The 67,525-nt window shown below is 59.8% G+C and overlaps 3 protein-coding genes and 1 long non-coding RNA gene across 5 annotated transcripts; all 4 read left to right on the top strand.

The window, feature by feature from the left end:
- Positions 1–9,753: 9,753 nt before the first annotated feature.
- On the top strand, positions 9,754–19,874 carry LBHD2 (LBH domain containing 2). The gene is made up of 6 exons (XM_028164972.2): positions 9,754–9,788; positions 10,327–10,406; positions 11,527–11,674; positions 16,923–17,009; positions 18,590–18,746; positions 19,777–19,874. The coding sequence occupies exons 4-6, from the start codon at positions 16,941–16,943 to the stop codon at positions 19,872–19,874; spliced, it is 324 nt and encodes a 107-aa protein (XP_028020773.1). The 5' UTR covers positions 9,754–9,788; positions 10,327–10,406; positions 11,527–11,674; positions 16,923–16,940.
- A 3,617-nt stretch (positions 19,875–23,491) lies between these two features.
- LOC102999258 (uncharacterized) lies at positions 23,492–24,408 on the top strand. Its single transcript, XR_450485.2, has 3 exons — positions 23,492–23,678; positions 23,888–23,987; positions 24,299–24,408. It is a non-coding gene; the product is annotated as an uncharacterized LOC102999258 (long non-coding RNA).
- Positions 24,409–24,582: 174 nt separating this feature from the next.
- Positions 24,583–38,198, top strand: EXOC3L4 (exocyst complex component 3 like 4). 2 transcript variants are annotated; one of them, XM_057543588.1, is made up of 12 exons: positions 24,583–24,711; positions 29,280–29,701; positions 30,591–31,245; positions 32,223–32,334; positions 32,543–32,665; positions 33,035–33,135; positions 33,328–33,408; positions 34,497–34,611; positions 35,180–35,299; positions 35,383–35,535; positions 36,211–36,332; positions 37,548–38,198. In XM_057543588.1, exons 2-12 carry the CDS (start codon positions 29,296–29,298, stop codon positions 37,738–37,740), a joined length of 2,181 nt encoding a protein of 726 aa, XP_057399571.1. In that variant the 5' UTR covers positions 24,583–24,711; positions 29,280–29,295; the 3' UTR covers positions 37,741–38,198. The 2 variants fall into 2 exon arrangements, with proteins under 2 accessions (XP_057399571.1, XP_057399570.1); XM_057543587.1 differs by lacking the exon at positions 24,583–24,711 and adding an exon at positions 24,825–25,434.
- Positions 38,199–47,686: 9,488 nt separating this feature from the next.
- TNFAIP2 (TNF alpha induced protein 2) lies at positions 47,687–60,117 on the top strand. Its single transcript, XM_057544497.1, is given in 13 exon segments — positions 47,687–47,743; positions 50,541–50,904; positions 51,213–51,481; positions 51,483–51,862; positions 54,044–54,158; positions 54,313–54,435; positions 54,622–54,722; positions 55,343–55,441; positions 56,009–56,132; positions 57,099–57,221; positions 57,424–57,579; positions 57,768–57,889; positions 59,364–60,117. Coding segments are annotated over 12 exon segments (2,103 nt in total). The 5' UTR covers positions 47,687–47,743; positions 50,541–50,555; the 3' UTR covers positions 59,506–60,117.
- The last annotated feature ends 7,408 nt before the right edge of the window (positions 60,118–67,525 follow it).

The following is a 67,525-nucleotide window of genomic DNA, read 5'->3' on the forward strand; positions in this document are numbered from 1 at the left end:
TGCTCCCTAACAAGAGAAGCCACTGCAATGAGAAGCCCATGCACCGCAATGAAGAGTAGCCTCCGCTTGCCGCAACTAGAGGAAGCCTGCGCGCAGCAACGAAGACCCAACGCAGCCAAAAAAGAAAATAATAAAGTATATAAATTTTTTTAAAAAGTTAATAGAATCATAAAAGACATTTTTAAAAAACTTAAGAGAACTTTAAGAGATGAAAACTACACTTTCTGAGATGAAAAACACACTGTATGGGATTAATGGCAGGTTAGACATTACACAAGAAAATGTTACTGAATTTGAAGGCATAGCAATAGAGAGCTTATCCAAAATAAAACAGTGAGGAAAAAAAGAATTTAGAAAATGAACAGAACATCAGTGAACTGTAGGACAATATCAAGTGGTCCAATATGTGGATTGGAATCCCAAAGGAGAAGAGCAAGAAAGAGGAGGGACAGAAAAAAAAAAAAAAATTGAAGAAATAATGGCTGAAAAATTTCCAAACTCAATGAAAGCCATAAATCACAAATCCAAGAAGTTCAATGAACCCCAAGCACAAGAAACATCAAAAAACAAACAAACAAACAAAAAACCCAAAAAACAAACAACTATACTAAGGCACATCATAATCAAAACCAGTGATAAAGAGAAAAAAAATAGCCAGAGAGTGAAAAAAGACACGTTACATGCAGAGCAACAAATTTCTCATTGGAAATTATGTGAATGAAAAGACATTGGAGCAACATCTTTAAAGTACCAAAAGAAAAAAATTAACTGCCAGCCTAGATTTCTATACCCAGCAAAAATATCTTTCAAAAATGAAGGTGGAAATAAAGACATTTTCAGACATACAAAGGCCCACCATGAAGACAGAGGTCCATTGCCTGATTGGTTTCTTTGGATTTTATAGACACGTTTACTACTTGGGTACCCACTAAGACTGCTAATTTTGAGTGGAACCCAGAGAACAAATGGGTTCTTCATCAGGTCTAGGCTTTGATGCAAGCTGCCTTGCCACTTAAACCCCATGATTCAGCAGAACCTGTTGTTTTTAGTGTGTGTGGCAGACAGAGGTGCTCTGTGGAGCAAGTCCCAATAGGAAAATCACTGTGTGTGCACCCAGAGTTTTGGAGTCAGGCCATGTCTTCTTCTGCCAACAACTCTTCTCCATTTCAAAGGGAGCTCCTGGCTTGCTACTGGATCTGAGTGGAGACTTAATGCCTGGCCATGGATACCAAGAAACTATGACTCAAGCTGTCCATCATAAAATAGATGTTATCTTATCTACTAAATCTTAAACATGCACACAGCATTCCATTGTAAAGTGAAACTGGTCCCTGACAGACCTGGAAGGAACAAGGATGCTTCCTGAGTAGGTGACTTAGACTCCATGGTACCTGCTCCTACTGTATTACCAACTCTTTTAAACCCACAGCTATGCCCTCATGGGAAGTGTTGTGATCAGTCAACAGAGGATGAAAAGGTGTGTGCCTGATTTAAAGATTTGTCTGCCTGGGGTGGTGACTCCAGCCAGAGATGGATGGCTGTGGCTTTACAGACACACTCAGAAGAAGCCCTGAAAGACATAGTGAAGAGAAATTCTTCCAGAAGGCAAAAATGTTGATTCTATGTTGACTCATGGGCAGTGGCTAACAGGTTGGCCAGCTGATTAGAGACTTGGAAAGAATACTTTTTCTAGGAGATCTGGGGGAAAGGCAAGCAGATGGAGCTCTCAGAATGGGCACAGAGTGAGAATAAATACTCACCAAAGGACACCTACCATGGAGGAAGCTCTTGCGTGTCAAGTGGACAAGATGACCTATTCTGAGGACGTCAGCCTCTTTCCTCCCCTGCCCCAGTGCTTGCTCAACGGGTCCATGTACAAGTGACCGAGGAGGCGGGAATGGAGGCTACGCAGGGCCTCAGCCACACAAACTTCCCTCAGCCTGGCTGACTTGGTTTCCATGATGGCTGAGAGCCCACCTTGTCACCAGCAGGGACCCACGCTGAGCTCCTAATATGGTGCCGTTCCCCAGAGGGACCAGGCAGTTGCCTGGAGATATAGGACCTCTTTCATCATGGAAGGCACAGTGATTTGCCCTTGTATATTTCAGGTCAGGACTTGCTTATCCAGCCGCATTGCTTCTACTGACACTGCCATTTGTGGACTCAGAGAATGCTTTATTTATCCATCACCATGGCAACTGAAGCAATATTGCCTTGGACTGAGGGACTTTTTTTAAAAAAATATTTTATTATTTTTTAAAGATTTTTGATGTGGACCATTTTTAAAGTCTTTATTGAATTTGTTACAATATTGCTTCTGTTTTATGTTTTCTGGTTTTTTGGCCACGAGGCATGTGGGATCTTAGCTCCCTGACCAGGGATTGAACCCGCACTCCCTGCATTGGAAGGCAAAGTCTTAACCACTGGGCCGCCAGTGGACCACCAAGGGACCCATTTTTTGATGAAGAAAGTGTGGCAGAGAGCTCAAGCCCATGAAATTCCCTGGACTTAGCATGTATGTGCCCCATCACCCAGAAGCAGCTGGCTGGGGAGAATGGTGGAAGGGTCTGTAGAAGACTAGTTATGGTGCTGGTTGAGAGCCAACACCCTGCAAGGTTCAAGTGCTATTCTCCAGGGTGTAGTGTATGCCTTGACCCAGCAGGCATTATATGGTGTCATTCCCCCACAGCCCAAACGCATGGGTCCAGGAACCAAGCAATGGAGGTGGGAGCGGCCCCTCCCATGATTACACCAAAGAAAGAATGCACTGGAGGAATTTTTGCTTTCCTTCCTGTGACCTTGGGCTAGTGTCCAAGAAAGGAATGCCTCCATCAGGAAACACAGTCATGCTTCCGATGAATTAAAGCCGAGGCTGTCCCCTCCCCCGACGGGCTATTTCTGGTTCCTTATACCACTGAACCAGCAGGCATAGAAGGGGATGTTGATCTCAGTCATCAGAGGGAAGTTGAATTGAGTCTACACATTGGGCCCAGGTGGACTACATGTGGAGCCCGGGGTTTTCACTGTGGTTCTTCTTACTGGGAAAAAGGAAGGGAGTTCCTTAATGATGGGCCCACAGAGTGCTCAGGTCCTGAAGGAACAAAATTTGGGTCATCCCTTGGGCTGACCCAGGGTTCAGTGGTTGCAGGACGTTCTGCAAGCAGGCGCTGGCCCAGCAAGCCCCCTGGGGGCTATTTCCTTCTCACCTGCCGGGCTCCACCCTCGCGACCTTACGTGGGGAGCGCTGTGATGCCCCCCGCCCTCCGGCTTCGGGTCGGCTGCTTCCCCGGTTGCCCATCACCCAGGACGAGCAGAGGCTGATGCAGCATCGTGTGCCGTGGGTGTTGAGGACACATGTCCCCCCCTGAACAGGGGTGGATGCTGAAGGCCGAGGGGTGGGTGCCCCTCCCGGTCCACTCTCCGTCCTTCTCTGCCCGTTTTGTGCCCCAGATGGGCTGTACCCATGGGAGGCGGAACGCAGGAGAGCGAGATGGGTATCTTGTCCCCACCTCCCCCTTCCTGTCGCTGCAGCCACGGCCTGCTCCAGGCCCCTCTCCTTGAAACAGCTGCCCCCAGGTTCCGGCCACCCCTCCCTCCCACTGCCCCTCCCCCCCATAGGTGGTAATAGCTCCCTGCCGCTGCCAGCCTTGGGACCCCCCTCCCCCAGCCCTCCCCAAGTGCCCGGGATCCTGCTTACACGTCAGTAAATAAGCCATTTTATGCTTTCCTGGATCTCCCCGCTTTCGTGTGCCCCTGCTGGGACTCTGCCCAATGCAGTCCTGTGTACAGTAATATTCATGAACCGGTTACCTCCAATTAAAATAATGAAAACCTAAATGTCCATCAATGGACAGATAGATACATGATGGTACCTTCAAAATATGGAGTTCCATGTAGCCATTAAAAAATGATACAGGTCCAGCACTGTTCTAGGTGCCGAAGATACAGCAGCGGCCAAGATGGTTGCCCAAGCATCCACTCTGGTCCAGGAACAGATTACAGAGGAGTAGAAAGAGAGAATTTTGGAGAGTGATGAGGGCTTGGAAGAAAGTGGTTACGGTAATGAGATAGGGCGGTGCCTGCCGTCCAGATGGGGGACACGGGGAGGCCTCTACAGTGCGGACACTGTAGCTGAGAAGTGAACAAAAAGGAAGGCGCTCTGTGAGGCTTTCCAGGTAGAGAAAACCCCGTCACAGAGCGGGAACAGAAGGCAGCCAGCGTGGAATGGCAGAGAGGCGGGCAGGCCTAGACGTGTGTGGCCGGGCCTCAGCTGATAGGCCAAGCGGCTCCACCTTCCCTGACGGTCGCTGCCTGGGTCCTGCGGCCGCTGTGCCCCTGATAGTGGTTCCTGAGGTTTCCTGCTGCCGGCCTCCCTAGGCCACAGTTCTTCCTGAGGGGTGTTTCTCTTCCGCTTTCTCAGCCTCCGAGCTGACAACGTGGAGAACTTTGAAGGTCAGGGGCACGAGCGGGTACTCTGCCAAGGTCAGACACAAAGAAAGTGCCCCCGCAGACGTGTGCGCAGGAAGGAAGGAGTCAGGGAGCCCACAGTGAGGGCAGCGGCGGGGAGCGGGCGAGGGGAGGTCAGACGGTCCTGTCTCGAGTGTGAGGCCTCTCGTTACCTTGGCACCTTGGCATATACCTGGCTGCAAGTTTGTGAGCCCTGCCCTCCTGATCCCCGCCCCATTCATGTCCCTGTGCGAAACGCCCCGTGGCTGCCTGGAATGTTCTCTGCATCCAAAACCACTGAACCCAGCAGTATCCAGCAGCTGCCCACGTGGGATGCTCTGAGGGCTGGGTGAGAGGACTAGACCGAGGCCCATCTCTGTGACCCCCAGCTCCTCCTCTGAAAGAGAGATGGAGACCCTCCATCGCAGGGTCCCGGAGAGACTTCAGCGAGGCCACAGGTGACCTGCAGTCGTACTGGGTACATTAATGCAGGTCGTCCCAGTCCCCTTAATAGATAGTAGCTGCTGACAGTGATGACAGTGGAAGGTGAGAGACTGGAGGCGGCGATACCCGGCCGCCCTCCCCTACCTGGTAGTCTCCCCCATCCTCCACTGGCTGCCAGACGCGTCTTCCCAAAGCCTGGCTCTGATCACATCTCTCTCTTGCTTGGAAGCCTTCCTTGGCTCCCCACTGCCTCAGGGATAAGGGGGCCCTTTGGAACCCTTTTTAAACAAATTAATTAATTTATTTGGCCGTGCCGGGTCTTAGTTGCAGCATGCGGGATCTTTAGTTGCGGCATGTGGGACCTAGTTCCCTGACCAGGGATTGAACCCCGGCCCCCTGCATTGGGAGCGAGGAGTCTTAGCACTGGACCACCAGGGAAGTCCCCTTTTTGAGCCTTTGACCTAGGACTTCCCCTTCCAGAGTCTACAGTGCTGCTGCCAGAGGGAATTACTTGCTGCTGGTGTGGCGGCTGGACCAGGAAGTCAGGGAGGAGGCATAGGGTGGGGATGGGGGGCTTCGGGGAGGACATCAAGGCTTTGCAGCAAAGACTGCAAACACTCTAAGCGCCCTGTGCTCTTTACAGACTAATCTGCTGAGAACCCAACGAGGCAGGGACAGGAATCGCCCCCTTTTTCAGAAGAGCAAACTGAGGCTCGGTGAAGCAAAGTAACTGCTGGTAAAGGCAGGGCCTGCTTCCGAGCCTAGGCACCCTGGCCCACCACTGTGCCACCTTCCCTCAAAGCAGCAGGGGCCTCCTTCTAACCCAGGCTGGTGTCTTCTTCCCAGGAAGAAAGAGTAACTCCATAAGGAATACCAACCCCAGCGACTTCTGCGTGCCAAGCACTTTCTACACGGCCCCTCGCTTATCTGCACACAGCCTTGTCCTCCTACCCACTGTGCAGATGAGGAAATTGAGGCTCAGAGTGGGTGAGAGACTGTCCAGGGGCACACAGGGAGCTGATGGAGGAGCTGGAGCTTCGTCTAAGCTTGTGTGGCCAGCTGAGGTCTGAGCATTGACCTTGAGCACAGCCTGCAAGGCTGACATGTCCTGTTTGGTGTGTGGACAGAGGAGGCCTGGAAGAGGCAGACTGATGACACTCCTGTCCCTGTGGCCACCCTTCCACCTTGTGGTTCTCAAAGTGTGGTCCCCGGACCGGACCAGCAGCACAACCCCTGTGGACTTGTTACAAATGCACCCCAGACCCACAGGGGCAGGGGCCTCCGTGCCATTCTGCTGCACGCTGAAGCCTGGGGACCATTGGTGGCTGTTTTCCCTCCAGGGCCTCTGCTCTGGGCTGTGGCAGGCACTCACCTCCCTCCTACTCCCCTCAGTCCCCCAGGGCTGAGTGAGAAGGGGAGGGAGGCGGACTGCCGGGCCAGTCCCCGCTTCACCTGACTGAGCCTGAGGGATGATTACACCTGTCAGCAAATTATCCCTCATCTGCTGCAAGGGTATAAGGATCCCCACCTTCCAAGGCTGTGAGGATTAAGTGAGAGAATGCGCAGGGTGGGCACCGAGGGCACTTCACAGCTCATGTCTCCATCATCATTAGAACTGCTAATCTTACCATGGATCTAACCCACCATTCCACCACCCCGTACCCGCTCCCCACACCTCCCCCGGGTGCCACCCGCAGAGCTCAGAGGATAATCTCCCTAAATCGGCCTCCAAGACCCAGGGCTCTGGCCCCCCACTGACTCTCCAGGGTCAGGGAGTCTAGAGGCCTGGCCTCTGCCCGCAGGGCCTGCCGCCTGGGTCGCCCCTTCCAGCAGTTCTTCCTGCCTTTCCCCACCCTCCCACCCAACTAGGGAGCGGCGCAGAGCGCCCGGCCCTGGGGCGCGGGGTTTGGGGGCCTCTGCTCCCGCTGGCGAGGTGCGCCTGGAACGGCGAATGTCGCACTGCGCGCTTGGGGGCCTGGTGAACGGATGCGGGAGAAAATGGTGGCCGCGCGGCTGAAGGACCAGCCGGAGGTAGGGGTGGGGTGGGAGCGGAGGAGACCGGGGCTGCGGGGACCGGGGCAGAGTGTGGCGGGCGTGGGCTGTCCAGGCCTGGGCTGGCGATCTCCCGGCGCCTCCCGGGCCCAGAAGCCGGGCAGGGCCGGGGTGCCAGGCCCCACCGCTCAGCCCTGACGCGCGGGGTCACCGTCCGCCGGGCCTCCAAGCCGGGAACCCCGCCCCGCCCCGCCCGCAGGCGGGGCTGCAGCCCGGAAGGGCGTCCCGCCCACACCCCGCTCCTGCTCCCCACCGGCCGCCCACCTCGAGTTTGCTCAGTTCGGGCCTTGCGTCGCCAGCCGTCAGGGCTTTGCCCCCAGGCGCGCAGGAGAGTCACGCGGGGGCTTTTAGAGCCCAGCTCCCGAGAATCGGTTAAACGCGAGGGCACCGGGGAGCGGGCAGTTTCTGCGCCGTCCAAGGGCCTAACATCCATCCCGTCCGTCTGGCAGGGACTCGACGCCCCTGGGGCGGGGGTGGGGGGCTGGGGTGAGGGAGGACTCCGGGGCGCCCCTTGGAAGGCAGGAGGGGCCGGGAAGACTCGAGTCCCAGCTTCACTTCTGCGCTGGGAGCCCTCTCTGAGTCTCAGTGTCTGAGCCCTTATCCGGGAACAGAAGTTAACCGCCCTTGATTCCAGGGCTGCTGTGAGGTCTGGAGGACCCGCGGGGTTGGCCGGGCCCCAGCTGGGGTGTGGCTGGACAGTGTTAAATGGAGGTGCGGTGAGAGGTCTGCCTCCCAACCCCTTCGCGCCCGGTACCCCGAAAACGACAGCCCAGCGCAGTGGTTTGCAGCAGGTCTCACGTGCCCACTCAAACCCGAGCCCCGCCTCTCAGCTCTGTGACCCTGGGCAAGTTCCTCAGCCTCTCTGTGCCGGTGTCCTCCTCTTTAGCATGAGATAATTATACCATACTCACAAGGTTTCCAAGATTAACTGAGCTTGGCAAAGCACCGGACAGTGCCTTGTACACAGGAAGGGCAATGCAGGCTCAGCTAGAATATTGGTGTACTTCCAGAACATTTCAATGCCATACAAACATATATACGCATAAAAGGGCACATATTTTAAACTTTATGTTTATTACACAAAGGGGCTCAGGACAGGCATTGCTAATTTACCAGCGCGTCTTGGAGAACAATCTGTCCCCACCTCTGTGAACAGGAACCGCAGCTTAGTGGGGCGGCCACGTGGGGCAAGACCTGGGGTGTCTCCGAGGCTGGCCAGCTGGGTTCTGCCCTCTGCTCCTGGCAGTGGGCGCGTCCTCAGGAGGCTTTAGAGATTAAAACTCAGGACCATGAGGGACGTCGCTGGTGGCGCAGTGGTTAAGAATCCGCCTGCCAATGCAGGGGACACGGGTTCGAGCCCTGGTCCGGGAAAATCCCACGTGCCGCGGAGCAACTAAGCCCCTGTGCCACAACTACTGAGCTTGCGCTCTAGAACCCGCCAGCCACAACTGCTGAGCCCACGTGCCACAACTACTGAAGCCTGTGCACCTAGAGCCGGTGCTCCGCAACAGGAGAAGCCACCGCAGTGAGAAGCCCACGCACCGCAACGAAGGCACCCCTGCTCGCCACAACTAGAGAAAGCCCGCGAGGACAGTGTTAAATGGAGGTGCGGTGAGAGGTCTGCCTCCCTACCCCTTCGCGCCCGGTACCCCAGCCGCAGCTCCACCGAGGAGCAACAAAGACCCAACGCAGCCAATCAATCAAAAATAGAAAAACAACAACAAAAAACTCAGGACCATGAGCCCTGCCCAGCCCCAGTCTCCCCCTGCGCACATCGGGCAGGGCTGGGGTGAGGCACAGGGAAGGGCAAGCGACAACACTGTCCCCTATGGTAGGCGGAGCGCTGTGGCGGGAATGACCGGGTGGCCTCTGCGGCCGTGGCCTTGGACAGCTCCCTTCCCCCCCTGCTGCCTCGGTTAGCTCTGCGGTGGCACCTGCGCTGGATCCCAGCAGCAGCCCCACTTGCCCGCCGCGCTCTCCCTACACCTCGGCTGCCTCTCTCGCTTCCATCCCCACCTGTCCCACGTCACCTGTCCTCCAGGCCGGGGCCCGGCGGAGACAGACACCCCCGCCCACACCTTCCCCTCTCCGCCCGAGCTGAGCTCCCTGCGCAGGGTGGGGTGGGGGTGGGGGTGGGGGGCGAGCGACCGCCTCGGGCCTCTGAAATGGGGAGCAAGCCCCTTCCTCCCCCAGATAGCAGGGTGTCCGCGCCGCGCGGGGCGCCTGGCGCCGGATCCCGTCCGGCTCCGCCTCCCATTCTCGGGCGAGCCCGCTCTCTCCGGGCCCCAGTTTCTCCGGCTGTGCCTGGGGTAGAGGCTGCAGGCGGCGGCGCTGAGCGAGGAAGGAAGGTCAACTGGATTCCCCTTCTCTGGCTCCTGCAACCGGAATCCCCGCCCGAGGGAGGGCCAGAGACCCGGAGAAACAGAGACCGGGAGACGGACTCCGGGCCGCCCACGTCCAAGGGGAGAGCGGGTGTCGGGCCGCGCGCGGCGATTCCTCCACCGCCCGCTCCCACCGTCGGAGGCGGGGCGAGGCTCCCAGGCCAGCCGCCCTCAATCTGCCTTTCCTGGGTCGGGGTTCGCGGGAAGCGAGGAGTGGGGCGGAGGGCCTGGGCGACCCCGGGCTCCCCGCCCGCGCAGGGTCGCCTCGTCGCCAGCGGGCACTGGAGGAAGGCGAGCGGGCAGGCGTCGCCCAGACCGGGAGGGGGCGCTCGAGAGAAGCAGTGAACGCCCAGCCCCGATCCCTGGAGCCTCCCGGCCGTCGGCCCGCCCACCCCAGCTGACGCCCTGTCTCAGGACCCCAATCCACCCGGTCCGCGTTTCAGGCTCAGCGCAGCGGCAGTGCAGGTCAAGGAGGGCGGTTCGGGTCTGGGGGCAGGCCCGGGTCCCTCTCCGCTCCCCACTCCGGCCTCACCGGGAGGACAGATTCCCCCAACCTCCGGGATCTGTCCCCGCGCTTGTCCCGGCGCAGCGCTCAGCGTAGGCGGAGCACATCACAGGTCTCAAGGGCTGATGGCAACGCCGGCGGCTCTTGGGGTCCTATAGACGCTGGGAAGGGCGCCGTGCACCAGTGTTCTGCACACCTGCTCGCCCGTGCTTTCTGGGTGTGATTCTCTTATTATGGCATTTTAAAAACTCTGAAATCTGATTATTTACATTAGAGAGAAATGTCCAGAAACTTTGTGCAGTCAACCAATCTTTAGGGGCTGGGGATTTAGTGTTGGAGCAAAGGTTGAAAATCCCTGCCTCAGGGCCTTCGTTCTAGCGGGGTAGGGGTGGGATGTTTTCTCCAGCCGGACCTCCCTCTTCCCTCGCTGTCAATCCACCCCCCGGGCCCGTCCACTCCTCCCCTGGGGTCATTTACTTAGGACCCTCCGCCCAGCAGCCCACCAAAGGCAGAGGGACTCCGTTCTGGACCTGCCTCTCACAGAGGATCAGCACGCGAGGACAAAGTATAGGACCAAGGTGCTCACATTCAAATTAACACCTGAATTTCCCTTTGCTCTGCTGTGGCCCTCGCGGGAGTCTGGGGTGTTTTACTCGAGAATCACCACAAGAGGGCGCCAAGAGCAAACCTTCCTGGCCCAGAGCCAGGATTCCACCCGCTCTGAGTACCCCCAGCCGGGCGCTGCCCTCACCTCCATTCAAGCTTTGGAGGGTGCGTGTAGGTGAGGGGGCTGGGAAGGGCATAACTCCAGCCTCACCGGGGCCAGGGAACATCAGAGTTGGTTGGTCCTTACTCTTCATTTGGTACTCCATTCTCTTACTGCATTGGCAGGAACAGCAAAGCCCAGAGAGGGGCAGGGCTTCCCAACGGCACACAGCAAAGGCTGGGAGCAGCCGGGACACACAGCTCCTGCCTCCAGTTCTGCCCGTCTCCTGTGGAGAAGGGCCCATGGTGGAGGGCAGAAGGGGGGAGGAAAAGCAGAATCGGAGGCTGGAGGCAAAGATGGGCCCCAAGACTGGACTCTGTGGGCTCAGATACAGGCCTCCAGGCCTGTCCTTAAAGATACGCCCCGTCCCCAGCCGCAGCTCCACCATCAGAGCTTTAAGCCTCAAGGGCCTTGAGCACTTCCTGAGAGCCCTATTAGGAGTGAGCAAACCCCAGGAGCCGTGAGGCCCTTGTCAGCTAACATCTTGGGTGAAAGGCAGCACCTTGCGTGACAGCTATCACCCTCATTAACAAGTAGGGAGAGAAAATCCTGCCCAAGTGGAAAGGAGGTGGGATGGCCTTTGGGGGGATGGGGTGGTGGGAGGGGCGCGTGCCCGCCCACGCTTCCCTGACACAAGGGTGCCTGGGTGTTGAGAGGGTGCGGTTGCAGCCACAGTGACCGCCCCAGCATTGCCCCTGTCCTGGTCCGGGTACTGTCCAATGAAGAAGTGTATGTATATTGGGGGAGGGGCCCCTTCTCAGAACTTAGCTGAATGGGGTACTTGCCTGCCTAAGCACTGCCCCCCAGAGCTCTCCGTTGTCACCAGGAACCCATCATCAGGGACCAGTCCCTTAGCCGGGTACTCCCAGCCTTGCCTCATATCTGACAACCTCTTTTCCCATTCTCACCTCTTTTCTCACCCACATCATCAGGTCTCCCACGCTGCAGCCACCTTGCCCAGATCAGGCCTCTGCTGATCCTGATGTGACGCCGCCTCCCTGGTCCTCCTCCTTGGAAACTTGTGCAAAGAGCTCCGGCCATTCCACGGCCAGAAGATGGAGACACCAAGATTTGGACGCAGTATGCATTTTGACACTGACACTTCTCTGTCTGGCCTGATTCCCCTTTTTTTTTTAAATTTAAATTTTACTGAAGTATAGTTGATTTACAATGTTGTGTTAATTTCTTCTGTATAGCAAAGTGACCCAGATATATACATATATATAAATTCTTTTTCATATTCTTTTCCACCATGGTCTGTCACAGAATATTGAATATATAATAGTTCCCTGTGCTATACAGTAGGACCTTGTCGTTTATCCATCCTGTATATACTAGCTTGCCTCTGCTAATCCCAAACTCTCATTCCCTCCCTCCCCCCCTCTTGGCAGCCACAAGTCTGTTCTCTATATCTGTGAGTCTATTTTTGTTTTGTAGATATGTTGATTTGTATTGTAGTGTAGATTCCAAATATAAGTGATATCATATGATATTTGTCTTTCTCTGTCTGACTTACTTCGCTTAGTATGATAATCTCTAGGTCCATCCATGTTGCTACAAAGGGCATTATTTCATTCTTTTTAATGGCTGAGTACTATTCCATTCTTTTTAATGGCTGAGTACTATGTACCACATCTTTATCCATACATCTGTCAATGGACATTTAGGTTGTTTCCATGTCTTTTTTTTTTTTAATATATTTTTAAAATTTATTTATTTATTATTTTTGGCTGCGTTGGGTCTTTGTTGCTGTGCACGGGCTTTCTCTAGTTGCAGCGAGCGGGGGCTACACTTCGTTGCGGTTCGCGGGCTTCTCATTGCAGTGGCTTCTCTTGTTGCGGAGCACAGGCTCTAGGCATGCCGCCTTCAGTAGCTGTGGCTCACGGGCTGTAGAGCGCAAGCTCAGTAGTTGTGGCACACGGGCTTAGTTGCTCCGCGGCATGTGGGATCTTCCCGGACCAGGGCACGAACCCATGTCCCCTGCATTGGCAGGCGGATTCTTAACCACTATGCCACCAGGGAAGCCCTGTTTCCATGTCTTGGCTATTGTGATGTTTCCCTTTTTTGAACCATCAGACTGAATTCATCAGACTGTGAATATAGATGAGATCTTATTCATTTTGATGATCCCAGAACCCAGCCCTAGCACTGAGTAATAAGTGTTTACTATTTATGTTTAATATTGATTTATTAATAAATAAATGCTTAGTTTATGAATGAATGGGCAGAAGAATGGTGAGAAGATGGGTGGATGGGTGAATGATGGAGATGGGTGGTGGAAAAAGAGAAGTGAGAATGATTTACTTCTGTTTATGTGTATGGATAACATAAGAATATAAGGAATAGATGAATGCATCTCAGAGTGATGGATGGGTAAGTTACTAAGTGGATAGATGGTTGGTGGGGAATGAATGACTGGATGGGAGGTGAATTAATGGGTGAGTGATGGATGCAGTGGCAGAATGTGTGTGTGGTTGGGTGGATGGTGTATAGGTAATGGTTGGATAAGTACTGGAAGGATGGTAGATAGTGGTGCTAGATGGTATATGGTAGGTAGATGGTGGATGCACCTACCATCTACCAATGGTAGTTAGGTGATGATGAATAGATAAATAGACTGTAGATTGATAGATGGAGGGTGGGTGAATGTGGACACTAAATTGATGGATTGATGGATACTGGAATATCCATAGATAGTGGATGCATTACAGGTGATAGGTGGTGGGTGGTGGATGCTTGTTGGGTGAATGAATCATGGGAGTATGGATGGATGGTGGATAAATAGTAAGTGGGTGCTTGTGAAGGATCTAGCTGTAGAGAATGGATGGCAAGATGGTAGATAAATGTGAATAGATATATGATTGATGGATGGATCATCAATGGTGAACAAGTAAATGGTGGCTGGATGGTGCATGAATGGCAAATAAATGGATGGTTGCTAGGTCAATAGATAATGGTTTGTGTACTGTGGAAGTGTAGATGAAAGGTGGATGGTGGACAGATAATGAATGGGTGGATTCTGGATAGATAGATGATGATTAGGTGATGAATGGATGATGGCTAAATGATAAATGGCTACATCTTGGAATATAGATGCATGAAAGGTGAATGGTGGATGGGAAGATGGTAGAGAGATGGTAGATGGATAGTAGGTGGTCAGTGTACTGTAAATGGAGGGTTTAATGTATAGATGGAGGAAGATGGCAAATGGATAGTGAATGGATCATAAATGAATATGGATATTGAATGAACAGTGAATAATGGATGGGGGATGGTGCCCTGATAATGACTGGCTGGCTGGTGAATGGATTGTGATGGTGGAGGAGTTACGGTGGGTGAATGCTCACTGCTGTCTCTCTACTCTACCCCCAGCACCTAAAATAATGCTTGGTACATAGAGGACACACAGTAAGTTTTTCTAGAATGGATGAATATGGATGGGTGGTAGATGATACTTGAATGGGTTTTGGATGAATAATGAATTATGGATGATGAATGGATGATAGAGGATATTGTGAGATGGGCAATGAATGGATAGATATGTGTGAATAGGGATAAGAGGTGGGTGAATGGTAGATGGCTAGTGGGTGGGGGATGGTAGATTATGGTTCATGGAAATACGAATGGATTAGGGAGGGGGCATGACTGGTGACTGAATTGTGAATGGGTGAATTGTGGCTGGCTGGCTGGAGGCTAATGGTTGGGTGGTGAATAAATTCAGATAAATAGACAGTACATGGTAGATTGATGATTCACAGCCAGATATGCGGTGAATGGATAAATCATCAGTAGATGTATAGATAGTTGTTAAATATTGATGGAAAGCTGTTGCATAGTGAATGATGGATATGTAGGTGGTGGATGGATGGATGGTGAATTAATGTTGGACTGAAGGGTAGGTATTTTCATGGTGCACTGATGCTTGGTAAATGGTGGGTGTGGTGGGGAATGGATGGATGCATGGTGGTTGGATGGTGGTTGAATGGTGGCTAGTGAATGGATGGTAATTGGATGGTGGAAGTTAGGTGGTGGATTGTGGATGGGACAGATGTTGGTTTATTGATGGAGGGTAATGGATGGTAGATGGTCGATGTTGGGTGGTGGTTGAATGGTGATTGGGTGGTAGAAGAGACGTGAATAGATGCTGCATGGTAGATGACGGTGGTTGGGTAAGTGCATGCTGAATGGTGGTGGATTGTGGATGTTGGATGGACGTTGGATGTTGGATAAATGATGGTGGATGTTAGGTGCCGGATGGTGGAAGGGTGGGGAATTATATGGATCAGAGCTTAGGCATCTTGGCCTCAGGTGTCAGGCCCATCCACGAGGCTGAGTGAGATGATTGTCCCAAGGCTGTTTTGTTCCTTTTGGGGAATGGAATCAGGGGTGAAGAGGGGACTGTTGCAGTGACACACACACACACACACACACACACACATGCACACACACACATTGGCCCTCACACTCGAGTGTAGTCCTTGTCCTCTTCACTCCCCCTTCCAATTGGACGGCGTCCTCTGTGTATCTGGCCTCCCCGAATTCTGCCCCCTGAATTCCTGCACCTCAAACTTGAGGCTGGGAGCCTCAAGTGACCAGGATCGGGTTCTGGGGGATGCGGTCTCGTCAAAGGGAGGATGAGGCCGGGGTGCTACCTGGGAGCTGGAGCTGGGAAGGGCGGTAGCCGGTAGCCGAGGGGCGTGAGTGTGAATGAAGGGCCAGGCGAGGGAGAGCCTGTGGGCGGAGAGCGCCGGGGAGGAAGGGAGGGAGCGAGCCAAGGAGGGCGAACAGGGCGAGCAGCTCCAAGCCTGGCGTGGCAGCCCCGGCGCGAGCATCCAGCGCGGGCGGGTGAGTGTGAGTGAGGCACAAGGGGCGCCCCTCCTCACCCTTGTCCCGGGCCGGGCCCCGCGGGGAGCCCGGGTGGCCAGGCGCGGCGTGGGTGGGAGAGGAGGAAGGGGCGAGTGGGGGGGGGGTTGAGTCGGAGCTCCCTGGAGAAGGGGAGGGTGTGGGGACCACAGTCAGCCCTTGGCTGCTGGACACTGGGCTTTGGGCAAGAGCAGTATCTCTGGGGGCTGTGCGCGGCCATACCTGGCCCTACACACCTGGCAGCTGAGGGAGGTGTGGGTGGCGGGAGCCTTAGGTGTGCGGATGCCCCACTGGCACTGGCCCCTGGCGCCGGGCTGCCGGGTGGCAGCCCTCAGGCATTTGCTGGCTGCCTGCTTGCCCCCTTGGCTCTATCACCTGTCTCTACCACCCCTCCTCTCTCCTTCTCCATCCGCATAATCTCTCTGGGTCTGTCTTCTCTCTGTATCTCTCTTTCTCCAGTTCTATCAGCTCTGCGTTGTCTCTGTGGCCAGTGGGTTTTCCTGCCTGTCACTCTGGCTCTTTCTCGCATCTGTCTGAATCTCTGAGTCCACTTTCCTGGTCTCTGTCCTGGCTCCCTGGGCTCTAGTTGAGGTTCTGGGGTCCTGGGATGGGATCCCCCATGAAGGGCTCCTCTGGAGGGACCGATCTGGGAGCATCAGCCTGGGGGGAGGGGCTTTCACAAGCTCTGGGATTGGGTGGAGGCTCAGGAGGGTATGCCCTGGAATGCCCACTGCAGTGTGTGGTCCCCTCGCAGCCTTCCCTGGGTCCCAGTGGGACTTCAGCTGACCTAAGCTGGGTGCTGGGTGAAAGAAACCTCGTTTCCCAGAAAGGCAGCCTTCCCGTTTTGCTGGGTGGGCGCAGGATCCCCTCCCCACAACCAGCAGGGCATCACAAGCATTCCAGCCTGCCGGTCAGTGCCCTCCCTCCCAGCACTCCTGCCCCTTGCACGTGGCCCCTGCTGTCCCCCCAGCCAGCGCCCAACTAGGTGTCTGCCTGCCAGAGCCCGCCCCCATTTCTGCCTCTGGCCTAGTGCAGGTGGAGAGTCTGAGGCTGGTGCCCACGAGTCCTGGCAGGACCTCTCTTCCCAGAGCCCCTGCTGTGTGGTCTCTGGCGGGGTTCCCTTGCCCTTGTGCCTGGCCCGAGTGGGGTGGCCACATGCAGGCAGGAGGTCAGTTTCCCTTCGCCTTGGGTGTGTAGGGTGTCTGTTCTCAGGCAGGAACTGAGCACTCCTGCCACCGCCCCACTGCAGCCTGGGCACACCGTGTGGGACCTGTCCCTCAGCGCCCCCTCTGAGGGTGGGCTCAGGCAGGGAACAGCAGTGAGAGAGGTCCAGCCTGGGCTGTGGGTGCTGGGCCTGGGGTGGGGCGGGTGTGGGCTGGAGTCGTCTGAAGCTTCCGGGAGGAGGGTGGGATCGAGCATCTGGCCCACAGCAGACACCCCGTTTCTGCTCCTTGTCTCCGAGCAGCCCAACAGTGGCAGCAGCATGAGTGCCCCCCAGCCCGCCGTGCCAGAGCTGAGCCCAGCTGAGGAGGCTGGAGGCCTGGCAGGAAAGGTATGCAGTTGGGACCCTGTGGTCTGCCACCCTGGAGCCCTGGCCTGCGACTCAGCGCATGCCTCAGTTTACCCATCTGGGTGGGGGAAGCGGTTCTCCTCTACGGGGGTCTGATCCACAAAGCAGACCTCGGGACCCCAGGGCTTGCGCCCAAGACAGTCTGCTCTCCACCAGGTGAGGCCATGCCAGGGTCCCCTGCCCTTAGCGCTACTTTTCCGAGGGGTATTGATGGAGCTGAAAAGTGAGGTCCCTGCCTAAGGGGTGCCGTCCTGATATCCTAAGTGCTGGAGTTGGGCTCTTCTCATTGTTGGGGGCAGTGGGACCAGAGTGGGCGGACCAGGCCAGAGCTGCACGAGGGCCAGTCTGGAGCCTGGGCTTGCCCTCCTGGTGGGGCGGACGAGGAGGGTGGACACCAAACTCCCTGGGCCCGGATCGCCTTCCCCCACTGTCTGGGCAGAGGAGCGCCCCTGGGCGGGGACCAGCAGGGTTTCCTGGAGGAGGGCAGGAAGGAGAATGGCGGGGTGGGATGGGGGGAGAGGGATTGCCAGGGGGGGAAGGAGCCCCTGGGCTGGCAAGGCCAGCTGGAGGTCTAGTCGTTGGGCCATGCTGGGGTCCCTGCTGTGTTGTCACTCCGATTCCGCAGATGTCCCAGCCTAGTGACGCCTGTTTTCACACTTAAGGGTCACCTGTGGTACTTTGTTAAAATGCTGTTTCCTGGGCCCCCACCCAGATAGTGCATTTAAACACATGTTCAGATGGTTCTGCTGGGGGGACTCAGGGCCATTTAGCAAAGTACTGCCAGCTGTGTGCCTGCCCTTCCTCGATGCACCTCTGGGGGAAGGCAGACACGCACCAAGCAGCTCTCCTTCTGGGTAAAAGAGGGGGGGCGTGGGGAGCTCCAGGATGGGGACCAGCCGAGGCAAACGCACGGAGGTGGGTTGGTGCAGGGAAGTCAGGGCTGCCGCGGCGCCAGGGCCCGGAGGCCTGTGCAGCAGCACTGGTGGCTGGGGCCTCTACCTTGGAAGGCCTTGAATGGGAGGCGGAGATGCTGAGGGCACCAGGAGAGCTTGGGGAGGCAGCCCCCGCACAGCTCCTGTGGGCACTGAACAATGAGCCCGGAGCAAGTCACTCAGGTTGTCATGGCAACAGCTTCCCAGCTCCTCCGAGCTGGGGAGGAGGCCAAGGGCCCAGTAGGAAAGACCCCAGGAAGGGGCTTTGCAGGATACGCGAGACAGCTGGGGATGCACAAAAGCCCTGAACTCGCTCACCATGTGACCTTGGCCTTCTGGTCTCAGGCTGCTGTTTGTGAAATGGGCCTAAGGGCTGAGCCCAGGTGGGTCCTGTGTTGCCCCAGGGAGAGCCCGCAATCCCAGGTGCTGAGTGCCCCAGCTCCAGCGGTGGGATGGGGGAGGGGCTGGACCCTCTGGGGGATGCGCATGTATGCGCATGTGCTCACCTGGCCCTGAAGACTGGGAGGGATGGGCCCCCGACTCTCCCAGTGGACAGTGCAGGACAGGGGTGGCAGGGAGTGGGGAGCCCAGGCCTGGCGTTGCCTTGACCCCCGCCCACCCTCCTTGCAGGCCATGGTGGGTGCCCGGGCGAAGGGCCCTCGGATGGGCCAGCGGCTGCCCTCAATCGTGGTGGAGCCCAGCGAGGCAGGTGCCGTGGAGAGTGGGGAGCTGCGTTGGCCTCCGGAGGGCGCCCAGAGGGGGTCCGCCCAGAGCCAGGCTGCTGCCGGTGAGTGAGGCGCTGCCTGTAGGGGTCCCGAGAGGAGTCAGGGGCCGGGTCCTCCACCCTCCAGCCTGCTCGCACCGTCCATCCGCCCGCCCTGTGAGCTTCTGCTCGGCGCTCAGGCGCTGCCTGGCCTGCCCCTCTCCCTGTCGCCATCCCCCTCCCATCGGCACACGAGGTCCCCTCATCCACTGTTGTGGCCCCTGGCCTGGCACACAGGTACGCGTCGGTTCTCACCCCTCACCACCCAGTCCCGCCCCCTCTCCCCTCGCCCTCACGGTTCATTACCTTTGGGACAAGCGTGCATTGCCCACCAGGGCCTGGACAGGGTAAGGGTATGGGTGCGAGGTGGGAGAGATGGGCCAGCCTGGTGGGAGTTGCCTGCCTTGGTGTGGGTGCCCTGGTTAAAGGCCGAGAGGCTGCCAGAGCCAGGGAAGCTTCCGGGAGGGGGATGTGGGCAGGAGAGGGGTCAGCCAGGAGCCAGGTCTGCAGGCTGGGCAGTGAGGGCCTCTGTGGAGGGTGCATGAGGGGTGAGTTGTGCCCTGGGCAGCTCTGTCCCCTGGGGGTCTGTCCCAGGGAATTCAGCCTCGGCCGGGGCTGCTTGACACCCTGCCTGCCAGTTCCTCCTCCCCAGAGGTCAGCTCCCCCCCCCACCCCCGCTGCGGCCCTCGCTGGTCCGAAGGCCCCTTGCAGCTTGGGCCCAGAAGGAGCCTGTCCATGCCATAACGCCCATCTCTCCCCAGACTCCCCTCAACCTCTGTCGAGTCTGTCCAGGGTCCACCCCTTGGGTAACCGGTGACACGCGGGCTCTGGGGAGGTCCCCAGGCCTCCTCCCAATCTCTGGTGGCCACGCCAGGGGCAGGGGTGCTCTCGCTCCCAGAGACCGGCCTCCTCCTCCCTCTCTCGCTGAGAACCGCGCACCCAGCACCTCCTCCCCCACTTCACCCGCGGGTGCCTGCCCCGCCCTCGCACGTTTCCTTGCAGACCTGTCAGAAATTCATCACCCACCAACATGGAGGCCCTTGTGTTTCTGCAGCCTCCTCACCGCGTCTGCCGGGAGCACCAGGGAACGTCCCAGACGACACTGGCAACAAGTGGGCCAGCTCTGAGGACCAGTGCCCCTGCACCCAGTGATGGGACAAGGACATGGCCAGATTCTGCTATCCCTGGGCTCTGACAGCTGAGAGGGCCTCCGCCCCAGAGCGGCTGGGCTGATGCTGAGAGAGGCCTGGGCCTGCCCGGGCGCCCAGTAGGCAGAGCCGAGCTACCACCTCCTGCCTCACCAGCTCCGCCAGCACTGCAAGCCCCTGCCCTCTCCCGTCCACAGCCCAGGGTCCGGATCACACCCCTCCTTGTTCTCTGGTTGGAAGCAGAAATAAAGGCTCTTCCTGGTGGTCAGGGGGCGCGCTTGGTGGGGATTCGAGGAGCTAAGGACAATTCTGGTTCTGCCAGTGGCCTTCCAGGCAAGGGCCTCTGTCCAGAGCCCATGCTGACCAGACCAGAGTGCCCAGTGAGTGACCCCTGGGTGTTCCACACTGGGGGTGAGGGTGGTTGGCAGGGCTGTCGTGTTTGCTGCTCTGGCGCCCTGCCTAGGGCCCTCTTCTCTGCTCGGCCTCAGCTGAGGCTGTCCAAGGCAAGACCAGCTTCCTCTCGGTGGCCTCCCCCCCTCCTTGGGGCCTCCAGCCCTGGCTGGACCCCAAGGCAGGACTTCTCCTGTCACCCCCTACACACTCTGGGTGCAGTAGGGCACAGGAATGGTACATGGGTGGGGTGCACTATTCCAGCTTGAATCTTATTAAATCCTTGCGTATTCCCATTGTACAGATGAGGAAGCTGAGGCACGAAGTGAGGTGCCCAAAGCTAGTGCTGGCCTCGGCTATGGCGGGATCCCTGAAGTTGGGAAGCCACTGATCCAGCCAGAGTGCCCATGTGGGAGATTGGGTAGCACCTCTTCCTGAGCCACACAAGGGCCCTACCCCTCCATGGGGTCCAGCGACATCGTTTCTTGGCTCTGCTGACCGGTTGGGGTGGGCCTGGGGTGCAGAAACCTGATCACTGCCTGGACCCACTCCCCAGCTGTGCCACCCTCCCTCCCATCGTCCCAACCTGGCCCCCTGCTCTCAGCCAGGCTGACCCAGGCCTGAGGAAGCTCAGGGCCTGGCAAGGGGGAGCCCTGCATAAATGTTAGCTCAACAAATCCACAGGCCCAGGTGGGCGGTAGCGTGAGGTCTTGGTGAGCCTGGAGGAGGAGGTGGGAGACACAGGCCCCTCTGTTCTTTCCTGGAGGCCTTGCTAACCTCCAGGATGAATAAGGCACTTTCTCCTACCCGCCTTCTTTCTAAAAATAGCCCACCCCCCAAATGCAGGAGAGGTGGGGGGCAAGGTGCGGAAGTTTGCCTGGCAGCCTGCTTTAATTTTAAACCTGTGGCCAGTACACAGGCCCAGGATGGCTCCTCTTAGGAGGGGGTTGGGCTGTCCTTCAAGGTCCTGCCCCTCTTCCTCTGGCCCTTCCTGTCGGCTCCACAAGGGGGCAGGGGGCAGACATTTCACAGGAAGCCTTGCCAGGACTTGCTGACGCATGGGATTGGGTTGAGGGCCTGAGCAAGCAGGAGTCACTTCCGGGTTCCTGGTGTGGAATGCTGCGGGGGGCGGGACGATGATGCCGTTTACTGAGATTTCATCCTCGCCTCTCCCAGGCAGAGTGTTGCAGCCATTTAAACGCGACTTTCTCAAGGTCCCACATCTGACAGAGCCGGGCTGGGACAGAATCCCAGGTGCGCCTGAGACCTAAGCCCTAGCGGTGCCCACAACGCCACTCTGGAGCTCACCCCCTAACAGGGCAGGTCTTGGGTGGAGGCGACCCATAACTGGAGGTCCCGGGTCCCCGTCGTGCCCCATGAGCTGGGGAATAGGGGGGGTGTCAGGGCCGGGGAGGCAGCCCAGTGGGGGCGATCTTCACCCTGTGGGTCTGCTGTCCCGCACAGCTCAGGCCCCCAGCCCGCAGGGCCCCGGCCCTTAAAGACCAGCGGGCTGAGACCACGCACACAGCGACTGACCCGCGAGCTTGCGCGTAACTGTAGGGGGCGGTGCCAGAGACATGCTCCGCCCACCGACAACCCCCTCCCGCCTCCTGAGGCCCCGCCCCCAGCACGCAGGAGCTGGCCAACCTAAACTTTGCAACATCGGCTTCTCCGAGAGATTGAGGCTCAGAGACAGACACTGACCCCTGCCCAGGCCCACAGCCGGTTAGGGGCAGAGGCTGGAACCTTGGTGTCCTGTTCCCAGGCTGGTCTCTGCCCTGCACCCGGCGGCAGTGTAAGTGGAATTTGCCGCTTTGGGAAATTGTAGCGTGTAGTAGCCTGGCTCCCCAGGAACCCCTAGGACAGGCAAGCATCTGGTGGTGTGGTCCTTCTCCCTCCCTTCCTGCCCTGGGTGCCAGGTCCTCTGATGAGGTGAGCCCGCTGGATCCCAACAACAACCCCATTTTATGGAGGAATAACCTGAGGCTGAGTCAGAAATGCCTCTCCCAGGGCTGTGTAGCCCAACATAGGGCAGAGGAATTGTTCTCTTCTTGGGGTCCCCAGCTGTGCCACCCCTTCCCAACTGCCCCCTCTGCTCGGCCTTCTCCTGACCCGGGCCAGACCGGCCCTGTGCCCAAGGCTCCTCTGAGACAAGGCTGGGACTTTTTTTTTTTTTTTTTTTTTTTTTTTTTTTTTTTATGTGGGATCTTCCCGGACCAGGGCTCGAACCCATGTCCCCTGCATTAGCAGGTGGATTCTCAACCACTGCGCCACCAGGGAAGCCCAAGGCTGGGACTTTTTCAAAGGGATTTTACTGAGAAAGTTGGGGGAAAACAACATGGAAGTAGAATAAAAGAAACATCACAGCCTCATGCTGAAAAGTGGGCACAGGTTTGGGCAGGGGTGGGATGCAGCCAGGAGTTGGGAAGAGGTCTGGGGGCAACCCCCTAGGCCTGGGCACCACCAACTTTTTAGGGACCTGTCTTTTGAGTGGAGGTGACCTACACTGGGAGGTCCCAGCACTCAGATGTGCCCCGTGACCTGGAGAACAGGAGGGGCAGACCAAGGAGCCCCCAGTGTCCACCAGGGCCCTGCCCCATGGGAAGACCCAGTCCTCAGAGGCAGAGATCTAGGCTGGAAGCCTAGCCTCTTTCTTGCCAGCTGTGTGGCCGTGAGCAGGTTCCTATGCCTTTCTGAGTTGGTGTCCCAGTGCCATATGGGTGGAGACCAGCTACCCCACGGGGTCCCAGGACATCCACCGAAGAGCCCTGGGTGATCACCTCGAGGACCCCCCCCCCCCTTCTTTCTCTTGAGCTGTGCTTGCCCCTCTCATCTCTTAGTCTCTGACTGGTGGAGACACATGGGACAGGAGGCCAGGGGGCAGGCCAGCCTGAGCCGGGGGGAAAGGCCCACCCAACCAGCTGGGTGCCTCATAGGCTTGAGCTGGGACTCTTATGGCCCCACTTCACAGAGGGGAACCCAGGGGTCTGGGAGCTAATGACTCAAGAGAAAACTAGAGGGCTTCCTGGAGGAGGTGCTGGCATCTCCAGGTACAACTTGGTCCATCTGCAGATGTCAGCAAGGTACTGCAGCATCTCAGATGCCTTCCAATCTGTTATGGGCTGGATTTTGTCCTCAAAAAATTCTTATGTTGAAGTCTTAACTCCCAGTACCTCAGAATGTGACTGTATTTGGAGGTGGGTCTTTGTAAAGAGTGACTAAGTTAAAATGAGCCCATTTTGGTGGGTCCTAATCCAACATGGCCTTATAAGAAGGGGAGATTAGGACACAGACCCGCAGAGGGATGACCATGTGAAGACACAGGGAGAAGATGGCCATCCACAAGCCACGGAGAGAAGCCTCAGGAGAAATCAGCCCTGTCAACACCATGATCTGGGACCTTGCAGCCTCCAGAACTGTGAGAAAATAAATGTCTGCTGTTTAAGCCCCCCAGCCCATGGTACTGCGTTATGGCAGCCCTGGGACAGCTCAGGGGCTTGTTTCTGCTCTCTTCAGAACGCTGCCCAGAGCACCGCCCCTGCTCTGCCCCACGCCCCTGTGGCTGCAGCCCGAGGGAACAGGCCTGGATCTGTCCTCCTTGGATTTTCCCTAAGCTTTTTTCCCTAGGACGCCAGCAGCGGAATCCCCCCAGGAAGGTGTCGGGCCAGCGTCCCCTCAGTGACCCTCCCTCCCTGCAAAGTGGGAGTGGGACCTGTGCTCCTGGCCGGTGAGGCTCGGGCCCACCTCCTCAGCTTCCCTCATGGGCTGACCCCTGCTATCGCTCCTGTCCCTGAGTGTAATCCCATCTGTCCTCGAGGGCCCCTCTTCTTCTTCCAGCTGCTGGCAGGTGGCCTACAATGTTCCCTTTGCTGTCGCTGTCTCCCCCCCATTTCTGCCCTCGGGGCTCTCAGCGCCAGGCAGGGCACAGGGCTGGCGCTGGCGACTCTGCCCTGGAGTGGGGGGGTCCTTCTGGGCTTGGCTGCTGTGGGCTGGGTGCCCACCTTCCAGCCAGCTGGCGCCTGCTCCCTCTGGCCTCAGTCTGACCACAGGAGGGACAGGCCGTCCCACTGTCCCCAGCAACGTCCACCCCCTCCACGCCTCCAGAGTGCTGCTTCCTCGTCCCGCCCCTCCACAGCCCGTGGCCTGAGCCTGAGCCCTGCACTGCCAGGAGTCAAAGGTTGGAGTGATTGCCTCTGGAGTGGGAAGGGGGTGGGAGCATTTCTACAAGTGAAAGCATGGGGCTGGGGGTGGGGCTGTGGTGGAGGGTGGGGCTGGGGGGGGGCTGGGGGCCGTGGCCAGTTTGGCGGTAGCTGGGGAGTCCCAGCTGTTGGTCACTCGCTCTGGCTGCTCCAGAGGCCCCAGCGCCTGGGCCCCGCTCTGAGGCCCCAGCTCGGCCGGCTTCTCCTGGCAGCCCTGTTCTGTTTGGGGCCCGGTGTCTACTCACCCGTCAGGTATGTCTGTGCAGGTGGAGCGGGAGGGCCACCGGGGTGCTGTGGGGAGTAGGCGGGGATTCAAGGGGCTGAGGACAATTCTGGTTCTGCTAGTGGCCTTCCAGGCTGAGCGCCCCAGCTCGGAGCCCAGGCCAGAATGGCAGCTCACATCACAGTGATACACACTTGCACACACAACACACAGGGATAGAAAGCATACAGACATGAACATGGAGACATGCAGACCTACATGGACTCCCGAACAGAACTACTCACAGACACTCTGAGGCACACACATTCCGGAACAGAGGCACACCCGTACCGGGAGACACACTCAGGTTAACACATAGTTGTGCAAAGCCCATATGCACAAAGTAGTGGCACACCTGTGGGCTGATGCACCTCCATGAAATTGCTTCTCTGTTTCCCTCGGGCACCTGCCATGTACCAGCCCTGGCTGGAGGCTGGGTCAGGCCCACTCTCTGCCCCGGGGGGCTCCTGGTCGAGAGGCAGATGCCCCAAACCCTGTAACTGTCCCCCGGTCATGGGAGAAGGTGTGTCCAGGGCAGGAACCGGGCCCAGAGCAGGAGGCGCTGACCATGGTGTGGGGCTCAGCTGGTCGGAGAAGGCTTCTTGGGGGAGGAGCCACACGTGCTGAACCTTGAAGGAGTCAGCGGCTGGAGAAGGCGGGGGTGAGCTCACTGCTGGCAGAGGGAACAGTCTGTACAAAGGTGTGGAGGAGAGGTGAGTACACCCACGTGATCAGAGTGGGTCAGTGAATGAGCAGGTGAAACTGGAGGGGCCAGTTAGGAAGGGTCTTGAATGCCCAGCTAAGGGGTCTGTGCTTCTCCCAAGGGTGATGGCAGCCCAGGGTGGGGAGAGGGGTTATGTTTTGTTGCTATTAAAAAGGGAAGCCTTTTAAGTGCCTTTTAAAAAAAGGCCTTTCTGGAGTATAGGAAAGCTATTTCTAAGCAGATGATCATATCACCTACAAATAATGCCATTTTTTATCAGGTCCTTCCCAATATTTATACTTCTTATTCATTTTTCTTGCCTTATTGCCTTCGCTAGTTCTTCTAGGCAAATGTTGAATAGTGTGAGAACATATGCTTGTCTTCCTCCTTATTTCAGGAGAAGAATCTTACCTTGCAAGGAAGGGTTTTAAGGGAGGTTTATGTTTTGGCAAGACCCCCAATTGCTCTGACGAGATGGGTTCCAAGGGGTCTAGGAAGGGGTACAGTTAGGACCTTGATCAGGTGATGGGGGGTGGCAGGTGGGAGGTATGAGAGAGACACAGTCCTCTGCCCGAGGTGGCTACTTTGGAGCTTTGAAGGATGGGGTGGTGGTCCAGGCCCAGGGGAGGTGGAGAGGTTGGGAGTGGGAAGGGCGCCGAGGGATACCTGGGAGGAGATGCTATAGGAGGGCAGGCCTAGGAAAAGGGGGTGGAAGCTGGGGCTGGGGATAGCAAGTGGTGGGGGAAGCCCAGACTTGACTTCTTGGTCACAGGGTGGCCCCAGATGGGAGCTTCCAGTGACCATGTCTTCCGGGTGGCATTCCTGCCCCTGCCACTGGCCCTGCAGTGGGTGCCTTGGCCTGACCTGGAGAACATGGGGCCCGGGGCTCAGGCTAGGTCTGGGCCTCCGAGGCCTTGAAGCTCATCCAGCACCGAGTCCCAGGCACAGGGGCCAGGGCCTCTGAACACTCAGGGCAATGGGACAGAGAGAAAGAGAGCCAGAGAGAGGCCCCATGGGTGGGGAGGCAGGCACGGGGCAGGGGCCAAGGTAGAGTCAGCAAGGCATCTGCGGCCCAGAAGACACCAGCGTGACGCCTGACCAGGACAGCCCAGGCAGGGGGTGACCCTTACATTGATGGTTCACTCCTCCTCCAGGCTGGCTCTGGGGTGACAGGGAGGGGGTAGATGAACAGAGGTCCCCAGGCCAGGGAGGAGGCCCCATCACCACAGGGACAGTCCGAGGGCCTGGCGAGCAGACAGGTGGTACAGCACAGCCCGAGGACTCCTCGGAGGTGGAGGCACCTGCACCCAAGGTTCTGAAGAGCAGGTCGGATTTGGGGAGCAGAGGGGGAGGCTGGGAGAAGGAGCAGCCTGGGCAGAAGGTGGGAGGCTGGACAGGCACGAGGCGGCTGGTGAGGCTGGATGGGTGCAGGTCAAGGAGGCCCAGAAGTCAGGCTGGAGAAAGCTCGGTCCAGGATGGGGGGCTTCGAATGCCAGGCTGTGGGGCTCAGGCTTCGCCTGAGGGCTGCGGAGAGCCACGGAAGGGCTTAAAGCAGCAGAGTGACCGGGTTGACTTGTGCCTTGTGAAGGTCATGAATGACTTGGGAAGCTGCAGAAGTGGGATTCAGGGAGCAGGGGGCAGAGGGACCAGCTGGGGGCCTCGATGGGCCTTCAGTGCCGCTCCGATTTGGGACGAGGGTGGTAGAGCAGGGTAGGTGGGCTCCAAGTCTCTGCCTCTGTCACCTCCCAGGAGACCCAGCCGCCAGCTGCCCCTCCTCCCCCAGAATTTGCCTCTAGGCTTCCTGGGAGAACTTCAAGCCCGACCCCGCTCCGGGCACCTGGAGCTGACCCCCCCTTCGGAACCTCTGCCAGGAGAAAGGGTTCCTCAGGCAGCAGGGCTTGCTGATGCTGGGGGACACAGGAGTCCAGCCTCTGCTCCCAGGGTCCTAGACAGACCTGGGCTGGCCTAGGCTCCCCACCCGGGAGCTGTGTGGCTTAAGGCAAGACCCTGTCCCTTTCTGAGCCTGTTTCCTCATGTATGAAATGTGGTGAACGACACCCTGCCACTTTGTTGTCATGGGGATCTGACGTGTGCCGGGCATTGGGCTGAGCATGCAGTGGGTGCTTACTAAGTGTGAGCTCTTCCCAAGCAAGGCAGGCCAGCTTGTCCTTCCCCCACACTCCCTGGAGACAGAGCCCGGAGCACGGCAGGCTGGGCACAGCTGGAATGGCTTTCTTCATCACCACACCTGCCCCTGCTGGGCACTGGGAGACACCAGGGGTGGGGTGCGGGGGGAGTGGGTGGAGGCGATGGCCGGCTCCTGTGACAATGCTCCCTGCCGTGTTTGGGCTGGTCTGCGGGCAGGGTCCCCGAGTCCTGGCACCAGGGGAGGACAATGACCTGTGGCCAGGGTGGGGCTGATAAGGCCCCCATCAATCACCTGAGCCTGCCCCTCCCTCACTGGGGCCTCCTTCCAGCAGCTCAGTGGCCTCTGGGAGAGGATGGTAGGTCTCAGCGGACCCCCTGCATGTCTGGCCCCTGCACAGACATCTCGCTGGAGGGTATGAGGGGGTGGATAGGGGTCTGGGTCCTGCCCATCCTGGTGTCAAACTGAGGCCTGGGGAGAGGCCGTTCCTGCCCACTATCACCCAAGAGTCAGGTGCTGACTCCAGCCTGGCCTTTGTCCCCATGGTGGGGGGTGATCTGGGAATGGGGGGTCTCAGCCTCTGGTTGGTCAGTGACTTCAGCAGGTCCTGCCCTTCTTTGGGCCCCAGTTTCTTCAAGGCTAAAGTGAGACCTTGCTGGCCCCCTCCCATCTCCAACCCCTCTTAACCCAATGGGGTGGGTGGGAGGTTCCAGCAAGCCGAGAAGTTTCTCTCCTTTCTCCCACCCCTAGCTTAACCTAAAGCCAGAAAGTCAAACACAGCCAGGCTGGGCTGAAATGGGGTGGGGTGTGGGCGGAGCCTGGGTGGTGCGGGCCCCGAGCTCGGCGTGGGTCAGGCGCAGCCCCTGCTCTGCACCCCCATGCCCTGGGGACTCCCTCCCCACCCTCTGTCGGGGAGGGGCCAGAGCATACCTGTCTGGGTGGTGGGGAAGAGGTGCAATGGGTGAGAAACAGCTTGGGAACCTCCCGCCCCTGGTTAAATATAGAAGCACGGCCCCTCCCACAGCCTTCCCTGCAGGCTGCAAGGCCCCGATAAGCCCCTGGTGGCCTGGGCCAGCCCCCTCTCGCCTGACCCCACCTCCCTCCAGTTCTGAGACACCCAGGGAAAAGGCATGGCCTCCCACGGGGGTCCCTGAGCTCCGCTTTGTGCAGAAGCAGTTAGGCCTGATGGCTGAATGGGGGTGAGCTGAAGGATGGAGGGGTGGGGGGGGCGGTGCGTGGCTTGTGGAGGGGGTGGGCATTTTAGCCTCAGGACCTAAGGTCCAGGAAGTCCTGGATGTGGTTTCTGGGCCCAGCCCCCGGGACTGTGGGCTGCGGGTCGGGCTGTGCCCCAGAACCCGCGCGTTCAGTGCCCTCTCCAGCTCCGATGGGAGGGTCTGGCCTGGCAAAGCCGCTGAGGTGGGTACCTGGGGGAGACCTTCCTGGAAAATGGTGTCAGGGAAGGTTTCCCGATAGAGGCAGCTGTCTGTGTCTGCAGAAGTAGCTGCAGCCTGGCACCAAGACGGCTCTGGCCGTGGGAGCTGCCTGGTGACATTTCCTTTTTGACAGCCCTGGGGTCACCTCCTGGGGAAAGCTTCCCTGGCTAAGCCACTGGGCCCCAGCACACCCCACAGGGCTCTCATGGGTTTCTGTGTCTGCTCCTGGGGGCTGGGCACCCCGCAGGGCTTCCTGAGCCTCCTTTTCGCCCCCAGCTCTGCTGCTGCCAAGATGCCGTCGCCTCAGACAGTGGCCTCCGGGCCGGAGCTGCACAGCCCCAGGGAGCCAGTGGCACCCCAGATCCCAGCTCAGGGCACTCGGAGGGCAAGCAGCGAGGATGCGTCCAGCGCCCATCGTGAGGGCTTGAGGCCTGGCCTGGGCACCTTTCGGCGGGCCTTCTCAAAGGCAAGCCAGCGGGCCTCGGGCTGCGCCCCCCAGGAGGACCCAGGCCTGCTCAGGCGCAGCTCCCGCTTCTTTTTCCGGTCTTTACGGCATGCTCTGGACGATGGCCCGGCTGCTGACCAGACCCAGGCTACCACTGGGCCAGGGGTGGCCCACAGCCGGGAGGTGCCCTCAAAGGCCATGGACGGTGTCTGCCGGCAGTCGTCCACTGGGGCGGGGCCTGCGGAACTAGAAGGTGAGGGCTTCCTCAGCACTAAGCAGGGGAGGAAACCGAGGCCAGAGAGGGGGGCAGTGGGGCCCAGGCTTCCTGACAGGCTCTCCTCCCAAGCTACCCCAAACCCCTGCCCCTGCACGATTTCACGTTAAATTCTTCCAACATTCCAACGAGGGCAGCTGAGAAAAGTGAGGCTCAGAGAGCTTAAGTGACTTGCCTCAAGTCTCACAGCTGGGAAGTGGAAAAATGGGATGTGAACCCAGATCTGCAGGACCCCAGAACTCCACAGGCTTCCACAGCCTGGCTCCTGGCCAAACCAGAGTGGTGGAGAAGGCACTGGCCCTCTCAGATCACAGGGTCACAGAGGGTGCCTGTGAGCCATGGGGCAGAGGGGAGGTCAGGGGGCTGCCCAGGAGAGGACACATTGGAGTAGGGCCCTGAAGGGGGGATGCGGGTGAAGGCAGAGTGCTCCTAGGGGCTGGAGGTTGGCCCAGAGCAGGGAACAGCAAGAAGTGCTGAAGCTGGACCCTGGGGCAGGAGCCTGGGCATGCCCAGCCTGAGCTCTGACCCCACTGGACCTGCAGTCAGGACTGTACTTGAAGCCACCAGGTCCAGTTCTGTAGAGCTGGGAGTGGGAATGGGAGCGGGGCGAAGGGGAAGGTAGGGGCTGACAGCAGGGAAGGCAGGGACTGATCCCAATTGCTGTTTTGAGCCAAGCTTGGGACCTGGGGTTCTGCCTCTTCAAAGGTGATTCCAAAGGACATAGGGCACCTGGGGCTGTCGCTCCTGGAGCAGGCCTTCAGATGCAGCTCTGGGGCGCGGCAGCCCGGCTCCGGATGTGTGGGATTGGGGCCGACAGGCCTAGCTGGGGCGTCCCCCTCATTGCCCCTCTTCTCACCTGACCTCGCAGAAGACAAATCTGTGGCCGACCTCATCACGGAGCGGAAACTGCTGGCGGCCTTCGAGCAGCTGCGGCACCTCGAGACTCGGCTAGTGGCCGAGAAAGCCTCGCGCACCTTCGAGCAGGACCCCACGGGCTTTGCGCGGCGCGCCATGGACGTGTGCCTGCACTACGACGGGCTGGCTGCGGAGATCGGCGCCATCGTGCTCGAGACCCTGGGCCCGAACGGCGTGGACGCGGCCGTGCTCGCGGAGCTGGCCCGCGTGGTGCGCGCGGAAGAGGAGGCCCACCCAGAGCCCCCGGCAGACGGCGACTTTCTGCGCACGCCGCGCCACTGGCGCCAGCGCTGGGAGGACGCGGTGCGGCGGAGCGCGCAGGAGCGCGTGCAGCAGGCGAGCGCGGGCGAGGCCCCGGGGGCAGCCGAGGGTGCCGCCGGCTTGGCCCAGCTTCTGGCCGAGCTCGGAGGCTTGGTTCGCCGCGACCTGCAGAAGGTGCAGCTGGAGGTGCACCCGGCTTACGCGGCCGCCGGCTATCCCGCGTGGGAGGCCTACCTGCGCGCCTTCCACGGCGCGGTGGCCCAGCGCCTCCAGGAGCTGGCGCACGACGCCCGTGGCTGCGAGCAGCTCTACGTCCTGCTGGACTGGGCCTCCAATGTCTACGGCAGGTGAGGCCCCAGCCAGGACGCCGTGAGGGGCAAGGAGGGGCTGGAACTGCCCACACGAGAGGCCTTCAGGAACCTGCTCTAAAGAGCACAGGGCACCTTTCTTCTCCTTTTCCTCCCCGGAGAGTGCTGGCAATTGGGCGTCCGATCCGGGAGCCTTTGACAGTCTCCCTGTTCTAGACCATGGTGCTCTCCCGAGAGGGGAGAGGGGCCATCCATCTGCCGGTTCCTGAAGCTGGAAAGCATCCGGGTGGGGGGCGGGGGTTGCTTATGAGGCAGGGGGCCCAGTTAGGCACAAGCTCGTGCACAGGGTGCCTCTGAGTGAATTAGCAAAGGGCACCCCTCCAGGCAGGACACAACCGTGGGCTCACAGCGCTTGGCATGAGTTGGCTCTCAGCCCCACTCTCTCATTGGATGGACACCTGGGTTCAGGGCTCTGCAGGACGTGATGGGGTGGATCACCTCTCCCGCTGAGCGCTCCCCAGCCCCACGGGCAGACAGGCAAGCTGGAGGAGGGCGCCAAAGTTCCGGGCTCCTTAATATGCCCTGTGGCCTCAGACAAGTACCCGCCCCTGTCTGGGCCTCCCTAGTGTGGACAGGATAGCGGCTGGTCCCTGAGCTGCCTGGTCCTGGGGGCGTTTAGAGTTCAGTCTTGGGTGTACCCTGACCGTGAGGGTAGAGGTCACACCCGAGGCAACCTGGTCAAGGTCCATCTGGACGGCCATCTTTATCTATTCTGTGCACGCACAGCCGATTGCTTAGGGTGCCAGGAAATCCTGCAGTCAGAAGCTGCGGGGAGGGATGTGTGGCATGGGGACCTGGAGGGCGTGGTGCGGGGCCGGGTCTGTGAACAGCCCAGATGCGGGGCCCTCACGGCGGGGCGGTGGCGTTAGGCTTGGAGCCCGTCCAGAGGGGAGTAGGGGCAGCCGCTGCCCCATCAGAGTTCCGCTCAGGCCTTCGGGCTCCACCCTGCCTTCCAGTCCCGACTTCCTGGGCTCCCAGGACCTGGCTCTGCCCTCGGAGCCCCTGCCCCCGCTCCTGGCACCCGATGTGCGGGCCCGACTCGAGAGCGACTACACCAGCTTCCTGGAGGTAAGGGCGGCGAGGGGCCAGGCCGGAGGGGGCGGGGTCCAGGTTGAGTGTGGCCGCCGCCCCGCTGCAGGGAGGCCCCGTGCCCCGGGCGTGGGCCTGTGCACCAGCAGGGTGGCCCTTGTCTCCAAGGGCGCGCGACGGGGCTCGGGAGGTAGGGGACCTCCTTCCTGGGAGGGTCTCACCGCGGCCCCTTCCTTACCCCGCACAGACCAAGATCGCGAGCTGCTTCGATGGCATCCTGCAGCTGGAACAGAGTCGCTGGGCGGCTGCCGAGGCCCCCGACGTGCTGCAGGGCCACTACCATACGCCGCTGTCCATCGACGTACACATGGTGCGCCCAGAAGGAGGGACATGTGTTTGGGCCTCAGGCGGTAGAGACACCCAGAGCTGTAAAATACAGTCATAACCACCTCTGTCCGTTAGACGGGAGCTTGAGGCCCCATGTGGGGCCGGATCAGAGGCCCTCGGGTCACCTGGCCAAGCTGGGAGCGCCAGGCCATAGCTCCCAGCTTAGCAGGTGGCCCCGTGGGTGTGGGGAGTTGGGAGGGCTGACCTCGAGGTTGGGGCCGCTGGAAGTTGCGGGCGAGACTGTGAGGAAGAGCAGGGCAGGCTGGAGACATCCCTGGGCCACGAGGTGGGGGACTGGGGGCACCGGGATTGAGGGCTCAGAAGCGCCTTCAGCGCGTGGCGTCGCTCTCAGCTCGTGGCAGAGCACGTGAAGGCAGCCGGCGCCATCTCCGCGGAGCTGGAGGCCACCACCTTGCAGATCTGTGCGCGGGCCCTTGGCCTCTTCCTGCCCAGGTAGGGGCGCACCTTGGGCCGGGGTGTGGTGGGTGGAGTGGCCAGGGTGTGGACGGTGGTCGTCCCTGGGGAGGGCCCATCCTGTTTGCTCAGAGTCCGAGATGCCCCCGGACAAGCCTCATCATAAGGCCCATGGGAGGGCGGACACGAGGTCATAGAAGCCAGAAAGACCTCTGCGTACCTCTCCCCCAGGTTTGAAAAGGCTTTTCTGGAGTCGGGGGCGGTGAGTGAGCCTAACCTGTGCGCCAACATCAATGCCTGCGAGGAGTTCAGGTGGGTTTCTCTCGCCCCTCCGCAGGGGCGGTGCCGAGCACGGCCGGCAGGGGGCGCGCAAGCTCAGGGAACCGGGACCCTGAAGGCTACAGCGGCTGCCTGAGGCGGCCTTCCCAGGAGGCCTCCGTCCCCGCTGTGGGGTCCTTTCTCGGCCCGGCAGAGCTGAGGCCCTGGAAGGGATGCGGGGAGTTCCAAGGCTGAGCAGAGGCCAGGAAGCCCTCCCTGACACTCCCCCCAGGGCCTTGCTCGTGCTGGGGCCTGGGTTTATCTACCCTCAGAAGGTAGAGGCCCCCCCGTGAGCTGGCACTGGCTGTCCCCCTTCTGTGCCAAGCGTTAGTGTCCCCCCACTTAAGATGCATCAGCTGCTGCAGCGCAAGGGTGGGGTCCCCATGTACAGATGAGAATGTGGAGGCTCAGAAAGGAAATGCCACTTGTCCACGGTCACACAGACAGTTCGTGCTGGATCTAGGACGTGAACCCAAAGCCTGACCACGCGGAGGCACTGCTTCTATAACACTCTCTTGTCCCTGATCTGTGCCATACTGGTCCTGGGCACGGGGGACCCTGGGGTTCAGCCCCAGGGAACATTCTCTGTTCCTTGCTAGTCAGCCTCTGGCCAAGCCTCTGATGGAAATTTAGCCTGCCTTTCTGTGTCCCTGGGCTGGGGACCGGGCAGAGCCTGGCCCTCGGTTTACTCAACAGTGAAATGGGGACATTATAATATTTGGAGAGGCAGTTATGAGGCTCAAAGGAGGGCCCCCTGTGTCAGGAATGGCTGCGTTGCACTGTTCTGTCACCAAGAGGGATGGAGGTTTGGCTCAGCGCTGCCACAGGGGAGCTCTGCCATGCAGTGGGACCACCACCACTCCACTGCCCTGCCCCTCTATGGTCTGGGGCATAGTGCTGTCCCCTCACTTGACTCTGCTCCCAGGGCTACTACACTGTGCAGCCCCAAGGGGGCTGCCCTTCACATTAGAGTCTAAGTGAACAGAGTTGGTATAGCACCAGCCTTCATGGCTGTATGCCAGGCCTTGACCCCAGCCTGCTCCCCCTTGCTCACTTTGTCCCCTGTCCTGGCCCCTCCCCAGAACTCATCTTCTGGCCAGGTTCCCAGGAAGCCTTGAAGAGCTGGAGAAGCCCCTGGTGGCTGCCACCTGCGCCTTTCAGAAGCGGCTGCTCCAGGGCTTGCAGGGTGATCTGCAGGTGAGGGGGAAGGGCCCTTCTCTCCCCACTTTCCATGCCCAGCAGGTGCCCCCTGTGTCCTGGAGCCTGGGAGCCCAAGTCACAGCATTCATTTACCGTGGGGGCAGTGCTGGGGTGGTGTGTCGGGGGCCGGGCAGGGCACCCAGACAAGTTCCCAGCTGAGCAGGAACAGTTGGGAAACAACTACCTTCTTCAGTCTCCACGTCTCAGACAGGGTGTGTCCAAGGAGCTGCTCCTCATCCGGCCCCTCAAGGCCCCCCCAGGACTCCCCAAGCAAGGCCTGGCTAGAGGCTCAAACTCAAACTCCACCTCTGCCCACTGGGGCTCCGGGCCTGGAGGAGGCAGCCCCTGGGAAAGGCCTAGTGACATAATTTGTGGCAGGGGAGGGGATGTCACCAAGGTACCGTAGAGAAGGGGGTCAGATAGCTCCCCAGAATTTCCTCCTGTTGACTGATTGTCCCTTGACCTGAAACACCCCTGTCAGGAGCCACGCACGGGGCTCCCAGGGGAGGGTCTAGTGGATGGGGAGGACACCTGGCTAGAAGACTCCTGACCCCCTCTGCCCCAGCCGCTCTTCAAGGTCCTGTGCACCAAGGCCTGGCTGACACAGGATGTGCTGCAGCCCCTCCTGGACAAGGTGGTGGCGTTCGCCGGCCACCTCGAGCACGTGGTCCCGCCCCGGGCGCAGGTATGGGGGGGCGAGCTGTGGTGGGGGCATGCCCAGGGCCCCTACCATTGACCCTGACCCAGACCCCCGCTTCGGCCGCCCAGGAGACTCTGCAGGAGGTGCACCGATACGTCGTCCGCGAGTACCTGGCGCAGGCGCTGAGGCCACGCGAGCGGTTCCGGGGTGTGGAGCGCGTGAGTGGCTCCCAGAAGATGGGCCTGGACGCCCAGGCCATTGGCAACACCTTCCAGGGCTTGGTAGGAGCATTGTCTGGCTGCCCGGAGTGTTGGCCTCCTCGGGGGGCCTCCAGCGTGGGGACCCTCCACTAGCGCCCCCCATTCTCATTTCTGCCCGCCCCTGTAAGAGCCCCCGCGGGGCCGGCTTTGGCGGAAGTGATTCTGCGCACTCGCCCCCCAGCTGGAGTGGGGCCCGGTGGGGACGACACTTTGCATACGTTTGCATTCATTTGCATGCAGTTTGTGGGGTGTGTAAGGAAGGGATGAGGGTCGCAGCCCCGTCTGATGGGCGGGGACTATGGAAGACCTCTCCTGCGCCCCTGACCCCGAGCAGTTCGAGCTCAGGCACCTCCTCTCTACACATACACCCCTTATCTGGGCTGCTGGTCCCCCACCCGCTGTACGACTCCAGGCAGGACTTGCCCGCGGGGCCTCGGTTTACCCATCTGAGCAGATTCTGGAAGACACCTCCGGGCTCTATCGTGGGGGAGGGAAGATGACTATTGAGCTGCGACTGAGTCCACGGTGCCGAGGCCCGCGTCCCCTTCCGCGATGCAGGAGGCAACCCAGTGGGACCGCGGTGGTGGCTTCAGGAGGGCTCTACGGGGCTCTAATGGAGGGGCTGCAGGCAGGGGCGGCAAGGGGGTTCGGGGGGGGACAGTGGCCCCCCCCGCACGCGTCTCCCTGTGTCCGTAGGGCTCTGAGGCCACTTGGTTGGGCCGAGCTATCCCGTGCGTGGCGGACATACTGGGCGAGACTTACAAAGACGACATCCGGCGGCACCTGGAGACACTCATCGGGAGCTACCCCGACATCAGGTCCGTTCCCCACTAGATTCTGACGGGCGCCGCGGGGCCCTGGGGTCAGGGGACTCGTGCCTTCAGAAGTGTCCCTGCGGCTGCAGGTGGGCGGGCGAGGAGCCTGAGGGCGGCGCGAGCTGGTTCGGGGGAGGGGCGCCTCCCGGGCGGGCCTCGGACTAGCGCCGGCCCGAGTGCGCTGGTGCAGGTGCAGGAGCTGCGGGACCCCGGCCTTCAGGCTGTGGGGAGGCCTCGTGGGATTGCGGCTGCCCTTACCTCGTGGTCTATTCTCGCCATCCTCATTCAGTCCTGTGGTGAGATGGGGAGACACGTCCCCACCCCCGGAGTCTGAAGGGAGTGGGAGCCCCTCCTCCCGCGTCTGACGGTGGGGACACGTCCCTCCCCCGGGAGGCTGAAGGGAGGCCGCGGCCCCCACCCCTGGGAGAAGGCCCTTTCCGGAAGCCCCAGACCTGGCCAGTAGAAAGGAGGCTTTGATCCCCGGGTGTGTGTTGGGAGGGGGGGTGGTGAGTCATGGTACCCATGGAAATCCCAGCCCGAATCTCTCCATGGCCTTGGAGATTCCAGGGTGGGGAGACTGCAGAAAACCCCCAGCCTAGCTCCTTCCTGGACCCACCGCCTTGCCCTGCACCCCGCCCCCCCGGGGAGAATTCCCGGCCCCCAGCCCGCAGTGGCCACCCCTCCCCTCCAAGCGCCCGAGGTTCCCCTTCTGGCCCCTCCCGGTTTGCCTGCCCTGGGCTGGCCTGCCCTCCCTAGCTTGTGGGGCGGTGCTTCGAGCTTCTTGGGGTGCTCGGGAGGGGAGGGGGAGCTCCTGACGCCACCGGGCGCAGGCCGCCCACCCCCATGCTGCCTCTCTGCTTGCTGCCTGGCTTGGCTCCCTGCACGGGGCTGGAAGCGGGAGGCCCTGAGCTCCCCCGGCCCCGCCCCGGTGTGCCCGCATTGCTGCATCCTTCAATCCACTCGGTTTCTTGAACCTCTGCGGGGGCCACAGAGGCCTGCCCTCCCGGCTCCGCGTGGCTTCGCGCCCTTCAAGGCCCAGTCACCTCTTCCAGGAGCACTGCTCCTCCTGGCCCACTCTCAGTCTCTCTGAGACCAGGCTCCCGGAATGCTGGGTGCACTCGTACTTCCAGCCCAAGCCCCCGGGGTTCTCCTCACCTCGGGGTCTGGGGTGTCACTGAAGCTGCTGGGTCTGCAGTGAGGGTCCGCGTGTCTCTGCAGGCGGGACCACGTGCTGGCCATTCTAGCGCTGCGCCGACTGGGCCGCCATCGGAACCAGCACCTCCTGACGCATGCCCAGGACCTGCTGAGGGCAGTGGCCAAGGCAGGGGGCCCCGGCACTGCTGGGGGCCACGTGCTCTTCGAGGAGATCGAGGTGCCCCCCTCCATGGATGTGCTGATCACCTGCATCTAGTGCCCCTGGGCCTGAGAGGGGGCCGACCCCAGGTGGAGGGCTGGCCACCTTCCCCCAGGCACTGAGCCCCGAGTCAGGAGCCCATGGTCATGGAATTTCCATCCACAGCCATGAGAGAGGCATTTCAGGCATTTGCGGGGGAGGGTTCGGGAGTGTCAGAAGTTCCCATCAGTACTGCCCACCCAGGAGGGCCTCCCTGCCTAACTGTCCAGCACCACCCCACTCTGAAAGTGAAGAACAGAGTATTTATTTTTAAAATAAACATGAATTAAAATGGTGTCTCCCTAAGGAGGGGCAGGCCAAGTTGACTTCAGGCAGGAGGTCTGGGTTCCCATGCACCCAGGGTCCAGCCAGAGGTTCCGTGGTGACTCCGTTCGTGATGGCTGTTTCCTGCTCACTGTACCAATGGGGAGACTGAGGCAGGTCTAGAACTGGGAAGGCCCACCCCTGTGGCTGCAGAGCAAGACAGGCTTTGACCCCGGGCCCCCGGTGCCGTGTGCCTAGTGAGCTTTGCCCAGCGGGGTGGGCGCTGCTCTGTCCCGCTCTAAGCAGGCCTGGGCCCTGGGAGACAAGAAAAGGCCAAGCCTTGTTCTGCAGCTTGAGGTATTTGGGTTAGTTGTGAGAGGGACTTCCCAGCAGTGAGAGTTGGGGGCTGCTGCAGGGCAAGTGTCAGCCTGGAGTGTGTGTATGAGGGGTTGACCCTGCAGGTCTCGGCTCCGGACGTGGCGCTGCAAGGAGATTACCCCGCTGTGCCTCTGCGCACTCCCCTCCTCATTCTCCTCTCACAAAAAGTTGGCACTGAAATTTGGCTCCAGCCTGCAGTTGAGGCTGCTGTGGAACCCATTTGCGTCCATAACCTCGGGCTTGCCAGGAAGGCTGAGCTCTGAGATGGGGAGACTGACAGGATCCTGCAGGAGGCAGCAATAGGTGCCTTTCCCCCCAGTCCCCTTTCGGGGTCCCAGGGGGAGCAGGAGCAGGTGTCAGGGGCAGCCTGTCCCATGGGTGCACCTGGCCAGGGGTGGGGCAGGCAGGGGGCCGAGGGAGCGTCCAGATCTTCCCAAGTGGGGAATCCAGCGGGGGTGGGGATGAGCAGGGCGGGAAGGAGGGAGAGGAGAGGATGGGGTTCCCAGGCTCCGGGAACAGGCGCGGGGCCGGGTGTGTGAGTGCTGACGCTGACAGGCGGTCCTTGTGTCAGTGGGGAAACTGAGGCCAGTGGAGGATGGAGGTTGGCACTGCTTCACAACAGGCCCCAGCACGGGCGGCCTGGGGTCCTCACAGCCAGGGAGAGGGGAGATATCGGAGGGGCACCTCTTTCCCTAGGGAGGGGCAGGTGATTGCCAGGTCAGCCTGACCCCGCATGTAAGCCCAGTGGCCGGCAGTGGTCTGGGTGAGAGTCTCAGGCCGGGTGGGTGGGAGTAGAGGAAGCCTTGATCTGGTTTGGTCCTGGCCAGGTTCTCCCCCGGGATCCCCTGCCACCCCATCCCACATTTGAGTCCCAGGCCCCAGGGCCCTCAAGGAGGCCCCCTCCTGCAGCCCCTGGTTCTCACCCTGACCCTGATAGGCCTGACCTTGCCTGAGCCCCTTGGCTGCAGGCTGAGGGTCCTGGGGCTGGGTTTCTAAGCCAGGCTGCAGAGGTGGGAGGGGATTCAGCTCTACCACTTTCCAGCCAGGAGACTGTAGGCAAGTTTCTTCACCTCTCTGTGCCTCAGTTTTTCCAGCTGTGAAATAGGGGTGCTGTCTGTGCCTGCCGGGCCGGGGAGAGTGAAGTTAAGAGCCTGCCGTAAAGCCAGGCCCTGGCCCCCCTGTGACCCCATGTTCGCAGGTGTCTGGCCAGGCCACCATCTGCAAGAAAAAGCCGAGAAGAGCCTGGGTGCAGGGGTGGGGGACCCTGTCAGTGAATCCTGAGGTGGGTGGTGTCAGTGAGTGGGGAAGGCCCCCAGGAGGAGGCTGGGGAGGGCTGTGGGTCTCAGCAGCCTCTTCATGTTGCAGTGGGAAGGATTTAGGCTGAGACCCAGGCCCAGAGACAGAAAGTCAGGGTTTTCCTGGCAGGAACCTCCGTGCCCGGGTGGGTATGTGTGCCCTGTGGATGTTCCTGTGAGCCCAGCAGAGTCTGGGGGCTGGGGTCAGCCTCCCAAGGCCAAGTTGGGGTGAGCAGGAAGCCAGACAGCAGCTTCTATGAGGGTGCAGCCAGGGAGGCTGCGGACTGGAGGGAGGGCTGCGGCCAGGGGACCCAGGGCTGGCTCAGGTCCAGGGCTCTGGCCCTTGGCTGTTCTGCCCCGGGCTTGGGGGCTGTGCTCAGGAGCCCCCTGCCCACCAGGTCCCATGAGGCCTTGTGAAGAGCCAGAGTGCTTCCTTGGCCATCCTGTTGTCCAGGCCAAGCACGGGGGGAGGGGGCTGGTTCTCAGAGCTGCTTCCGGACTTGTGAACCATGTTGTCTGGCTGATAAGGAAACGTGTGTGCGTGTGTGCATGTGTGTGTGTGTGTTCACATGTGTGTGCATTCCTGGAATGTGCCAGCCCCTGTCAGTGCCCGGGGATGGGGGGGGGCCTTGCCCGGTGTCTGTGTTCCCCTGTGCAGCAGGACATCCTGTTTGCCCCTAGAGCTCGGGTCCTGGACCCCACCTCTGACCCCTGGTCGCACCTCTGCCTGGCCACTCCCTCCCCCCGCATGGCCCCCTACTCTTCCCGCTTCGGCTCAGCTTGGCTTCCCCCAGTGCCCATGTTTCCTGGGGCTCCTTCGTGGACTGAGGGTCACCTCTGGTCTCTGGCCCTGAGCCTGTGGGTCCTTGATGAGGCTGGAGGGCAGTGAAAGGGTGCGGGGGCCGCCTGCCCAAGGCAGGGTGCTCGGGTCCGAGGACAGGATGAACCTAGCCTGATTACCCAAGGATAGCCTGGGGTGACAGGAGGGACCTGGGTGTCCACCCTAGCTCCACCTGGGCTTGTGCCCTCTGTGGCCCTTCGCCCATGCTTGAGCGTGTTCAGGTCTCAGCGCTGCCCTCCCACAGCTGGTGACCTGGGCCGTTTCCCCTCTGAGGCTCGGTCTCCTTATTTGCGACGTGGGAGGGAGCACCCAGCAAATGAGGGAACTCAGGGGTAGATGACACCGGCCACAGAGACCCGGCACCAAGGGCTTGCTGCGAGGGGCCGTCATCGTGTCACCTCCGTGCCCGCACGGCCTCTCCCTCTTCCTTCCTTGCCTGGTGACCCCGGCCCCTTCCTTCCAGGCCCTGGACCTCGTGGGGCCCCTAGACACAGGGGCAGCACCCTCAGCGGCTAGGATGTGGTCCTGGCGGGGCCCCGCAGCACTGCCCTGGCGGGGAGAGGAGGCTGCGGGGTCCCCAGGGCCGCTCTCCGTCCCCTCCCTTCCTTTGCTCCCTCCGAGTCCCTCAGGCAACTCCAGCAGGTCAGAGGCCCCTCCCACCAAGGTCAGTGTCTGCCACTGTCCATCCTCGGCCCAGAGGGAGGAGATGGGACGGTCCTTCCCCAGCCAGTCGGTGCAGCGCACTGGGCAGTGGGCCTGTGCCAGGCACTGCAATCAGACGATCGGAGGGGGCTGCTGACGAGGGCTGAGCCACAGAGCTCCAGGTCTGGGGGAATCAGGGCCCGCTGGGTGACAGGGCCAAAAAGGGCGCAGGGCCCTTTTTGGCGGAGTTGCTGGGAACCGTCACACCCCCGTGGCTAAGCGCCTCCAGGGACTCGGGGCAGCCGCCCTGGGCCCCTGCTCTAGTGAAATGCTTGGAGCGGACTGATACTTGGACAGGTCACACCCACCTCTGGGTCCACTCCTCTCCTGGGACCCATGGGCTCATTACAAAACCCTTCATCCTCCCAGGGATTCCCATCCTCTGGGTGCACATACACCCACCCGCTCATTAGTAGCTTTTAAAATGCATTTGTTGGGACTTCCCTGATGGTCCAGTGGCTAAGACTCTGCGCTCCCAATGCAGGGGGCCCGGGTTCAATCCCTGGTCAGGGAACTAGATCCCACAGGCATGCTGCAACTGAGTCCACATGTCGCAACTAAAGATCCCGCGTGCCACAACAAAGACCCGACCTGGTGCAACCGAATGTTTAATAAATAAATGAATGTTTTAAAAAATGAAAATAATAAAATGCATTTGTTAAATGTTTTCATTTTTGACCTTAATGTTTTAGTGATACATTCACATAGTTCAAAATTAAAAAGGTACAAAAAGGATATACAGTGAACGTCTCCTTATTCCCATCTCCCTGTGTCCTTCCCCAGAAACAATGAGGGTTCCTTATAGGACCCTTGAGCTTGTAAGAAGCAATATATGTGGCTATACACATGGATATATACACGGATAGTGGGCTGTATACACGGAACATCCATGGGGTAGTGACATTTCAGGCATTGGTGAAGCACCTGCTTTTGTTGGAGGGAGTTGTGTTGGGGGGGGCGGCAGTCTTTCCTGAGCCCTGTGAAAGCAGACGGTAGAGAACCTAACGCTCTTAGATTGATAGGATCCCCAAGTATTGGACTCTTAATATGTGGGAAAGAGGAATGTTGTGAAAAGTCCCGCTGTTTCTGGGGCACACTCTGTGCTGGCTCTGCACGGTGATTTATGACTTTCCTCCTTCCTAAGGATTCGGTGCAGGGGTTAAGAATTAACCTCTTATTTTATAATAACTTTAAATGGAGTATAATCTAGAAAAATATCAAATCACCATGTTGTACACCTAAAACTAATATAATATTGTAAATCAACTGTACTTCAATTAAAAGAAAAAGAATTAGCCTCTGGATTCAGACCTCTCTGGGCTGGGATCCCAGCTCTGCACCTTCCTAGCTGTGTGACTTTGGGCAGTTACTCCACCTCTCTGGGCTCTAGCTCCTGGTGTAAAATTGGGAGCATTACAGAAGAAAATGCTGATGTGCTGGATAAGGGCCTGGCCTGGGGTTTGCACTCCCTCCGAGTAGCAGTTGTTGTTATTTATATGCACTCTCTCCTTGGAGCCTTCCCTGGCAACCCCCTGAGCAAGTGTCTGCTCCATTTCCAGAAGGGATTGGGAGGTCCCAAAGGGTGAAGCAACGCGCCTAAAAACACAGATGTGGGAATTCCCTGGTGGTCCAGTGGTTTCACTGCCAAGGGCCGGGGTTCCATCCCTGGGTGGGGAACTAAGATCCCACGAGCCGAGGCGTGGCCAAAAAACAAAAACAAAAAACACAGATGTAAGTGGTGGAGTGCCCCAGGGTCCAAGTGGCCCCATGCCCGAGCCCCACCATCGTGCCTTCCTTCTCCAAAGTCTAGAAGGGCAGAGCTCCCTAGTGTCGGATGAGGAGGCGTTCCAACACCCGGACTTGAGGAACTGGTAGGCCCCGTGGTGGTTTGGGGCAGGCTCCCCCCCTCCCCTTCAGCCTTGGCCGGCTCTGCACAGCACTGGGCTTCCCACCAGAGCTCCTGCCACGTGACCTGCCTCTGTCACTGGGTGGGACTTTATGTGGAGTAAGGCTGTTTTCCTGGAAATGATGCCGTCTGGGAGAAGGGCCCGCAGGTTGCTGGACCAGGGCAGCCCCGGGTCTGAAGGGCTAGGAGCTGAAGTTGGCCATCTTGCATCACCACCGAAAGCCATTGTGAAAAGCCAGGCCCATTTAGGAAAGAGGCCAGGCCACTGGGACTGGCATGGAGATTCCCTGATGGGATCCCTCCAGGGAGCCCTCCTGCATTACACTCCTTAGAAGGACACTGGGATTAGGGTCCTGCTGCCCAGTGGGCCCTGCTCTCTCCCGAGTGGTCCCACCTCCAGCACGGGAAGTGGGCCAGGCTCATTGAGCACCAGTGGAAGCCATTTCTCCTCAGGCCTCATTTTCCCCATCTGCCAAACACAGAAAGGAGTGTGGGGTCTGACTTCCTCCTGGGAGGAAGGGAGGGGCTATTAACAAGTAGACGGCTGCCTGGGGGTTGGGGGACACTGCCTGTCGGGGTACGCCTGCTCTGATGCGTGCCCTCCTGGGAGGGGCTGGCCTAGGAGGCTGGTGCCTGCTCAGCTGTCCTGGCCATTCCATGGTCCTCAGGGGGGTCAGGAGACTCTGGCCGAGGTCAGGTGCAGCTGCCAATGACCCTGAGCAAGTGACTTCCCCTTTGGGGAAGGCTGGGTGGCAGCAGAGATCCCAGCCTGAAGGCCTCAGCTTCTGCATTCACTTACCACTCCAAGACTCAGTTTCCTCACCTGTCAACAGAGGATCCGATGGCTCTGCCCAGTGCTCTTAGTGAGTGGGACATCCCCAGGAAACAAGAGGCTCCAGGAAGGGTCCCAGGTCAGGTGACCGCCTGAGAAGTGAAGGGAGAAGCAGCGCCGTGAGAGCCAGGGTTGGGGCAGTGGGAAGTGCAAGTCATCTCACAGAGGGAAGTTGGCAGGGCCGTGAGGAGGAGCCCACCCGCGGTCAGCACCGCCCTGCCAGCCAGGCCCTCCCGGTGCCCCTTGGTCCCAGTCCCATCCCCCAGCTGGCTTTTGCACCTGCTGAGCCCTGTGCCAGAATGGGCTCCCTTCTGCCTTCCACTCCCCCTCTTCCGGGGAACTTCGGGAGGGGGAATAGAGGGAGGACGTTAAACACATACCGCCTGCATTATCCTCTGGCTGGGCTGCCAGGACTGGGTCAGCCCCTCCTGCTGCCCCACAGGGTGAGGGTGAACACTCAGTTAATTGACTGGACAAGATCGTGAAAGAGATTGGGAAATCTTTTTTTTTTTTTTTTTCCAAAGATGAAAAAGGAGTGGAGGGCAGCAAAAGCTCCCATTTCTGCATTGAAGCTTCCTAGCCCAGCAGTCAGTCCTTCCTTGTGTCTGACTTAAATGCATCAAGCTGTATTTCAGTTGATCAACATTAGGGGATAAGTAACATAGCACAAGGCTTAGTGTGTGGCTTCCAGCTCCACCGCTGACTACCACGTGACTGGAACTATCTGTGCCTCAATTTCCTCATCTGTGAAAAGGGGATAATTAAGGAGTACCCATTTCATAAGATTGTCTGATGAAATCAGTTAGTACATGCGAAGCACTTAGAACAGAGCTTGGCACCTGTCGACAAATGTCAGCTGTCTACCCAAAAGAACTGGAAGCAGGGTCTGGGAGAGAGAGTTGAGTTCCCCTGCTCACAGCAGCATTACTCACAACAGCCAAAAGGCGGCAGCAACCCAAGGGTCCATGGACAGATGAAAAGATAAACAATGAAACATTATTCAAGCTTAAAAAGGAAGGACATTCTGACACATGCCACAACATGGATGAACCTTGATGACATGATGCGAAGTTACATAAGCCAGTTACAAAAGGACAATTACCATCCCTTTGATTCCACTTATATGAGCTACTTAGAATCGTCAAGTTTATAGAGATGGAAAGTAGAATGGTGGGTGCCAGGCTAGTGGGAAGGTGAGGAGGGAGAGTTAGTGTTTAATGAGTATGGAGCTTCAGTTTTGCAAAGTGAAAAAATTCTGGCGATGGATGGTGGTGACGGTTGCATAACAATGTATAACATCATGCCACTGAACTATATATTTAAAATGGTCAAAATGGTACGTTTGGTTATGTGTATTTTACCACAATTAAAAAAAAAAGTCATCTGTCATTTCCAAGCAGAGGGAAGGCACGTGTCCTGGGCCTCCTAAGCCCTGGGTTGCATGCAAGGAGCTGACTACAGCTCCTGGCCAGGTGCTGGTGCACTTGACTTCCGGGCTGGCCTGGAGGGTCTACTGCCAGTCTGCTCCTGCGTGCTGCCCTCCCTGCCAGGTGGAACTGGCCTGCAGCCCCCCGCCCATCCCCTGGGGAGGTGGGGGATGGGAGAGCAGCTGGCCAGGGACACTCTCAACCAGCATCTGATGCTCATTTCCTGCTGAGGGTGGAATTCTTGGCTGGCCTTTGGCTCCTTCTGGAAGTGTCTGCTCTGGGGACAGTTTCCTCATCTGTCAAGAGGGGGTTAGAATAGCTCCTGCCCTATGGGCCCCACTGGCAGTCACACCCCTTGGCCCTCTATGCAGCCCTATTTTCAGAGGATTCCCCTTGAGTTGGGGGTTTCGTGTATGTGATGCTTGACCCTCATGCCTGAACTCAGGGAAAGGGGAAGTGCCTGGCGCAGCCACAGGAGGGGAGGGCAGCTTTTCCCACCCCCTGGCCGCAGCCTGGAGCTCGGTGAGGCCATGGAGAGGGCGCGCAAGTGTCCTGGCAGCTGGGGATGAGGGCGGCTGCCCAGCATCTGCCCGGTGAAGCATCCTTCCTGTTCCTGAAGACCAGGGTCTGGAGCTCTGAGGGGATGGTGGCGTCTTTGAGCCTGACACTGTCCCCTCCCCCCGTTACCCAGAGCACTTTGGATTCTCCAGCGATTTCCCAATCTGTTTGGGGTTAGAAGAAGAAGCCTGGCGGGAAGGCGTGGGGATTGCGCAATGAGGCCACAGCAGGCAGCCACGGAGGCACTGGGCCAGGACCCCTTGGTTCTTGTCCTTGTCACCCTGTCTGGCTGGATGAACTTGGGGGGAGGGGGGTTCTGGCCTCTAGTCTCCCCATCTATGCACTGGGAGCCGCTGGGATGACCCTCCCTGTCAAGGGGCACTGTGACTGTTGGTTCAGATCTGAAAAATGTCACCCCTGAGGCTACAGGGAGAGAAGGGGTGGAGCCCTTCTTACTGCAGCCGCCCCTTCCCCCCCCCCCACCCCCAGGGACAGGATCGATGTCCAAGCCCAAAACTGGCCCTTGGCCACCATTCCCAAGGAGGAAGAGGAAGTTCTCAGTTCCAAGGGGCACCCCCACCTCCCCCCTGCCTTGCCCACTTGGCCATGCCTCCCAGGCTGCAGAGGTCTGTGCCCAGTTCCCAGGGGGAGCAGGGAACAAGCGGGGAGGGGGAGGGGTGGCAAACAAAAGGGAGGGAGGAGCAGAGGCTCTATTAAGAAGCAAAAAGGAAGCTGGTGCCCAGGCGGGAAATTCCTGAGCCACAGGGTCCTTTCCAGAGGGCAGGAATTCCTAAGATGTGAAACAGGGAAGGGGTCCTCTTCACCAGCACCCCTCCGGCCCCTTGACAGAGAAACAGGGCTTAGATAGGGAAACTGAGGCCCAGAAAGGGATGTGACCTGCTCAAGGCCACGCTGAGTGCGGACAAAGCTGGGCTGAGTGAGACTCAAGCCTGAGCTGTCGGGGTCCCCATCTGGTGCCTTTAGGAGCCTGTCCTGGCCCAGCGCCGGTCCCAGAAAGGGAAAGTGCTTCAGTGGGAGTCCTACAGGCCTGGGTGTGGGTTCCGACCACCGTTTACTGCCTGCGTGCCCTCGGGCAAGTCACTCACTTTTGTGAGCCATTTCCCCGTTTTAAGCAAGACTCGATGGTGACAGCGTATGCAAGGCACCAGCACAGGTGCTTTGTCCATGGCTGACCAACCCCCGATCCCTTAGGGAGGCTCCTCCACGAAGGCCCCCTCCCATGGCTCTCTGCGGCCACAGTGATACCCAGAGCGGGAACTCTCTCTCCAGAGGGGGTGATTCTCCGCGCGGCCAGCCTCCGAGGGAGTCAGGTGGGACCGTCCCCCGCACGCCGCGGGGGGAAGGGGACTCCCCACAGTTGGGCTCAGCTGGGGTGGGTGCTGGCTCTGTGACGCGCGAAAGTGGTCCTGAGCGCGGGGGCCCCTCCCAGCCAGCCAATCGGAAGCCGTCGTCGGACAACGGGTCAGCGCCAGACCCACTCCGTCCGCCCGGGGTGCCGGTCCCGCGCCCGACACAGCCTGGCGACGCTTGGCCAGCCCAGTCACCCCGCCCGGGCTGGTGGGAGGTCGTGACCCCTTCCCCCGCTCCCCTGCTAGGCAGGCCCCGCACCGCCTGGGGGGGGGCGCGACACCGGACACGGGACACAGGCAGCCCCCGCCACGCTCTGCGTTGGCCTTCGCCCGCGGGTTTTCCGCGGAGGCGGCGGGCGGGACGGGCGGGGCGGGCGGGGGCGGAGTCTGCGTCTATTTCAGGCGGCGCCCGGCTCTGCCCAGACAGCGGCGGCCCGGCCCGGACACAGTAAGTGACCTCCGTCCGCGGTGCGTCCGTCCCCAACCTCTCCGCGCCGCTGCCCGCCCGCCCTGACCCCGAGTCTCCGGCCCGATCCCGCGAGGGAGCAGCGGCCGGAGCGACGGAGGGGACCAAGGGGGCGGGACGGAGTGCAGGTCTCTGGCAGCCCCTCTTCTAGGGAAACTGAGGCCCCCGGCCTGAGCTGCTGCGTCAGGGTGCAGAGGGTCCGGGTTAGATGCTCCCAGCAGAGGACTGCGTCCTGCAAAAAGCATCAGGGAGGGGCTCTGGGGAAAGGTGCCGGGTGTCCCTTCCTTTTGCGGTAGGAAGCGGGACTTATAGGCACAGAGGAGCTAGGCACAGGGGCCAGGGAGGCTTGGGTGGACCTCAGCCCTGACCCGGGAAGGAGTGAGGAAGTGAGGACCCGGGAAGCAGTGTGTGCCTGAGGAGAAGCTGGGGGGGCTGGGAGGACCTGAGGGGTGCCACTGTTGGGCCACAGGCTGTGGCCACAGGGTATGACTCGGAGCACTCCCCTTCCTGTCTCAGTGTGCCCAGCTGCGAGCCCGGCCTTAAAGGATCCCTCTCCTGCCCTCTTCTGCTGTATCCGGGCGCCAGGGTTAGCCTGACAGACACTGGGACACATGACGCAGACCCTTACTGAGGCCTGGCTAGGGGCCAGCATGTGTCTGAGTGGTTTCCTCACATCCTTTCAGCAGCACTATGAGGTGGGGTCCTCATCCCCATTTCCCAGATGGGGAGACTAAGGCCTATGAAGGAAGGGTGGAGTCTGGTCCACACCCTAGTGGGTGGTACAGCTAAGCCCACAGTTGTTCTCTTTCTACTGCACCAGCTGCCTCAGAGTCAAGGCCTGGGACGTGGGCCAAGGGGGCTGCTGCAGGACCCTGAAGGGTGAGGAGAGTTTGTGCCACAGAGGCGAGGAGGCAGCGATGCCATGCGGGGACCTGCAGGAGCCAGGTCTGGAGGTTGGGTAGAGCCTAGCACGTGTGGGGACGGAGGAGGTGGGGGGCAGTGAGGGCAGAAGGGAGGCCAGCGGGTCAGATGGCCCTCTCCCTCACCCCAGCGGGGGGCAGAGGTGGGGCCTGGGGGCCCAGGGTGGCGCTGAGCAGCCCCAGCCAGCCGGCCAGACCAGCTCCTGTGGGTGCCTGGCATGAAAATGGGATGGATTGGGAGGGAAGCTGGGGCAAGGGGTCGGCAGGGCGGAAATGCCCAGTGGCCTTGCACCTGGGGACCCTGGCTTTGGGGCTCCCCAGAGTACCCCCTGCTTGCTTCTGGAGTGGAACTCTCAGGCCAAATGGCACAGGGGACGCAGCGGAGAGCCAGCAGTGTAGGACTCTGCCCAGGCACCTGGTGAAACCAGTGGGAGTGGGAGAAAGCCCGGCTTCCTGGCCACTGAGTGGCTCTGGTCAAGCTCGGGGGTGTGGGACGAGTCCCTGGGCGGATGCGAGAGGAGGCTGGGCCAATGGGGAGGCAGTAGGGGTTGTAGAAAGTCTGACAGGCCTAATCCCACCCCGCCTCCTGCTGCCTCAATTTCTCTCCCTGGATGATTGGATCACCCCAGCTGCCTTGCAGGCCCGTTGCAGGGGCGAACTGAAAGTCATTGTTTTGTATGAGTCACGACGACTTGGTGTGTTTACTCTTGGGTGGTGGGGCAGGCACTGTGGTTATGGGTCACCCCAGTTACCAGGGAGGCCCAGCCCTGCCCCGCTCCCTCCTTTGGGGTCAGCCGTGTTCCCCTCCACCAGCCCACAATGGTCAAGGCGCTGGGGAGGGTGTTGCCCCTCTGAATGCAGCTCGCGAGGTGTTGGGGGCCACGAGGCAGGGGTGCCCGGAGCAAGGTGATCTGAGTTCCAAGCCCAAGCTGTTGACCATTGGGGCATTTTAAGCCTCTCTGAGCTAGTTGTGTGAGATGAGGAAAATAACACGCCTCTTGGAAGGGAGTGCGGAAGTGACGGGATGGGCACTCAGGAAGCGCCCAGAAGGTGGACGCTTTTGTGATGATGATGTCACCCCATTTGGGAGCAGGCAGGGTGCATGGAGCCGGGAAGCTTGGGTTTCCAGTCTGAGTTGCCGTGTGACCTCAGACAGCCCTGTGCCTCATTGGGGCCCTTGTCCCTACTGACATGGGAAAGACCCCCTGAAGTTTGAGGGGGCACTATGGTTTCTGTAGACTTGAGCCCCAAGGTCATGATGGGGGTCAGGCCCTGCCTACCTTGTGGTCCCAGCCGGAGCAGCCGTGTTTCTGCTCAGAGCGTTCCTCTGTGACCCCAAAGCTGCACGAGTCAAGAGAAGAACAGGCAAAATGGAGGACGGGGCTGGGGCTGGATTCCCGCCTCGGCCCAGCCTCTCGTGCTCTGTGACTTTTCTGGACCTTGGTTCTCGCTCTGTGCCATGGGACAGCGGCCCGTGCTCTGCCTGCTCCCCCAGGGTCTCGTGGGATCCGGGGTGTTTCTCATGCCCCGCAGTCCCTTCTCCCTGCCCAGAGGGTGGGCTGTCAAGGAAGGATTTGCCAAAATGAAGTGAGGGCCCCCTTCCGTCTGGAATGCCTCCCAACCCCAGCTTCCTCCCTGCCTCGGCAGTTCTCGGAGGGGCGGTGGGTACTGAGGAACTGGTGTCCAGGGAGAGAGTTGAGTTGTTGGTGCCCATCTGGGCCAGGAGAAGGCCAGAGTCTGGTGGTCATACGGGTGAAAACACATCAACCTGGCTGTGTACCTGGGCCGGGGAGCCGGGAGCCAGGCCCATCCCCTGGTGACCGCTGACCCTTTCATTCCCTCCCCTTGCCAACCCGCAGGCCTGAGCCGGCGTGATGCTGAAGACGACCTTCCAAGGCTTTCCGGGCCAGCAGCCTGCGCCAGGGGCCCTTGACTTCCCCGGAAGCCCCCAGAAGTTGCCCTTCGCCTCGGAGGCGGAGTCAGAAGCCTCCATGTCGGAGGCCTCCTCCGAGGACCTGGTGCCACCCCTGGAGGCCGAGGAAGCCCCAGACAGGGATGGAGAAGAGGCTGCGAAGAAGAAGAAGAAGAAGAAGAAGTCCAAAGGCCTGGCCAACATGTTTAGCGTCTTCACCAAAGGGAGGAAGAAGAAGAGTCAGCCCAGCTCAGCAGAGACAGAGGGCGACTCTGAGCCCCGGCCCCGGCCGGCTGGCCGGCCGCCCACAGGTAGGCAGGGGCCCCAGGTCCCAGCCGGGCAGGGTCTGGGCAGGATGGGGGCTCACTGGAGTGGATGCCCCACTCAGCCAGGACAGAGAGGGCGGGGAAGGTGGGCGCGGAGGTGTCTCCCTTGCCGCCTTTCCCCTGCGCGCCCCGATCTCAGGGGCTGGGAGCGGGCGGAGGGGTCCTCGGGCTTGTCTGGGACGTCGACTCGCCTCCTCGGGCGCCTCACCTCACCTTCTGAGGTCTCGGCCCACGGGAGGCGACTGGTGGGTGTCGGAGCCCCGGGCCGCGCTAACGTCGGGTCCTGGCCGCAGTGGAGGAGCTCAAGGCCGACCTGGAGCACGGGCGGCTGGAGGCGGCGGGGCCGCTGCTGGCGCTGGAGCGGGAGCTGCAGGCGGCGGCGGCGGCGGGCGGCATGAGCGACGAGGAGCTGCTGCGGCGCCAGAGCAAGGTGGAGGCGCTGTACGTGCTGCTGCGCGACCAGGTGCTCGGCCTGCTGCGCCGGCCGCTGGAGGCGGCGCCGGAGCGGCTGCGCCAGGCGCTGGCCGTGCTGGCCGAGCAGGAGCGCGAGGACCGCGCGGCGGCGGCGGCGGCGGGGGGCGGCGGCGGGGCCCGCGCCCTCGGCGCTGGCGGCCACGCGGCCCCGGCGCTGGCTGCAGCTGTGGCGGCGCGGCGTGGCGCAGGCGGCCGAGGAGCGCCTGGGCCAGCGGCCGGCCACGGCTGCCGAGGGCCGCACGGAGGCCGAGCGCGCCTTCCTGCACATGGGCCGCACCATGAAGGAGGACCTGGAGGCCGTGGTGGAGCGGCTGAAGCCGCTGTTCCCCGCCGAGTTCGCCGTGGTGGCGGCCTACGCCCAGAGCTACCACGAGCACTTCGCGGCGCACCTGGCGGACTTGGCGCAGTTCGAGCTGAGCGAACGCGACACCTACGTGCTGCTGCTCTGGGTGCAGAACCTCTACCCCAAGTGAGCGGCTGGGCGGCCGGGCGCCCGGGTGCTGGGCGGGGCCCCAGGGGCAGGGAGGCCGCTCTGCAGGGGCTGTCACCGCGTGCAGGGAGTCCCAGGTGGGAGAACGGCACAGATGGGCTTGGACTCAAGGGGGCAGGGCCTGGGCTGGGTCTACTTTGCCCTTGGAGTCCTTAGTCTCTTGGGCCTCGGCCCCATTTCACAGTTGGGGAAACTGAGGCACAGAGAATGGCAGGGACTTCATCATTCATTCATGAGTTCCCAGTCTGGGGAGGGCATGAAGCAGCGCCCATCCAGAGCAAGAAGGGGTGTGGCAGGGGAGCCCGGAGGAGGGGGCCCTGACCTCGCCTGGGTCAGCCCGGGAAGCCAGCTCGGAAAGCCAGCTCGGAAGAGGTGGCGCAGACTTCTGCCTGCCACAGGAGTTTGCTGCTCTGGGGCAGCTCACAGTCTAATAGAAGTCAGGCAGTCAGGCAGGGGAGGAAAGAGGAGGACAGGCCAGTAAGAAGGCAGAGGGAGCGTGGTGTTCCCGGCAAAGGGAGTCATCTTCCAGGGCCTGAGGCTGAGCTGTGAAGCATTCTGGGAGCAGTGTGGAGCTCGTCAGTGTTTGGATTATCCAGCAGGCCCTTGGGGGCACCCCCAGGCAGGACAGGGAGCAGGGGCAGGGTGGGGCCGCTGGGCCTGCTGGAAAGATCCCCATTGTGCAGAGTCATTCAGTGAGGCCACGCAGAGCTGGGTTCTGGCCACCGAGGCCTGGAGCTCCTCAGTTTGGGAGGCTCGCTCTGCCAGTGGAGGATACCTGGTTACCAGCTAGGTACCGCCTCAGGCATCCCCTCATTTCCCCAGACCTCTGGATCTCTGGGCATGCTGGTCGTTCACACAAGCTGGGTGGGAGAAACTTATACTGCAGCGTGGAAGTGACCAGGGCACGAGAGGCCAGGGGTTCCTATAGGGACTGGCCCCGGCACCTAGTGTAAAGCCCACAGAAAGCCTGGAGGTGTAGCCCGTGTGAGTGATGTCCGAGCATCTCGGGGACACATCTGGGTGGCCAGTGGTCTCGGTTGGTGCTGGTGGGTCAGCCTCCCGCGGGGGCCGGAGGAAGGGCCGGGGGGGAGTGGTGGGTGAGGAGTTGGCAGGGCATAGGGAAATTGGCACAGGGCAGGGGTTACGGGAGGGTCAGGGCGGCTCTGAACCTGTTCCTTCTTGCTTGTCCTGACTCACCAGGAAATGCCAGGCACTCGCACCTCTCACCCTCAGCCTTCCTGTCCCAGTGACCCCAGGGGATTTTAGCCTGGGACCCACTGGGGTCACTGCAGCAGGAAACTGAGGCCAGCCGGGCATGGAGCCCCGAGGGGGGAGTCCAGGGTGGCTCTGTGGAGGCCTGTGTGGCCAGAAGTGCGGGGAGCAAAGGGACACAGTGCATCCAGGCTGGGGGAGGGGCAGAGAGGGCCATTCTTGAGCCTCCAGGCAGACCAAGGTCCCTGAGGAAGTGCCAGGGCTGGGCAGTCCCCAGGGGGCTCTGGGACCCAACAGAGGTGCCACGGGGATGGGTGGATCTGCCTCCACAGAGCAGTTCAGGGTGGTGCGGGAACAGCCTTCCTGCTTGGACTGGCCCACCTCTGGGGGCAGCAGACCCGGCTGGGGGGGGAAGGGGCCACAGGGCTAGTGGATGCCCAAGGCCAGCAGAGCTGGAGTGTGGCGGGGGACGGGTGAGAAGGAGGCAGAGGGTAAGGAGTTGCATTCTATCTGTGTGAGAGCGGGGAGCCCTTAGAGCCGGGAGATCAGACCTGAGAGGCGGTACTGCCTGTTGGGTGGAGGAGGGATTGTTGGAGGTGAGGGCAGAAGCGGGGAGCCCTGCAGCGAGCCAGGCGAGAGAGGGTGGTGGCTGGGCAGTGGGGTGCCTCTAGCGGGGTAGCTTGAGGCTCACCAGTTTCGGGGCAGTATTTTGGAGCAGGAGCAGATGGGGGTGAGAGAGTAAAAGGAGGCACGATGATTCCATGGTTTGGGGCCTGAATGAAACTGAGCAAATGGAGGACCCATCACATGAGATGGGGAAGCAGGGATGGGATTCGGTGGAGGGAAGGCAGCTGAGTTCTGGGCCTGCTAGAGGCTGAGGCTGAGGAGGAGGGCTCTTGCCTGAGGGGTGGCGTGAGTTTTCCTCATGCCAGCCCCCTCTGCCCACAGTGACATCATCAACAGCCCCAAGCTGGCCGGCGAGCTGCAAGGAGTCAGGCTTGGGAGCCTCCTGTCCCCCAAGCAGATCCGGCTGCTGGAGGCCACGTTCCTCTCCAATGAGGTGGTGAGTCCAGCGCCAGCGCCAGAGCCGGGGCAAAGGAGGGGCGGGAAGGAAGCGGAGGGGGGGCCGGGGCAGACAGGACGTGGCAGGGAGCCTGACAGGCACGTCCACGTGGGCTTCGCTTCGCGCTCCCCTGACCAGCCCCTCCTCCCCCAAGGACAGCGTGAAGGAGCTGATGGCCCGCGCCCTGGAGCTGGAGTCGCAGCGCTGGAGCCAGGATGTGGCCCCCCAGAGGCTGGACGGCCGCTGCCACAGTGAGCTGGCCATCGACGTCATCCAGGTAGCACGGGCTGCCCCTCGCGCGCTAGTGCGCCAGTGCGGGGTACCGAGCCCACGTCCTCGCGTGCAGACACACGCTCGCCCCTGAGCACAGCCCCCCTTTTCCATGTCTCACCAACCCCCACGCCCGGCCCCGCCCCAGCCCTAGGCCAGGTGGGCTCCTGCTCAGTTCACCTCACCCCTGCAGATCATCTCCCAGGGCCAGGCCAAGGCCGAGAGCATCACCCTTGACCTGGGCACGCAGATAAAGCACATGCTGTTGGTGGAGCTGGCTGCGTTCCTCAAGAGGTGGGTGATGGCCCGTGCGCGCACAGGAAGGGGTCCCTGCGGCCACTCCTCTCAGTGCCCCCGCCCCTCCCTCGTGCCCCAGGTGGGGAGCCAAGCTAGATCAGTGCCCCCTCCCTCCCCCTAGGGTGTCTGTCATTATGAGCAGGAGTCCTCATCCCCCTGTACCACCCCCCTGGGTGCTCAGAGCCTCAGGCAATCTGACCACCTGCTCTCAGCAAAGCTCCCAGCAGAGCAGCCCCCAGCTGCAAAGAAGACGCCCCATGAGGGACTGAGACACTGGCCTCCCCATCAGGGGACGCCCCAGTCTGCACCCTCACAGTTCTCTTGGCTGGCTCCCTCCCCCTCCTCTGAGGACTCCTGCGTGGCCCACGCCTCCAGTCTTCCAGCTCTAGAGGGGGCCTGGGGGAAGGAGGGAGGCAGCAGAGCGGGGTGGACACCCTCTTCAGGAGCTGTGCAGGGGCCCTGGCCCCACTGGCCTGAGCACGTGAAGCCAGTTACAAGTTCCATCGGGGCTAGGGGCCCCGCCCTGTGCTGCGGGGAGCCCGTATGTAAACCCAGGCGGGCTGCTCCTGTCCCGGTGTTCGTGCTGGCCCCGCATGTTCCCTTTCGGGTTTCACCAGCTACCAGCGTGCCTTTGATGAATTTCTGGAGAGGTGCAAACAGCTGAGAAATTACAGGGCCAATGTCATCGCCAACATCAACAACTGCCTCTCCTTCCGGTGAGGGCACTGGGCGGGGTTTGTGGGAGCAGGAATCACTGGGGCTGCCTGCCTGTGAGAGAGAGAGAGGGTAGCTGGAAGGCGGCCGGGAGGTGCCTGGGATGGGGGAGGGGGGCGGGAGGAGCAGCTTCAGCAGAGATGTTGAATTAAAACGAGCAGGTCCGTAAGGAAATGCCGGGGCCTGTGGTGGCGGCAGCGGTGGCAGCAGCAGTGAACGTTTATCTAGTGCTGGTGGGTCAAGCACTCGTGCAACTGATTTACTTTATTTTATTTTATCCTTATGACAACCCTATTAGGTAGGTACAGTGATCACGTCCATTAAGCAGATGAGCAAAGTGAGCTGTGGAGAGGCCGTCAGTTAGAAGAGGATGTGGTGTTACGTGTGTGCTGGGGGTGGGAAGGCTGGGCCCTGCCTAGGCAGCATGGGTGGGATGACTTGGACCTGTGCCCACGGGGAATGGGGAGCCAGTGAGGGTTCTAGAGTAATGGTTTAGGAAGATTTGCCTCAGGCTGACGGGCTCTCTGGGCAGGACTGGTGTGATCTCCCTGCCTCCCATGTCCTTCCAGGATGTTCGTGGACCAGAAGTGGCAGATACCACAGGACCTCCCGAGCCACCTGCTGAGCCCCCTGAATGAGCTCAAGAGTCATGGCGTTGATACCCTGCTCCAGAACCTGTTTGGGGTCCTGAAGGTAGCTGGCGCCTCCTGCCGCGTGTCACATGCTGAGTCTAGTGCTGGGGGAGGGCGAGGAGGGCCAGGGAGGGGGCTGGGCAGGGAGGATGGCAGAAGCAAAGGGCTGGCATGTGGAAGGCGTGGTGTGAGGCCAGCTGTAGCGAGGCTGGTGGCGCCCAGGTGATGGGGCCATGGCGGGCCCTTGGCCTCACTCCCAGCGCTTCAGCCCGGGGCTTGACCTCAGAGGGCCGCCCAGGGCCCTCGGGTGCAGACAGGAAGCTTCAGTGCCCGTCCCTTAGACGCTACCCAGTCCTCAAGTTTGCATGTACTTTTCCTGCGACTCCCCCAGACCCTCCTGCCCACGCCCTGTCCCCGTGCCTAACTGCCAGCTGCGATGCTTAGAGCCTTTGGCAGCCATCACCACGTCTGCTGTGGGCCGAGAAATCCACGGAAACCCTTTAGCGCCTTTAGCAGAGGATGAGGCAGGGGTCCCAGGAAAGGAAGAGGAGGAACTCCCTGCCTGCCCTCCATGGGAACCCGCCCTGGCCTCAATGCCCAGCAGCTGTGGGTGGCCAGGCGGTGACCCTGGATGACTTGGCCAGGTCCTCACAGGCCCAGCCAAGCACAAGGCTTTGTTTATGCAGGAATTTATTTATTTAAGGAGGGCGGCCAGTGGAAAAGGCCTCAGGGCAGGCAGATGGCAGCTGGTCGGCCTCTGAGAAGGGTGTGCAGACCGCGCCTCCAGTCCCTGCCTGTCAGCAGGGAGACCACACCTCCAGTCCCTGCCTGTCAGCAGGGAGACCACGCCTCCAGTCCCTGCCTGTGAGCAGGGCCCGAGCGCTCCCTGGCTTCCCTGGGTGTCCTTAGCATCCCCGGCCCCTGTCCTGGGCCCCGTGTGTCCGTGTGTGTCTGTGTGTGCATGTTTCTGCGGCTGGCCCTTCCTCTGCAGGGCGTGGCCAGACATCCTGCTTCTCTCCTTTCGCAGCCGCTGTTCAAGAGGTTCACGCAGACCCGCTGGGCGGCCCCCACGCAGACCCTGGAGGAAATTATCTCCGTGGTGGGCGAGAGGCTGCCCGAGTTCTCTGAACTGCAGGACTGTTTCCGGGAGGTAAGGGGTTGCTGAGCTGGTGGCGGGAGCCGGGGGGGTGGGTGGTGGTGGTCTGGACACGCATGCACACACGCGCACACACACGGATGCGCTCCTCTGCTCTGGCATCCGCCTCTCCCTGGACCCTGGCTTCGAAGCTTCGAGGGAGGTGGTGAGTTCCCTGTCTGTTGGCTCACGTGACCCTGCCCACTCGCCCACCCAGGAGCTCATGGAGGTTGTACACCTGCACCTGGTGAAGGAGTACATCATCCGCCTCAGCAAGCGGCGCCTGGTCCTCAACACGGCAGAGAAGCAGCAGCAGCTGGCGGGGCACATCCGGGCCAACGCCGAGCTCATCCAGCACTTCTGCGCTCAGAACGTAAGCCCCCGCCCGCCCCTCCCAGCTCCCGCTTCCATAGGCTGCCCTCCTGCTCCAAGCTCCTCATGGGCCAGGACCGCCCCTCTGGGCCCCTCCAAACCCAATCAGGTCGGACCTGAGCCTCTCTGGGCCCCTGGGTGGCCTCCGGGGCACGGACAGCCTCCCTCCAACCAGGCCTGTGCCTGCAGGGCTCCCCGGCAACCTGGCTGCATCGTGCCCTTCCCACGCTCGCGGAGATTATTCGCCTGCAAGACCCCAGTGCCATCAAGATCGAGGTGGCCACGTACGCCACCTGGTACCCTGACTTCAGGTGAGAACAGGGGCACCAGAGGACCGGGGCAGGCAGCATGGCCCTGATGTACCCGACTGTGGTCAGGGCCTGGTGGAGCCGGAATGAGTCCCTCCAGGGTGGGTAGAGCTCAGGTACCGGCCACCGTGATGCAGTCCCTTTGCTGAGTGCTGTGTGCCGGCCGCCCTGCCCTGATCTTTACAGTGACTGTTCACTCAGTCCTTACTGCCACCCTGTGAGGCTGACACTCTTCATCCCCGTTTACAGATGAGACCTGGGGAGCTTAAGGAATGTGTCCGGGGTAACACAGCTAGTCAGTGGTAGAGCTAAGACGACAAAGCCAGGGGTTCTGGCTCCACAGCCCACATTCTTAGCCTTTATGAAACTGTCCCTCAGAGGGGGATCAGAGAGACCAGGGACCTGCTGGAGGCCATGGCGAGTCAGTAGTGAAGCTGGGGTCCACCACTCAGCCTAGGGGCCCTCAGGGGCGTGACCTGTGCCCTGGGTCCTAGTACCCCTGTTCCGGAGTGGAGGCTTAGCCCCTGGCTGCCTGAGGATCTGGTGAGTCAGGGAGATTGATTCTATGGGCTGAGTCCCCTGATACTGTCAGACTGTTCCAGTTATGAGATACGAGTTGGACGGTCCCAGCATAGCCTAGTGCAGCCACTGGCTGATCCACTCCACCTACTCACCTACCCATCCCCTCACTTACACACTCAGCCATCCATCTCCCCACTCATACCAGCACCTAGTTACCCATCTGCTACCCCATCTTATATCCGTCCATCTGGTCACCTGCCCATCGACTCATCTGTCCATCCATTGATCCATCCACCCATCCACCCCCCTATTCATCCACCCTTCCACCTATCCATCCATCTATCCATTCATCCACTGATCTGTCCATCCATCTATCCACCCACCCAACCATCCACCCATCCCACCAACAGTTATTGAGTGGTCTCCTACTAGGTACTGGGCTCTGTTTTAGGTACCAGAATGCAATGAAGTACAAAACGGACCAGGTCTTCGTTCTCCCTCATGTTACTTACAGTCTGTTTAAGGTTAGCAATGATGAGGTAATCAGGCAAAGGAGTACAATGGCAAGTTTTAAAGATTGTTTAACCAGGGTTGTGAATGACAGGAGGTGATGACTTTAGAGGTGTGAAAGCCTCTCAGGGGAGGTGACGTTTTAGCTGAGAGCTAAAGGGTGAGAAGAAGCTGGTGAGCTCAGGAGCGTGGGGAAGAGCATTCCAGGAGGGACAGCCAGCGCAAAGGTCCCAGCTGGGCGGGAGCTTGGCGCACTCTGGAGACGCACGGTGGCCAGTGCCGCTGGAGCTCAGTGGGCAAAGGAGAGTGTGTGGGGGGTGCCGCTCGTGGGCAGGGGGTTGGCTGCAGCGCCCTGTGGCTCTGGCCCAGAGTCTGGGGAGCTGGCAGGGGTGTGAGCAGGGGTGTTGGCGGGCGGGCTGGACTGATAGGATACTCTCTTTGCCAGCAAAGGCCACCTGAGTGCCATCCTGGCCGTCAAGGGGAATCTGTCCAGCAGTGAAGTCAGGAGCATCCGGACCATCCTAGACATCAACACTGGGGCGCACGAGCCCTCGAAGTCCCTATTTTCACTTATAAAGGTTGGTTAGCTGTTTCTGCGGCCTGACCTGCTTGTGAGCTCCTGGCGAGCATCGGATGCCACCCCATTTGGGGGCCGTTCAGACCAGCACCAGCTTCACAGCCCCACACGGCCTCTCACGGGCGTCCTGCCTTCTGCTGCTGCTTCTGACCAGCCCTGGCCTAGGCGCAGGTCCCTGGGCCGCGGGAACTGGACAGGCCCTGGCTTGTTTACCCCTCCCGTGGCGGGGGGCAGCTATGGGAAGCCAAGGAGGCCACACATGAGGAGCTCCCTGTAGATGACAGTGGATCTTGCACGTGCTGAAGGAGGGGGCCAGGAGGGGGAGTGGCCAGGGGACAGATCTCCGGGGTCACCGCCTGTCTGTGGAGTCCTTCCAGCCTGGGTCTCGGCACCTCCCCAGCTCCTGGGTGGGGGCCTGAGCCTCACCCCTCCTGCCTCCTCTGGTCCAGGGCTGTGTTGAGCTGGGCTCACCCAGGGCGTGGAATGGAAGGCAGAACTGGAGGCGAGAAAAGGGAAGGATGAGCTCTCATCTGGGACCTGGAAAGGGGCCTGTGGGGTCACATGGCAAGCTGGGGCGGGGCTGGCATCAGAGCCCCTGCAGCTCAGCCCCTGACCCTTCTCTGCTTCCCCACGGGTTTCCCCTGAGGATGGGTCCAGGAGGGGCAAGGACCTCCTGGGTTTTCTCGGCCTCCGCCTTCCCCCACATGGAGACAGGCCCAGGGGTGCCTCCACGGGTCCCCCCCTGGAAATCAGGCTGAGGTCTGGGCAGGGCAAGCTTGACCTCTGACTCCTTGGCCTCTGGATTAGTTTCCTATTGCCACTTCAACAAACTTCCACAAGCTTAGTAGCTTAAAACAAGAACTCTTTTTCAGTTGTGGAGGTCAGAAGTCTCACATGGGTCTAGTGGGCTTAAGCCAAGGTGTCAGCCGGGCTGGTTCCTTCTGGACGCTCTGGCGGGGCATTTCCTTGCCTTTTCCTGTTTTTAGAGGCCGGCCTCCCCTATTTCTTGGCTAGTGGCCCCCTTCCATCTCCAAAGCCAGCCATGGCCGGTCGATCTCTTTTTCACATCTCAGTACCCCTCTCCTGCCTCCATCTTCCTTCCTTAAGGACCCCAGTGATGACCTTTGACCCACCCAGACAATGACCTTTGACCTACCCAGACAATCCAGGATCCTCTTCTGATGTTAAGTTCAGCTGATTAGCAACCTTAATTCCACCTGACCGCTTAACTCCTCTTTGCCTTGGAACCTGACGTAGTCACAGGTCCAGGGATGAGGACGTGGGCATCTTTGCGGGGGGGGGGCCGTTATTTTGCCTACCACAGCCTCCACCCATCGCCCTTGTCCTACCCCAGGAAAACATGGGTTCAGTTACCCTCCTTGGCCTCTGCTTACCCCAGAGGCTCTCGGCAGTCAGACTTAGGCACGACTCCACCTCGCCTGCGCCTCTGGGCACGCCGTGATGGGGTTTGCAGCCAGCTCTCTTGGGTTTGTGCTGCCTCTTTCCAGGTACTGTGGCCAGAAACTGGCCCGTGTAAATGGTGCACAAAGGCCTGTGTACATTTGTAGGAGTTAGCGTGTTTGATGTTATTATTATTATTATTGATAGTACTGCTTTTGTATGTGTTTTTTTATAACATGATCTTGGTTTTTATAGCTTGATATAAAGCTGATTTCAAAAGTGGCTGTGGAGTGATTTATTTGGGGAGCAAGGACGGGCCATCAGTGGCTTTCTCAGCCTCCTGGGGTCTGGCAGACCCTGTGCCCCCAGGTTCTGTGTCAAATCCCCAATGACCCCGGCCCCCCCCAGTGCCTCCTGCCCCCTTCTTACCTGTGAGCGTGAGCTTTGGGAGGGTGTGCTTTGGGGCAAGGCCCCTCACTTCACCCTTCAGTTCCCTCACCTGTAAAGGGTGATCAAGACCCTGTCCAGCCTCCCCACAGTCCTTTACTGAGGAGGGGGCAGGCGGAGCCTCCAGACAATCATTTCAGCTCCATGCACAGGGCCCAGTGGGAACTGACTCTCATATTTCTGGAATTGACCTTGAAGGCTACAGCTGTGAACAGAGCTGACCCCAGCTGTCCTCTGCATCCCCATCCTGGCCCAGGATTGGGGGAAGGGCAGAGTCCCTGGGAGGGAAAGGGGAACCTGGGTGAACACATTCCACAGAGCTGAGGGGGGGGCCCAAGGGAGCCAAGGGTGGGTGGAGTCTGGAGTCTGGCAGGAAAGGCCTGGATGGGGAGGGAAGGTCCTTTCAGATGAGATGGGGGTGGGGTGGACCCACCAAGCAGTGTTGAGCAAGGAGGGGAGGGGAGGGGACAGTGGCGACTGGGGACGCCGTGTGTTTGGGCTCCGAGTGCGTGCGGGGTCCTGGGCGTGTTGAGCCTCGCAGCACGTGGTGGGAGTGGCCGTGGGTCCCCCCAGCTCCTCCCGCAGAGTACGGGGTGAGGGAGCAGGAGGGAAGGGGGTTGCACAAGGAGACGAGAAAGGAGCTGAGGACCAGATGGAAAGTTTAAAATCAATCCAGGCAGACATTAATGGACCAAAGAGGATGGATTGGAGCCCAAAAGTGCCGAGGTGCTGAGACCCCCAGTCTCGCAGCAGCGGGGTGGGCCGGGGTCCGAGGAGAATAGAGGCAGCCCGAGGCAGGCACCCTGGGGTGGGTGGGGGCAGGGCCAGGTCAACTCCAGCGCAGGAAGGGCCACCCCCCGCGGGGCAGGCGAAGGGCAAAGAGAAGAGGACGTGGCAGTCGCAGTTAGGGACACATTACTGTTCCTGCAGGAGGCGTAGAGATGTAAGAGGTCCCGCCAGGGTCGCCAGCTTGGGCCGCCTACTTCAGTAACTTCCCGGTAGCCGCAGGAAAATTCCTTTCAGGGGAGGATTTGCCCCAGAGTTGGGGAGTGAGTCACTGGGCAGAGGGGGCAGAGGGCAGAGCCTGGACGGGGGCCCCAAGACCCGGCTCCCCATCCAGGCTCCTGTTCACTGGAAGGGAGGCCACGGTCGATGGTGGGACAAGCATGGGTGGGACCCTCCAGCCCTTGCCCCACCCCTGCTGGGGGCCGGGGGCGGGGCGGGGGGGGGGGAAGCTGGCCAAGGCCGGGAAAGAACAGGGAGCAAGTAAGTAAACAGTCCAGGCCCAAGTGCAGGGGGAGATGGGGAGGGAGTGATGCCGCAGTTACAGGGCGGAGGGCCAGCTCTCGCTGCGGCCATGGGGAGTGCTCACTGAGGAGGGGACCACGCGTGGTGACGCATTTGCACAGACGGGAAAGGGGCAGTGCGGGACGGGGACAGCCTGGCCACGCCAGGAGGTGGGAACTGGGAGGGGCTCAGGTTTTAGGGAAAGAAAGAGCTCAAGGGCTGGGGTGGCCGAGAGTGGGCAGTGGAGTGAGACACACCCAGAGAAGCAGGAGGGGATCCGGGGGCCTTCACTGGGCCTGGGAGTTGGGGTTCACTCCAGCTGTAAAGGGAAAGTACTGGAGGACTTGGAAGAGGCAATTTGCTGTGATGTGTGACTTGGAAAGGCCTTGCTGGCTGCTGCAGGGAGAGTGGGGGGCAGCGGGGAGGCCAGGAGAGCCCTTAAGGGGTGCTGGGGTGCCTGGGGAGAGACAGCTTGGTCTGTGAGCGCTGTGATTGGAGGGAGATGAGCCTGGCTAGGGGCAGGATGCGGGGGAAGAGCCATCCCCATCCCAGCCGGGGACCTGGGGGCCTCTTCGCAGCCAGGGGAGGCCTGGGAGGAGACAGGAGCTCCCTGGGGGAGAAATCTGGGGAGTTAAGTTTGAAAGATGTGCAGAAAGCGAGGGTGGCTCATTAGACTGTCCAAACCTCAAGCGTATGGGTGACAACAGTGTCTGGCGAGGCTGACGGCCACCAGGCATTCTCCTCACTGCTCTGGGAGTGTGATTTCACAGCCCCTGTGGAGGGCCATTCAGCAAGATCAGTGAAGCCCACAAATATTCCTGTGAACCAGCCATCCCACTTCTAGAAGTGAATCTTATCAACACTCCAACATCCATGCAAAATGACACAGGGATCAGGACAGTCGCTTCCATTGTAGCAGCAAAGTGTTGGAAACTCCCTGCATGTCCATCAACAGACACTGGGGAAATATTTGCAGTGCGCCCAGACAATGGAGTACCATTCGGCCAGAAAAGAAAATGAGGAAGTTCTCTTGGTTGTGATTTGAAAATTGTCCCAACATATAATGTTGAGGAAAAAAAGCACAATGCAGAACAGTTGGTGGTGTTCCACCATCGAAAAAAACAAAAGTAGGAAAAGATAGACATTCGTGTCTGCCTGTGTGTGCATTAAGGCAGCCTGGAAGAACACACCAGGAACTAAGAATGGTTGTTGGTGAGTGCGTGCGCACAAGTGCGTGTGCACGGGTTGGTGGGGGGGAAGGAGAGGAGGGGAGGGGGAGGGGAAGGGGAGGGAGACAGAAGTTGGGGAGGAGATATTTCATGGTGTGTCCTGTTTTAATTTTTTCATTATTGAGCTATGTGAACGTGTTATACATGTTGTAATCTAACCTTTCATTGAGATGCTGGAGGTTCCAGGAGAGAGGAGACTTGGGATTCTCTGGTGTGGGATCATCCAGTGAAGCTGAGTGCCCTTGAAGTGGGTTCATCAGCAGCCTGAGATTTTCTCCAGCCAAGTTCAGTGCTCAAGTGCCAGCCTGGAGTCACAGAGTTGGGTTTAACCGAGAACATGGTTTGGGTCAGGCGATCACACCAGGGGGTGAGCAGAGCTGAGGTGTGAGGGATTCCCCCAGGAGAGGTTAGAGCAGTGAACATGGGGTCTCAGCTGGCAGGAGGCTGGTGGGCGTGTGAGATGGGGAGGGGCTGTGAAAAGGTGCTGGGTCAGAAGATGGGGTCCCAGGGGGCTGGGGTGCTGTCGCAGGGGTGAGTGGGTGGGTGTGGGGATAGGAGGACAGTTGAGGTCGTGTTACGGCTGCAGTTACCCGTGAAGACGCAGCGGGGGTGAGGCTCTGAGACAGCGTGGCTGAGGCTGTGGGGAGCCGAGGGCTCCAGGAACCGGGAGGCAGATGTGGATGCTGACCACGTGGTGGAGGGGCAGCAGGCAGGGGCTGGCGTCCCCTGAGAACGCCAGGGAGAGGCCCAGAGGTGAGCAGACCACAGCAGCATCGAGGGAAGTGGAGACGGCTTGCTTGCCGCCTAAGTGGGCACGGACCAGCCTCAGCCCCTGGCTTCTGCCCATCATTGTAGGGCGGTAAACAGTCCTTGGATTTAGTGGATGGATCAGGCTTGTGCTGGAGCCTCCCCTGGGAGGGCTGCATGGGGGTGACCCCAGGAAGGAGGGAGCCTTGGTGCTCCAATCCTCTGAGCCTTCCAGGTGGGCGCCGCGGATGCCGAACCTGCATTAAGGACTGCGGTGAATCAGGTGGCCTGTGCTCCTGTACGGACAGTTATTTCCCTGCAGAGACACCCTGAGGGCCTGGGACAGAGCGAAAGGGTCAGGAGGACGCAGGGATGGTCAGCTAAGATCTCCACTACTCTGACTCTGCTTCTGGTGGATGGGGGGATGGTCCGATAGTTTAGGTCTGGCCCTGAGGCTGGACCCACAGCCTCTCTTGTCCGGATGGCCCTGGGCCCTGAACTGTGGAAGTTTCTGGGTTGAGGAGGATGGCTGGGACAGCTGGGGCCTCTCATCTCCCATGAGGCTGTCCTGAGCTTGTTTACACAATGGTGGGAAGGCTCCTGCAGCAATAGAGGGCAGCCTGGTGCACAAGCACTTCCTCTTTCTTTTATTACTATTTTTAAAATTGAAATATAGTTGATTTATAATGTTGTGCCGGACTTCCCTGGTGGCACAGTGGTTAAGAGTCCGCCTGCCAGTTCAGGGGACACAGGTTCGAGCCCTGGTCCAGGAAGATCCCACATGCCGCGGAGACACTAAGCCCGTGAGCCACAACTACTGAGCCTGTGCTCTAGAGCCCGCAAGCCACAACTACTGAGCCTGTGAGCCACAACTACTGAGCCTGCGCTCTAGAGCCTGCGAGCCACAACTACTGAAGCCCGCGCGCCTAGAGCCCGCGCTCCGCAACAAGAGAAGCCACCGCAATGAGAAGCCCGCACACCACAACGGAGAGCAACCCCACTCGCCGCAACTAGAGAAAGCCCGCGCGCAGCAATGAAGACCCAATGCAGCCAAAAGATAAATTAACTAATTAAAAGAAAAATAATGTGTGGCCAATGTCTGCTGCACAGCAGAGTGACTCAGTTATACACCTATATACTTACATTCTTTTTTTATATTCTTCCATTATGGTTTACCACAGGTTATTGAGTATAGTTCCCTGTGTTATACAAAAGATAGACATTCTCAACCATGAATTCTATTTTGTCTTTTTTTAAAAATGTTTTTGGCTGCACCACTCAGCATGCGGGATCTTAGCTCCCCAACCAGGGATCGAACCTGCGCCCCCTGCAGTGGAAGCGTGGAGTCTTAACCACTGGACCGCCAGGGAAGGCCCCACTTTTTCTGCTTGTGTCACATTTGCTAAGGTCCCAGTGGTCAAAGGCAGTCACATGACCAAGTCCAGATTCAAGGGCTGGAGAAACCGGCTCCCTTTTGATAGGAGAAGCTGAATGTTGGGGCCATTTCCCCCTACAATCTACCCTCTGACTACAATTATTATATTCCTCCCTCATGAAAAACATGTTCACCCCCATCCCAAGATCTCCCGAAGTCTCATACTATCATGGATCAGGCTGTCTGTCTGTGATCCCGTGATCCTGTGAACGCAGATGGGCTTCTCAAGTACAGCTCCTTGGGTGGAGCAACTCTTGACCCAGAGTCTTGTGAACTGTAAAGACTAGTTAGACGCCCTACGCGCAACACAGAGGAGAGGATGACGTCAGTTAGCAACGCCATGCACAAAAGGAGGGGCCGGAGGCAACTCTGAAGGGCAGCCTCTGTGTGCTGCCCGACCCCCTCTTCCGGGAGAGGGTGGCTATTCCCTGGGGTGCCCTTGAGCACCCATCCTTCTCCCCAGCTCTGGACGCCACCACCTCTCCTCCGCTCCTGGCTCTGCCCTCTGAGCGTCCCTCTGCCATAACAACGGCCCACGCTCGTAGCTGAGCACCTTTCTGGTCGTTGCATCATTCAGGGTCCAATCAAGAGGTGGAAACCACACAGTCATTGGGACGGGGAACATGTAAAGCAGGACGGCAGCAGAGCATTGGAGTGACAGAGACTGGCTACTGAGGATGAGGAGAGCTCTCACCGCGCAGGCGCAGCGGGCACTGCTGAGGGCTGAGGCCCAGTTCCGAGGAAGGAGCAAATCTGGAAGCGTCCCCTCACCTCCACACCGGCACTGGGACCGGACTCAGGCCTCAGTGGAGAGGAGGCAGCCCCGGTGAGGTGCTCTGCCTGCAGAACTTGCTGGAAAGTCACTCCCTGGGATGCCAGGTGAGCCACGCACCGGCAGGTGCCGTGCTCAGAGCTTGCTGCAAAGCCACCTCAGGAGGTGGCAGAGGAAGCAGTCCACGGAGAGCTGTGCCAGGTGGCAGCCAACAAGCAGTTTGAACCAGAAGACCCCTTCGCACTTCACTGTCCCTCCAGCGCCCTCTACTGACGAAGCTTAGCACTCTGCAAGGGAGAAAATTCCAGAATCCCCAAGCAGGGCAATGAAAGAGGAGTTTGGGGCTGGGGGCTGGGCGGGCAGTAGATTGCCGATGGGCAATCAGCTTCCAAACACACCTTCTGCACGTACTTAACCTTCCATAAACATTTCCACTCAACACAAGACACCTATCCTTCCTGCAAGTGAAGGTGCTCACTCTCCAGAATGAGGAGATGCAGTCCCAAGAGTCACCGTATCCCTGGCTGGCTGTGCTTATTATTCCTCAAATTTAGTCACGGCCCACTGGATAGTCTGTTACTTGAACTCTGAATTGTAAAGTTAACCTCCAACAAATTGCACGTACAATCACAATGTCAAGGGGAGAAAAGAGGGAAATGGTTTGCATGTGCAAACAAACGCATTAAACAAGCAAAGAGAATCAGGCAAAGGT

Source organism: Balaenoptera acutorostrata, chromosome 3 (genome assembly GCF_949987535.1).
Source record: "Balaenoptera acutorostrata chromosome 3, mBalAcu1.1, whole genome shotgun sequence".
In the NCBI taxonomy this organism is placed as follows: Eukaryota; Metazoa; Chordata; class Mammalia; order Artiodactyla; family Balaenopteridae; genus Balaenoptera; species Balaenoptera acutorostrata.

Excerpts from the sequence above, each read along its gene's own strand:
- LBHD2 (XM_028164972.2), top strand. The coding sequence starts at position 16,941 with ATGAGTGCCCCCCAGCCCGCCGTGCCAGAGCTGAGCCCAGCTGAGGAG. Across the intron at positions 17,010-18,589 it reads CTGGAGGCCTGGCAGGAAAG|GCCATGGTGGGTGCCCGGGC; the intron begins GTATGCAGTTGG and ends CCCTCCTTGCAG. Across the intron at positions 18,747-19,776 it reads CCAGAGCCAGGCTGCTGCCG|CCTCCTCACCGCGTCTGCCG; the intron begins GTGAGTGAGGCG and ends GTGTTTCTGCAG.
- EXOC3L4 (XM_057543588.1), top strand. The coding sequence starts at position 29,296 with ATGCCGTCGCCTCAGACAGTGGCCTCCGGGCCGGAGCTGCACAGCCCC. Across the intron at positions 32,335-32,542 it reads ACTACACCAGCTTCCTGGAG|ACCAAGATCGCGAGCTGCTT; the intron begins GTAAGGGCGGCG and ends TACCCCGCACAG. Across the intron at positions 35,300-35,382 it reads TGGTCCCGCCCCGGGCGCAG|GAGACTCTGCAGGAGGTGCA; the intron begins GTATGGGGGGGC and ends TCGGCCGCCCAG.